Source organism: Bufo bufo, chromosome 5 (assembly GCF_905171765.1).
Source record: "Bufo bufo chromosome 5, aBufBuf1.1, whole genome shotgun sequence".
In the NCBI taxonomy this organism is placed as follows: domain Eukaryota; kingdom Metazoa; phylum Chordata; class Amphibia; order Anura; family Bufonidae; genus Bufo; species Bufo bufo.
This window is the reverse complement of record NC_053393.1, coordinates 427,526,727-427,598,815: the sequence shown is the minus strand read 5'-3', so window position 1 is coordinate 427,598,815 and position 72,089 is coordinate 427,526,727.

Below are 72,089 nucleotides of genomic sequence, written 5' to 3'. Positions count from 1 at the left end.
TCATAAGGACGATGAGGTGGTAACTTCTGACAACCCTTTTCAGAAAAAACATCCTCAAAATCCGAAATAAATGTAGGTAGGGTAATTATGGAGGTGACTAAGCAATTGCTATTGAAGCAATTTTCTCTGCACTGCTCACTCCACTCCAATATCTCCCTGGCCTGCCAATCCACCACTGGATTGTGCGCTAACAACCAGGGAAGACCCAGCACTACCGGAGTGGGAAGCCCCTCCAGAACATAACATGAAAGCATCTCGTTATGGTGGTCCCCTACCCGAAGGTGTAAATTATGAACAATGTGGGTGAGGTTTCTCTGAGACAGAGGAGCAGAATCAATAGCGAATATGGGAATAGGTCTCTGTAGCATACAGAGAGACAAACCCATAGTGCGGGCAAAATGGGCATCTATCAAATTTACCCCTGCTCCACTGTCTAGAAAGAAAGAAATAGTCTCCGTCTTATCACCAAAAACAATAACCGCTGGTAACACAAATTGCGATGTACGTATGGAGGAAACGTATACCCCCCGGCTGACATCCTCCACACAGCCTGGGTTAGTAGTTTTCCGACGGTCTTTTTTTTCTGAGGAAAGAAGGACAGACATTAATGAAATGACCCCTCTCCCCACAAAAAAAACAAACCCCACGCCTACGGCGAGCCTCAGGAGGACGGACCTGACGAGTAGTTCCTCCTAGCTGCATAGGCTCGTCTAAGTCCGTACAGACTAACTGCTGCTTGGGAGGGGTTACCAATGGCTCCGGTTTTTTCAACCTGTCCCTAAGGCGTCTATCTATTCGGATAGAAAGGGACATAACCGCATCAAGGGAAAAGGGGGTCTCATATAATGCAAGCGCATCCTTAACCCTTTCGGATAACCCAGAGCAGAACTGACTCCTGAGAGCCGGGTCGTTCCATTGGGTATCCGTAGCCCACCTACGGAAGTCAGAGCAATACTCCTCTACCGGCCGCTCTCCTTGTAGGAGTCTCCGTAATCTTGATTCAGCCAGTGCGACTCGGTCAGGGTCGTCATATATGAGACCCAAGGCCCCGAAAAACTCATCCAATGACCGAAGAGCCTGGGAATCAGTAGGTAAAGAGAACGCCCAGGACTGCGGGTCCCCCTGCAGCAGGGAAATAACAACCCCCACCCGCTGTTCTTCATTACCAGAGGAGTAAGGGCGCAGTTTAAAATAAAATTTACAGGCCTCACGGAATGTCAAAAACTTGTCCCTTCCCCCAGAAAATCTGTCAGGGAGAGGGACCTTGGGTTCCGCAACAACCTAGTTACCAGTAGCAACCGCTGGGCTTGCGGTCAGTTGTAATTGCTGCTGTTGCTGGAGGACCGACGCCTTCAATCCTGCCACCTCCAAAGACAGGCCATGAAAGTGTTTGGACAGAGCAGCAATTTGATCCATATTGTATTCAAAATTTTTTTTTTACATTTTTTTTTTTTACCTACACAAAATAAAGTCCAGATATAATGTAATGACCGGCGACACGCCAAGGGAGGGAAAAGGGAAAGCCCTGCCCAAGGGAGAGGGAAAGGTGGTGACCCCTGACTCACCTTGCGGCTGGCACCTGACTGCCCTGACGTCCCTAGATGGGTTTCTCACCCATGCGGCGATCACGTGCCTAAACCCTGGCTTTCCCTAGGGATCGCTAGTCCGCACCAGAGGGTCAGAATAGATGTCCAGGCAGGAAGCTCTATATCTGGCAACCAGAGAGGTGTGAGAGGGGAATATAAGGAGGTTGGGAGTGCTGGACAAGGAACAGCTGAGGAGAAGGAGCTACGGATCCCTAAATGAGCCAAAAGGGTTTGCAAAGCAAACCCAGAAAGCTATCATAAGGAAACAGCCCTATCTTACATAGAGCTCGCAGCCAACCGCTGTGACTTCCTGACCCCGGGTATAACTGAGTAAGGCGTGGTTCTAGACACCCTCGTGACAGGGCTTTATAGCAGAGTGGTCAAAAGAAAGCTGCATTAAACACATATAAAAGGACTCTTGGACTGTGAGAAACAAAATTCTATGGCCTGATGAAAGCAAGATTGAACTTTTTGGTCTCAATTCTAGGCGTGATGTCTGGGGAAGACGAGACACTGCTCCTTCTAACTCCACAGCACAGTGAAGCCTGGAGGTGGCAGCATCATGCTGTGGGGGTGTTTTTCAGTGGCTGGGACTAGGAAACTGGTCAAGGATGAGGGAAAGCTGAATGGAGCAAAGTACAGAGCTATTCTTAATGAAACCTTGAACCAGAGTGCTCTGGACCTCAGATCGGGCTGGAGGTTCACCTTCCAACAAGACTATTACCGTAGCCACACAGCCAAGACAACACAGGAGTGGCTTAGGGAGAACTCTAGGAATGTCCTTGAGTGGTCAAGCCAGAGCCCTAATTTGAACCCTGTCGAACATCTCTGGAGAGACCTGAAAATGGCTTTCCACTCATGGTCCCCATCCATTCTGACAGAGCTTGAGAAGCTTTTCAGAGAACAATGGCAGAAAATCTCCAAATCCAAGTGTGCAAACCTTGTGGCATCATACCCAAGAAGACTGGAGGCTATAATCGCTGCCAAAAGTGCTTCAACTAAGTACTGGGTAAAGGGTCTGAATACTTATGTCAGTGCAAGATTTTAGTTTTTCCTTTTCAATAAACTAATAAAGATTTGTAACATTCTGTTTTCACATTCTCATTATTGGTTACTGAGTACAGAACGATGGGGAAAAACGTTATTTTTTTTATTCTTCTTTTAACACAAGGCGCTAGCATAACAAAATGTGGAAAAACTGAAAACGTGCATTGTATATCTCACCAAACACTCTAAAAACATACGAACGTGAATAAGGTTTACATTTTACTCTCCTGTCCATACCCGATCTTCAGTCTAGACATGTGTGATATGTATGAATGAACTCCTCAGATTTTAAGTTTTTCTTCAGAGTTTATATTTTATTTGCAAATTGGAATTTTTATCCACTTTTCATGTAACCACTGTTTGCTGCAAAGTTGCATGAAAGTTGGGATGACTGGCATGTGTAAATGCAGCTATCACCTCCACCCATGATCAGAAAATTATTGGAATCTTTTGGTTCGTTCCTGATAATTGCCTGGGCTCTGGTCCATGTAAAGGGGCTTTTATAGTATGAAACATTGTAAAAGAGCGAATCACAATGTGAACCGTCAATACTGGAGATGGGCCGGTGGATATCAGATGTGCTTCCTTATCTTCTACCTTCTTGAAGTGTCCTGGCATTGATGTTTGGCTGGATCACAGTTCTTTCTTGTTGCAAACCACCTTATGAGCATAAGCATAATGTTTTCTTAAAGGGGTTGTATTATTTCATACATTGGGGGCATATCACTAAGACATGCACGAAATGTCTAATACGGGCGGGTCCCACCTCTGGGACCTACACCTATCCTTCCAACTGAGCCCGCAAATTGAAGGAGGCCGCACCATGGATGTGGGGCCACCCTCCATTCATTTCTATGAAACTGACCAAAATAGCAGCTAGTGCTAGTGATATGCCCCCAATGTATGAGATGACACAACCCCTTTACGTACAGTAGAATCTATTTTATAATATATGTTTAAGAATGAATCAAAAGGATATTAACGATAGGCAAAGTGGTGAAATTAATAGATTTATTTTATTTTTATTTTTTATACATATGTGTATTTCCCATTTAATTGCTAACTATCTGACCTACCTACCCAGAAATGGCCCCTCAGACAGCCTCTACTTCATGAAGTCTACAGATAAGCTGCAGAGATCATGGGATGTTAGACATCCATTCCTGGCTGCCTCATAGTAGCCATTTCATCTAAACAGTCACACATTATTATTGGCTTATTCGCCAATAAATACACACATGTATGCACCCACACACATACACGCAGAAACACATACACAAGCAAACACGCACACACACAAATACACAAACACGCGCACACACGCGCGCACACACAAATACACAAACAAGCAAACACATGCAAAAACACACATACACATGCACAGACAGAAGCACATACCGTCAGGACTGGTGCAAGGATTTTTGCCACCCTAGGCAAAAGCAAATTTTGCCGCCCCCCTTGACTCTGCCTATTGACCACGCCCTTTGACCCGCCCCTTTTTTTGTCGCCCACCTATTTATACAGACTGTACCCTTCATTGTGGCAAGGCCACGTTTTCTCCCTCCAGCTACATACCATGTCATCCACAGATCCCCACAAGTGTCATCCACAGATCCCCCTAAGTGTCATCCACCACAGATCCCCATAAATGTCATCCACAGATCCCCCTAAGTGTCATCCACAGATCCCCCTCCCCCAAGAGTGCACTCTACACAGTGCTGTACCTTGCTTATGGGTGGCGCCGCCCCTGCATACCATACATACAAAAACACACACAAACACACGCACACACACACACACACACACAGCTGTGATGTCATCCTTCCTATCCACGGCTTTACTGCAACGAGACACATAACATGTTAATAATTTACAAGTAATAAGAGCAGTAATATCAATCCTATCACAAGCACTAGGTTTTAGGAAGCTGGAAAGCATATTGTTAAACCAAAGACCAATAGACCCCATCCAGGAAAAGGGATTCAATAAGAATCTTCAATCTTGATACAAAATTCCTCATCAATAACAACACAAGCTTCACCGTCTATGGCGAGCAAATAACCAAAAACCAGTTACAAAGGCTTTACAAAGGTTTTTTGGTGTAAAGTCACAAAATTTGTGCAAAAGGTATTTTGCAACTTTTAACGTTTTACACCGCTCTTGCCAATTTAAAAAAAAGTGGGCGAAACTTAGAAGAAGGGGATGGGGCCACAACTACTGGCACATTTAATGGAATTGATGCCAGAAAAGTGACATAAATTACTACTGAAACCTACGCCAGCAAGTAAGTAGATTATTTTTTAGGTTATGGTGCACAGGCCTCACAGATGTGAGAAATTTATTATAAACCCTTCCCCTCCTAATAAATTGGTTGCTTCTTTCACCAGGGGGCTTTTTACTAAGACTGGCATGTGAAACCTATTTATTAATTCAGTTCCTCAACCTGTCCAGGAGAGGGACCCCATCCAGGCTTTATCTGTCTTTCGGAATAACTTTTTTGTATCTAGTCTCCCCAGGGTGCCTCTCAGAAACATTAGCACCTGAGAGGTTTAAGCCCTGTCTGACAGCTGGCACAACTCTTCCTATGGTACACTCACCCCATGTCCCCATAAGTGACCAGGAATAGGTCCTTTTGTCACAAATGTAATACAGCCCTTGTTTTTTTTTATTTTTATAATTCTTTATTATTTTTTTAAAACACAAACAACAAAACAAAGTAAGGCACTTCAAGTGCCACAGACAGTACAATCACAAACATAGGGCAATATGTTTTCCGTAGTACAAAGCAGTCACAATTCACAATCAATGTATAGTAGCATAAACAATCAATACACTTGCATTGAATCAAGAAGAGTTGGCTAGACTAAGCAGCAGACGACCAAGTGTCCCTTTCAATTGACCCATCAGGTACCATTCCGTGAGTGTAAATGGCTTCATAATCAGCTGTATCTCCGTATTTGACATACAATACTCAATAAACGGTTTCCATTTTTGAAACAACCCTTTTGCCTGTCGTTCCTTCTCTGCAAGAGAATTTAACCTTTCTATATGAAAAACATGCTTTAGCTGCTCAATTATAGCCTGTAACCTTGGGGTATCATCTTGAAGCCATTGTCGCAGGAGGCTACGCTTCACTACTATACATATCGTATGGAACAAGCTGGGTATCCCACCTTGCCCTACCTCTCCCTCCTCGTAGTGAAATAGATACAGTGTAGCTGATAACGGAAGCTCCCTTCCCCAGATCCCCGAACCAAATTTCCCACTTCCTCCCATAACCTTTTACTATTTGGGCACGTCCAGATCCCATGGAATAGATCGGGGAGCCCTATCCCACATTTCGGGCAACTTGTAATCCTGTCTGGTTTAGCTGGATGAGCGGGAATATTAAAACCATAAATAGCTCTGTGCATAAGTCGAACCTGGGTGTCCCTCCATGACTCATTAATTATATGCCTCCTCACTACTTCCCACCCTTTCACTATCTTTGGTTCAATGTCATCATCACCCAGTTGCTCCGCCCATTTTCCAAAACATTTACTCCCATCCCTAATCCCTTCTTCCTTCCGCATATCTGCATATATCGTAGAAATCGAGACCCTCCCACCCCCCAGGTCCAAGATCTTATCCAGAGTGTTTTTACGTATTTCCTTCTGCACCAATACTAGCTGGTTCACCACTGCCTCCTTCACTTGAGACCACTGAATAGTCTGAAATGACGACAAAGAAAACTTTTCAATCACTTCCTCTCCTGTCAGCCACCTAGGGTCCGAATCATGCAATAACTGTTTCACGCACAAAATCCCTTTCCTCCTCCATTCCTCAAACAGCTTGTTCCTATTACCCTGTGGGAATTCAGGATTGTTCCACAATGGAAGATGCTTGGAGATTCTGTACGACAACCAGTACTTTTTCCTAAGAATCTTCCATGCAGCTATTGTGTCCTTAACCAATAAAGACTGTTTGATCCAAATAGGAATCACCTGCAACCTCGAATGCAGCAACGCCACCGGAGACCAGGGAGCACAGAATTCCTTTTCCAACAGTAAAGCTGAATAAAAACTAGAGTCATTAATCCAGTCGCAAATATGCCTTGCCATGCACGCCAGATTGTAGTTTCTAATATCAGGAAATGCTATCCCTCCCTGCTCGATTCCCTTCATAGGTCTTTTGCCATGCCACAAAAAAATTTTGAATGCTTTGACCAGTTTGGAGACATCTTTATGTTTTAACAGAATAGGGATAGTCTGCATAGGATATAGCAATTTAGAAACTGACATCATCTTAATAAGATGATTACGCCCCAGCCACGACAGCGGCAGATCATGCCACCTACGCAATTCTTGAACTATTTTAGTAATTAATGGGTCATAGTTAAGTCTATATATAGACTCGGGAGTAATCCCCACTTTTATCCCTAAGTAAGTTATGTAAGATCTAGCGATAGGTATTGTCACGGCCACGGTTATGGCCGTGACTCCTTGGGAGCCGCATACTGTTGCCCGCGGTTTTGGGTTGTAGTGTCAACCGCAGCTTGAGGCATAATGTAGTTAGCCTCAGGTACGGTTGCCGCGGACAACAGCTATGTGTGCGGTTCCCTTGGAGTTATGTGCGCGTTTGTAGCACTTTTGTATGTCTGTGTGCACTTTGTTTATGTTTGTTGTGCACTGACATTTTCCCATCACTGTGGCTGTCCGGGGCAACGTTTGGTGGTATGATGTACATGTGGTGGCAGTGTCCCGGCCTTCGGGCTGACCCCCAGGACACGCTTGCCACCCATGTCGTTGCCTGCGGCAACAGTCACAGTGTGTTTATTGTTTGGACACTTCCCCTTTAAGTTATGTTTTCCCTTCTGTGGTTTTGGAAGGGTTAACTCCCTTTCAGTGTGTGTGAGTCACGGGGTGTGTCTGATTGTTGGGTGTGGCCTCTTGGCCCTATATAGCCTCAGTTGTAGGCAGTAGCCAGAGAGGGTGTTTCAGCCATGCTGGCTGTAGACATCCTCCTGGTTACTTACCAACTGCCAGTGGGGGCCAACCTTCTGGTCATAAGCAATTATATATGTTCTTTGGTGTCTGGAAGATGTTGTTTGCTTTTATGTTTCTTTATTGCACCTGTGGTCCTAGGTTCCCGTGTGTTGTATGTTTGTGTGCTGAGTCCTGCTGTCTGTGGACAGTACACCCACATGGGTTCCAGGCTTGGTTGTCTGTGGCAGGTCAGTGTGATGTTTGTGGCAAGTACCTGCCACTGCCATAGGTTGCACTTGTTCTCCCTTCCTTGCAGCTTGGCCAGTGAGACTCCTGTTCCTCCGTATCCAGAAGGAACAGGATGTCTTACTCTGACTCCTAGCCTAGGGACCGGCGGAGGGCGGGTAGGGATCCGAGGTTCCTGCGCATGGGTCCTCCTACCTTCACGGTCGTCCCATGCAGGTAGGAGTTAGGGTCAGGTTAGGGACGCTGTAGGAGGTGACCTGCTCCCTAATCCTGTTTGTCCTGGTCAAGCAGCGACCATCTCCCTTCCGGCACACGGCTGAGGGTTTCCCCCATCCTCAGCCGTGACAGGTATACCCTCCAATTCATCACCTAACACCCTCTGCCCCCCACCCTTTAAAAGTAGTATCTCGCTTTTTGATTTATTAATCTTCAACCCTGAGAGAAGGCCCAACTCCTCTAGTACTTCCATAATCCTCCCAATATCCCTTTGAGGGTCAGACAAGAAAAGCAAGATATCATCAGCAAACAACGCCGTACGCAGTTGCTTCTTGCCCACCTCCAAACCCTCAAAGAAATCTCCTGAATCCAGCGATCTAGACAATGGCTCTATAGCCAAGTCAAATAGGAGAGGAGACAAGGGGAATCCCTGCCTAGTTCCCCTTTTCAACAAAAAAGAATCAGATATACAACCCCCTGTACAAACCCTTGCCTTTGGACCTAAATATAACCCATCTAATAGAGTGCGAAACAATCCTGTAATGCCCGCCGAATCCAAAGCTCGACCCAGCCATCTCCAATTAATGCTATCGAAAGCCTTTTCCGTATCTAAAGTGAGGATGGCTGGGTCCCGCCCCCGGTATTCCGCCTTGCCAGTCACAGAGAGGGCTAACAACACTTTTCTCAAATTGGTGACAGCCGTCCTACCTTTAATAAAACCAACCTGTGCAGGGGAGATCAAAGAGGGAAGAACCGTCGCCAACCTATTGGCAAGCAATTTTGATATGATCTTAATGTTATGGTTGATCAGGGATATTGGCCTATAAGACGCCAAATCCTAAGGATCTTTCCCAGCTTTATGGAGTAACGTTATATGCGCCGTGTTCATATGCTCCGACAACCGAGTCCCCTCCACTATGGAAGAATACAGGGACGTCAAATAAGGCACCACCTGAGCATCTAACGCTTTATAAAAGTCCGCCGTATACCCGTCCGGGCCTGGGGCTTTACCAGAAGGAAAGGATTTTATAGTTGCCTGAACCTCCACTGCCGTCAAAGGGGCGTTCAACACATCCAACTGTTCCACTGTCAAAGTTGTCAAGGAGATACGCTCTAAGAAAGCCCTCCCCTCTTCCACCCTATCCCCAGTATTTTGATAAAATGCTTCCATATAACGTTCGAACAACTGATTGATCTGTTGTGGTCTGTGCTCCCTGGTCCCATCCCCTTTCCTCACCACCTGGATATGATTCAGAGGACGCCTACCTTTGGCTAAAGAAGCTAGTAGCTTCCCTGACTTATTGCCAAATCTGTGCAACCTGGCCTCTAGTTGAGACCTCTTTGAAATCTCTATTTTCTCTGCCCATTCGTCAAAGTCTCTCTTAGCCGAGATCCAGCGTTCTTTAGCAATCTGGGTCTGGGCCAAGAGAAAGTTACTATATGCTTCCCTTAAACATGTGCTCGCCTTCTCATACTTATTCCTGGCTATTTTCCTAATGGAGGACACATACCCCATCAACCTTCCCCTCAATACAGCTTTGGCCGTTTCCCAGAATAATATCGGATCATTCACATGCTGGCCATTTTCATCAACAAATTCCATCCACCATCCTTTCAATAATTTTCAATAACTCGGCATCCTTCACCAAATAATTAGGAAACCTCCATATATACTCCCCTCCCCCATTGTACACTTCCCTGATATCCATTAGGAGAGGTGAATGATCCGATATTACCATATCCCCTATAACAATATCAGTCACTCTATGCACAATAGCTGCCGATACAAAAAAGTAATCAATTCTCGACCAACTCTTGTGCACATGGGAATAGTGAGTAAACTCCCGACCTTGAGGATTAGAGACCCTCCACATGTCCCGAGGGACAACGACTCGGCAAAGTCCCCCAGAGAATTATGACGACAAATATCACTAGTAGTCCTCCTGTCCTCATGCTGATTCATTACGGCATTAAAATCACCCCCTAATATTTTTACACCATGTGTATCCTGCAACAATCTGGTGCATAAAGAATCAAAGAAGGCTTTCTGGCCCATATTGGGTGCATAAATATTGTAAAGGCTAATGTCCCCAAACAGGCCAGAAATATGCAAACGTATCACCCTACCTGCATCGTCCGCTGTTGCAGAGTGAACAGTATGTGACAAGTGACGACTTATCAAGACTAAAACGCCTGCTTTTCTGTCCACCGCCGCAGAGCCATATACCTCCCCAACCCACAACTTCTTCATCCTGTGGAAGTCCGCCGTCGACAGGTGGGTCTCCTGCAACAAGGCAATATCCGCCTTTAATCTGCGCAAGTGCCTCAGAATTTTCATACGCTTATTGGGAGATTTCAACCCCTTTACGTTCCACGAGATTATTCTCATAAATGGAATAGTTACGTAAGACCCACCTGGCGACAGAGAACCCCTCCCCAACTTACTGTCACAGTTTGAATATTATCCAAAGAAGCACTGCCTCCCAGCCCGACAGCACTCCATTCATCATCATACATTGATTGCTCATAGATTGCCCTAGAACATAAAAAAAATAAGCCACATAGGAACTATGGCTAAGCAATATAAGTAAACTAAGTAGAACCACATACATTAGACACCACAATTAGTTTTAGAACTCCCTTTTTTCTAGCATTAGACGCTCACCACCACCGCCTATTAGCCGATACTAACCAGAGTCCCCCGGCATTGTGAAAGTCACTGTAAATACTTCTGTCATGGCGAAAAAGGAATAAACTCCCTCCCCCCTTTCCCAAAGCCATGAAGATAAGATCTAATATTCGGAACATAACCTGACATTATTATCACAGTCCACCCGTCTGCCGTGCGAACTTTGCTCCCGAAGATTTTGGCATCTTATTCATCCTCTGTGGAAGAGAAGAGGAGACCTGATGCGCTCGGTGCCAACCATTAGCTCCCTGCCGCATGGAAGTGACTTGACGGTCCTCCCCAATATCAACAGCTCCCGGTCCACGATCCACTTGGTTTCGCATAAACTCTTCCGCCTCCACTGGATCCGTGAACTGTTTAGCGCCACCATCCGACAACTGTATCCGTAAGATAGCAGGATACGCTAACTGAAATCTGGTTCCGTTCTTATAAAGGCTAGAACAAACAGGCCCAAAAGCCCTCCGTTTACGCGCCACTTCTGCAGAGTAATCGGCAAAAAGCAGAACCTTAGACCCTCTCAATATTAACGACTCCCTTCTTGCTCGGTAAGCCCGCAGAATGTCCTCCTTGTCGGAGTAGTCTAAATACTTGCAAATCGCCTGCCTTGGCCTTTGGTCTGTTCTGGTGTTAGCAGACAAACCTTGATCTCTCCAGGGTCCCACTCTATGAGCCCTTTCCACCTTCCTTCTTCCGCCCTGGAGCCCCAGGGCCTGAGGCAATTCCATTTCAAAGACTCGGCGAAGTTCTACCACCGGCACCTATTCAGGCACCCCGACCAATCGCAGATTGCTGCGTCTGGACCTATTTTCAAGGTCCTCAACGCGGTCATTCAATTTCTCAGCCAGTTGGTATAGATCCCGCATCCTCTGTGCGGTGTCTGACGCCTCCTCCTCCATGCAGGCCACCCGTTGTTCCACCTCAGATACCTTATGGTCCTGTAAGTCCACCTCCTCCTTAAGCTTATTAAGCGCAGCTTGCAGGGTGGTAGATAAAGAGGCTATAAAATCGGGGGCTAGTTGTTTCGCCACTTCAATGGCCAGAGTTTTAACATCGATCGCCTTACCAGAGTTTTCAAACAGATCCAGCTGCGTGTTAACTATCTGGGGATCTTGTTCCTCAGGAGACGCAGGCTTCGGCGAGGGGGGAGGGAACGGCGCCATCTTGAGACAAGTCCCACTTGCGCTATCAGCGTCGGCTGCCGTCTGGGGAAAAGTTTTCTGTCCGCTTCTTAGCAGGTAACGCTCCATACACCCTTCAGGGCTCCACTCTGCCAGAAGCAGCCCTCTCACAACTCCCAGCTAGTCGATGTTAGCAGATATACTCGGCGGTGGTACGGAGCAGCAGTCTCCAGCGTCTTCACATACTAGCGCCGGAACCGGAAGTACAGCCCTTGTTTTAGTACCCGAGCAATTAACTTACCGCCTGCTGTGGTGTGAAGATGAAGCAATGTGGTAGTGGGTTGTCACTGAGTCCTCTGGTTACTGGCAGAAGGTTCCGTTCCCTTAGCGATAGAACGTTTAGAATGTTACATCATAGAGACAGTTTGTGATGTCATTGCTCACTGGACAGAACCACTGTACTTGCTGCGGGGTGTGTTTTCCTGTTATTGATATAGCACCTACAAATGTAGGAATGCTCTTTTTGGATGTATTTGCTACCAATCATGATAATTATACATTGACTATGTGAAGAGATCTGCCTTGAAATTCACCAGTGTTTCTTAATGAAAACGATTTCTTATAAATGTTAATACCCCCTAAAATGTACAATATAGTATATTCCACTACCTTCTGGCTGCTGACTGGTCTGACATGTTCTTTGCTCAACAACCTAAAGGGATATTCCAGTTGTTATTTAATTTTTTTTATTTGGTAATCTAAGAAGGAATAGAAAGTCATACAACTTACAACTTTTTAATACATATTTATTTAAAATTTTGCACACATGACCCCTATATGCAGTCGAATGGTATAGCCCATATTATTGTGGTGCGCCTTTTTTCAGTGATTTATGTATTTTTATATTTTCACCCACACATTATTTCATCTTGTGTAGGATGTTTTTGTGGTGCATGTGGTCCGCTGCCGGCATCCTCCATTGTATGCATTTTTGCTGGCGATTGCCGTTAGCAACGGATCACTTGCAGAGGAATTGCTCCCCCGATTATAAACACGCTACATTGTTTGGGGTTGAGCATTTCCTCTCATTTAGGCCATTTTATTCAGTGCTTTTACTCTTTGCTATAACACTTCAAATTTAGCTCTGTGGGCTTAAACATTTCTCTTGATCATCTTTGAGATGTATCTACACCTGGTTTGAAGTCCACCTGTGGTAAATTCAGTTAACCGGATGTGATTTGGAAAGACAAACTCCCGTGAATATAAGGTCTCGCAGCTGACAATGCATATCAGAGCAAAAACCAAGCCATGAGGAGGAAAGTACTGCCCGTAGAGCTCAGACACAGAATTGTGTGGGGGCACAAATCTGGAGAAGGGTACAAAAGGGTACAAAAAATTCCTGCTGCATTTCGATTTCCCAAGTGGCCACCGTATTTCTTAAATGGAAGAAGTTTGGAACAACCAAGTCTCTTCCTAGTGCTGGCTACTCCACCAAACTAAGTAATTAAGGGAGAAGGGCCTTGGTAAGAGAGGCGACCAGGAACCCAATGGCCACTCTAACTGAGCTCCAAAGATCCTGCATGCAGGTGGCAGAATCTTCAAGAAAGTCAGCCATCACTGCAGCATGCCAGCAATCAGGGCTTTATAGCAGAGTGGTCAAAAGAAAGCTGCATTAAACACATATAAAAGGACTCTTGGACTGTGAGAAACAAAATTCTATGGCCTGATGAAAGCAAGATTGAACTTTTTGGTCTCAATTCTAGGCGTGATGTCTGGGGAAGACGAGACACTGCTCCTTCTAACTCCACAGCACAGTGAAGCCTGGAGGTGGCAGCATCATGCTGTGGGGGTGTTTTTCAGTGGCTGGGACTAGGAAACTGGTCAAGGATGAGGGAAAGCTGAATAGAGCAAAGTACAGAGCTATTCTTAATGAAACCTTGAACCAGAGTGCTCTGGACCTCAGATCGGGCTGGAGGTTCACCTTCCAACAAGACAATTACCGTAGCCACACAGCCAAGACAACACAGGAGTGGCTTAGGGAGAACTCTGGGAATGTCCTTGAGTGGTCAAGCCAGAGCCCTAATTTGAACCCTGTCGAACATCTCTGGAGAGACCTGAAAATGGCTTTCCACTCATGGTCCCCATCCATTCTGACAGAGCTTGAGAAGCTTTTCAGAGAAAAATGGCAGAAAATCTCCAAATCCAAGTGTGCAAACCTTGTGGCATCATACCCAAGAAGACTGGAGGCTATAATCGCTGCCAAAAGTGCTTCAACTAAGTACTGGGTAAAGGGTCTGAATACTTATGTCAGTGCAAGATTTTAGTTTTTCCATTTCAATAAACTAATAAAGATTTGTAACATTCTGTTTTCACATTCTCATTATTGGTTACTGAGTACAGAACGATGGGGAAAAACGTTATTTTTTTTATTCTTCTTTTAACACAAGGCGCTAGCATAACAAAATGTGGAAAAACTGAAAACGTGCATTGTATATCTCACCAAACACTCTAAAAACGTACGAACGTGAATAAGGTTTACATTTTACTCTCCTGTGAATACCCAGTCTAGACATGTGTTATATGTATGAATGAACTCCTCAGATTTTACGTTTTTCTTCAGAGTTTATATTTTATTTGCAAATTGGAATTTTTATCTACTTTTCATGTAACCACTGTTTGCAGCAAAGTTGCATGAAAGTTGGGATGACTGGCATGTGTAAATGCAGCTATCACCTCCACCCATGATCAGACAATTATTGGAATCTTTTGGTTCGTTCCTGATAATTGCCTGGGCTCTGGTCCATGTAAAGGGGCTTTTATAGTATGAAACATTGTAAAAGAGCGAATCACAATGTGAACAGTCAATACTGGAGATGGGCCGGTGGATATCAGATGTGCTTCCTTATCTTCTACCTTCTTGAAGTGTCCTGGCATTGATGGTTGGCTGGATCACAGTTCTTTCTGGTTGCAAACCACCTTATGAGCATAAGCATAATGTTTTCTTAAAGGGGTTGTATCATTTCATACATTGGGGGCATATCACTAAGACATGCCCGAAATGTCTAATAGGTGTGGGTCCCACCTCTGGGACCTATACCTATCCTTCCAACTGAGCCCGCAAAGTGAAGGAGGCCGCACCATGGATGTGGGGCCACCCTCCATTCATTTCTATGAGATTGACCAAAATAGCTGCTAGTGCTAGTGATATGCCACCAATGTATGAGATGACACAACCCCTTTACGTACAGTAGAATCTATTTTATAATATATGTTTAAGAATGAATCAAAAGGATATTAACGATAGGCAAAGTGGTGAAATTAATAGATTTATTTTATTTTTATTTTTTATACATATGTGTATTTCCCATTTATTTGCTAACTATCTGACCTACCTACCCAGAAATGGCCCCTCAGACAGCCTCTACTTCATGAAGTCTACAGATAAGCTGCAGAGATCATGGGATGTTAGACATCCATTCCTTGCTGCCTCATAGTAGCCATTTCATCTAAACAGTCACACATTATTATTGGCTTATTCGCCAATAAATACACACATGTATGCACCCACACACATACACGCAGAAACACATACACAAGCAAACACGCACACACACAAATACACAAACAAGCAAACACATGCAAAAACACACATACACACGCACAGACAGAAGCACATACCGTCAGGACTGGTGCAAGGATTTTTTCCACCCTAGGCAAAAGCTAATTTTGCCGCCCCCCTTGACTCTGCCTATTGACCACGCCCTTTGACCAGCCCCTTTTTTTGTCGCCCACCTATTTATACAGACTGTACCCTTCATTGTGGCAAGGCCACGTTTTCTCCCTCCAGCTACATACCATGTCATCCACAGATCCCCATAAGTGTCATCCACAGATCCCCACAATTGTCATACACAGATCCCCCTAAGTGTCATCCACAGATCCCCCTCCATCAAGAGTGCACTCTACACAGTGCTGTACCTTGCTTATGGGTGGCTCCGCCCCTGCATACCATACATAAAAAAACACACACAAACACACACACACACACACACACACACACAATCTAACTAATAGGATGATCACAGCCATCCAGAGGTGCATCCCAATTCATCCCAATGCTTAGAACATTGGATGTTGTTATAGAAGTAACACTCATACTGCTGGGGTGCATCTCCGGGACCCTCTTTCAGAGACGATGTCTTCCACCCAACTCTCAAAAAGCTGAGGGGTCTTCAGGAGAGGCGGGCAGTCGAGCTGGGCTATCAGACGGTCGGTCTCTGTAGCTGTGATGTCATCCTTCCTATCTACGGCTTTACTGCAACGAGACACATAACATGTTAATAATTTACAAGTAATAAGAGCAGTAATATCAATCCTATCACAACCACTAGGTTTTAGGAAGCTGGAAAGCAAATTGTTAAACCAAAGACCAATAGACCCCATCCAGGAAAAGGGATTCAATAAGAATCTTCAATCTTGGTACAAAATTCCTCATCAATAACAACACAAGCTTCACCGTCTATGGCGAGCAAATAACCAAAAACCAGTTACAAAGGTTTTTTGGTGTAAAGTCACAAAATTTGTGCAAAAGGTATTTTGCAACTTTTAACGTTTTACACCGCTCTTGCCAATTTTAAAAAAAGTGGGCGAAACTTAGAAGAAGGGGATGGGGCCACAACTACTTGCACATTTAATGGAATTGATGCCAGAAAAGTGACATAAATTACTACTGAAACCAACGCCAGCAAGTAAGTAGATTATTTTTCAGGTTATGGTGGACAGGCCTCACAGATGTGAGAAATTTATTATAAACCCTTCCCCTCCTAATAAATTGGTTGCTTCTTTCACCAGGGGGCTTTTTACTAAGACTGGCATGTGAAACCTATTTATTAATTCAGTTCCTCAACCTGTCCAGGAGAGGGACCCCATCCAGGCTTTATCCGTCTTTCGGAATAACTTTTTTGTATCTAGTCTCCCTAGGGTGCCTCTCAGAAACATTAGCACCTGAGAGGTTTAAGCCCTGTCTGACAGATGGCACAACTCTTCCTATGGTACACTCACCCCATGTCCCCATAAGTGACCAGGAATAGGTTCTTTTGTCACAAATGTAATACAGCCCTTGTTTTAGTACCCGAGCAATTAACTTACTGCCTGCTGTGGTGTGAAGATGAAGCAATGTGGTAGTGGGTTGTCACTGAGTCCTCTGGTTACTGGCAGAAGGTTCCGTTCCCTTAGCGATAGAACGTTTATTATGTTACATCATAGAGACAGTTTGTGATGTCATTGCTCACTGGACAGAACCACTGTACTTACTGCGGGGTGTGTTTTCCTGTTATTGATATAGCACCTACAAATGTAGAAATGCTCTTTTTGGATGTATTTGCTACCAATCATGATAATTATACATTGACTATGTGAAGAGATCTGCCTTGAAATTCACCAGTGTTTTTTAACGAAAACGATTTCTTATAAATGTTAATACCCCCTAAAATGTACAATATAGTATATTCCACTACCTTCTGGCTGCTGACTGGTCTGACATGTTCTTTGCTCAACAACCTAAAGGGATATTCCAGTTGTTGTTTAATTTTTTTTATTTGTCAATCTAAGAAGGAATAGAAAGTCATACAACATACAACTTTTTAATACATATTTATATAAAATTTTGCATACATGACCCCTATATGCAGTCGAATTGTTACGCTGAGCGCTCCGGGTCCCCTGCTGGCCTCGGAGCGCTCACAGCGTATGCCCCCAGGCAGCACTCCAGCGTCTCGGCGTGTGCGTTCTTGCTCTCTAGGGCGCGCGCGCGCCAGGACTCAGTGATTGGTGCCTGGTCCAAAGGGGTTATTAAGGGTTAAGGTTGTGAGAGGCAGTGCTGACTTAATTAGGCTGCACCTGTGCACTGCCCATTTATACCTTCTCCTCCCACAGCTTTCTGCCGGATCTTTGTGCCTTGTGTCTCAGAGAAAGCGCTCCCTACGATGTTAGTTTGCCTTACCTGTTGCCGTACCCGTTGCTACCGTCCACTCGCCTTTGAACCTTTGCCGCCTGCCCTGACCGCTGCTACGTCCGACTACGCTCTTACCTTCTCCCTGTGTACCACGCCTTAGAGGTCGAGTTGTTACTAGGGGACACGACCTGGTAGTTACCACCGCTGCAAATCCACCCCGCCTTGCGGCGGGCTCTGGTGAAAACCAGTAACTGCTTAGAACCGGTCCTCTAGTACTACCCGCGCCATCGCCTCTCTGGTCCAGAGGATTCACTACCTGTCCTGCCGGTTCACGACAGTAAGATAAGGCCATGAATCCCGCTGATGTTCCCCTGCCAAGCCTGGAGGACCTCACCACCATTGTGGCCCAGCAGGGTTAACAGCTGGCCCAGTTGACCGCTATGTTGCAGCAGCTCCTGCCTTCTCTGCAACAGCCAGCTCCTCCGTCTGTTCCTGCTGCATCACCTCCGCCTGAAGTTACCACCGGTTCCAGAATCTGTTTGTCCTTACCAGACAAATATGACGGAGATCCTAAGCAGTGCCGTGGGTTCTTGTCGCAGATCTCTCTCCACCTCGAGCTTCTGTCCGACCAGTTTCCTTCTGAGCGAGCCAAGGTAGCCTTTATACTCAGTTTACTGTCCGGGAAGGCCCTGGCCTGGGCTACACCACTATGGGACCGCGCAGATCCTGCCACCGCTTCCGTCCAGAGCTTCTGCCTAGAGTTCCGTAATGTTTTTGAGGAGCCTGCCCGGGTTACCTCCGCAGAGACTGCCTTACTAAATTTGACCCAAGGAGGTTCTTCCGTGGGTGACTATGCCATTCAGTTCCGCACCCTGGCCTCTGAGCTGAACTGGAACAATGAAGCCCTTTGCGCCACCTTCAAGAAAGGACTTAACAGTGAAGTAAAGGACGTTCTGGCTGCACATGAGCTTCCTTCCACTCTTAGTGACCTCATCTTGCTGGCCATTAGGATAGACAAACGTTTCGCCGAAAGACAAGAGGAACTCCTCCTTGAAAAGGAAAAAGCTCGTCCTAGACGCTTTCCTCGTCTGGCTCCCGTTTTTCCGCATCCACCTCAACCCGCTACTGGGTTTTCCGCCATGGAAGCCATGCAGGTGGATCGGTCACGCTTGACTCCGCAAGAACGAAGCCACCGCAGAAACGAGAACCTGTGTCTGTACTGTGCCAGTACCGAGCACTTCCTTAGAGATTGTCCTCTCCGTCCACCGCGTTCGGGAAAACGTGGAGTTGATCATCTCTTCCAAGTCCTCTTTCTCCGCAGCCGCCTTCTTGGATTCCGGTTCAGCTGGCAACTTCATTCACGCCTCCTTGGTTGACAAGTACCGTATTCCAGTAATCCATCTACCCAAGCCTTTTTTTAATCTCTACTGTTAACGGTGAGAGACTCTCAGCCACCGTGCAGTTCCGTACCCAGCCTCTGCAGATGGACATCGGAATATTTCATACCGAGACTTTAGAGTTCTTTGTCCTTCCCTTCTGTTCCTCCGAACTCCTCCTGGGTCTGCCGTGGCTTCAACATCATAGCCCTGTCCTCAATTGGTCCACCGGTGAGATCCTGCGTTGGGGCTCCTCCTGTTCGGACCGCTGTCTCAAGCCTGCTCTGGTCAAACAGAACCCGCAAGTTTCTCCGCCTTCTGGGCTGCCCAAGCCATACCATTCCTTCACGGATGTCTTCTGCAAGAAACAAGCTGAGGTTCTTCCTCCTCACCGAACCTATGATTGCCCGATCGACCTGATACTCGGTTCTACTCCACCTCGGGGCAGAATTTCTCTCTCTCACCTCCTGAGACTCTTGCCATGTCCGACTATATACGTGAGAACCTACAGAGAGGATTCATAAGAAAATCTTCTTCTCCTGCTGGGGCCGGTTTTTTCTTCGTGACTAAAAAAGACGCTCCCTCCGCCCCTGCATTGACTACAGAGGTCTTAATAAAATTACCATCAAGAACCGTTACCCTCTGCCTCCTAATCTCTGAGCTATTTGATCGTCTCCGAGGGGCTAAGATCTTCACTAAATTGGACCTTCGAGGGCCCTATAATCTAATCCGTATCCGTGAGGGAGACGAATGGAAGACCGCCTTTAACACAAGGGACGGCCATTTCGAGTATTTGGTGATGCCCTTCGGCCTCTGCAACGCACCTGCTGTCTTCCAGGAATTCGTCAATGATATTTTCAGGGACTTACTTTACACCTACGTGGTCGTATACCTGGATGATATCCTCATCTTTTCCTCCAATTTGGATCAACACCGGGTCCATGTGCAACAAGTTCTTACTCGTCTTAGGAGAAATCGCCTGTACGCTAAACTTGAAAAATATCTTTTTGAACGGACCTCCCTGCCTTTCCTGGGATACATTATCTCAGCCCAAGGACTTCAAATGGACCCAGCCAAACTCTCGGCGGTTCTGGATTGGCCACGTCCCTCTGGTCTCTGAGCCATACAAAGATTTCTGGGCTTTGCGAATTACTACAGGCAATTCATCCCTCACTATTCCACTCTGGTAGCTCCTATCGTGGCCCTCACTAGAAAAGGAGCTAACCCCAAATCCTGGCCTTCCCAAGCCGAGAAAGCCTTTCAGTCCCTGAAATCCGCCTTTGCCTCTGCACCCGTTCTCTCTAGACCAGATTCCACCAAGCCCTTCTCTCTTGAAGTGGATGCCTCCTCAGGTGGAGCCGGAGCTGTCCTCACCCAGAAGTCTTCCCGGGGCAAGACTTCAACTTGTGGCTTCTTTTCTAAAACTTTCTTTTCCGCAGAGAGAAATTACTCCATTGGGGACAGGGAACTGCTGGCTATTAAATTGGCACTGGAGGAATGGAGACATTTACTCGAGGGCGCCACACATCCTGTGTACATCTTCACGGACCACAAGAACCTGGCTTATCTCCAGTCTGCTCAGAGATTAAATCCCCGTCAGGCTCGTTGGTCTCTGTTCTTCGCCCGCTTTAACTTTGAGATCCATTTCCGTCCGGCTTGTAAGAACATTAGGGCAGATGCTCTGTCTCGCTCCTATGATGTGGTGGGCGACGAGTTAACACCTCGATATATTATCCCTCCAGAACGCCTTATTACAGTCGCTCCCGTGGACCTGCGCCTTCTTCCTCCTGGCAAATCCTACGTACCTCCACGTCAGCGGCTGCGAATTCTCAAGTGGGGCCACGCCTCCCCTTTTGTCGGTCATCCAGGGGTGCTAAAGTCTCTCCAACTAATCTCCAAAAGGTACTGGTGGTCTTCTCTGGAGAAAGATGTCTCGGACTTCATCCAGGCCTGTACGATTTACCCGGGATAAATCGCCTCGCCAGAAACCAGCGGGTCTCCTCTTGCCTCTACCTGTTCCTGAAGTTCCCTAGTCTCACATCGCCATGGACTTTATTACAGATCTTCCCTCCTCCCATGGCAAGTCCGTTATTTGGGTCGTGGTGGATCGCTTCTCCAAGATGGCTCACTTTGTACCCCTGCCCGGTCCACCCTCTGCACCCATGTTGGCCAAACAATTTTTCCAACTCATCTTCCGTCTCCATGGCCTTCCCAAACATATTGTCTCGGATCGTGGGGTACAATTCGTCTCCAAATTCTGGAGGGCTCTATGTGCTCAGCTCGGGATCAAATTGGACTTTTCTTCTTCGTACCATCCTCAGTCTAACGGCCAAGTAGAACGGGTGAACCAGATTTTGGGTGACTATATGTGCAGTGTCCCAGGGGGTCAGTAGTGTAGCTTTAGGTATGCTGGGCTTTGTAGTGCAGGGCAACCCACTAACCTGGGACTCACTGTCGTCTTCAATCGGGTTAACACTGGAACAGGTAGGTGATGAATGTCGTGACGCCAGTGCCAATTGAACGGAGGCAAACCGTGTAGTGACAGGTGGAATAATTGAGTAATCCTTATATTTGAATAACAGGATAACTTTACTGAACGTATTAGAAGATAGATGAACAGTCAGTAAGTACAGTTCCAGAATATTCCACACGTTACAATACAGTCATAGCAGTGGTTCAGGCTATTACTCACAGTCGCAAAAGGCTATCTTCAAGACAGGCCTCCTAGGATCAGGGCTTTCCTCCTACTCTAAATGCAGCAATACACTTCAGGCAACTATTCTCTCTGCAGGGATACACTTACTTCCCCTCCTGCTTTAGTTCCTGGCTGTAGGCAATACTCTCAAGGTCCAGACACCCAAATCACAGTGATAACCCTTGAGCAAAGGTTTTGTAGAGGTTTCCTTCTCTCCTGGTGACAGGCTCTATACTTGATATGCGAACTGCCTTGCTGGTTACACTCTGTCCCACTTGTTAGTGACAGGCCAATACTTAGAGTACCTCAGGTATACTTGACCTGGAAAACTGGGTGGGAATGATCCTCCACACCAGTGGTGCAATTTCTGCACTAGTTACCGAGTCCTGAATCTCTCAGAACGAACTCTGAACTGGAAACTTCCAACCAACCTCCCTAGGCTAGGCCCTGGCCTATTCATACTAAACTGGGGGCTCCCTCTGCTGGCTGGAATATGAATTGCCTGCTACAGGCCTAACTTTCTTAAAGGGAGATACACATTATAATATAGCAGTGTCGGGTAACCTACCCGTATGCTGCACACGCCCAGACTTTAACGTGAGTAAGGCCTCGTACTCACACACATGCCTTTCTGAACCGGCATAAAATGTTACATAAATTAAGCATTAAATTATAAATATGGTAAATAATTATTTCACACAGAAGATATAACATTTGTAACTTAATGAACAGACGATGCAAGGGAAAGGGGCGTCTTCTTGCTTCTTAGACACGGCCGCTGACCTGGCACAGCGGACTTAAGGTGAACCAGGTTAGTCCATAGTAACCCATGTCAAGAATAAGATTTTTTTTTTTCAAAGTCTCTGTACGTGCAACAAATATGTTAGAAAATGCAAAGATATATCACTTTTTCAAATATAAAAGTTCAACATCAGTCCATTTTTCTTGGCTGAAGTATAATAAGGGAACTACACAGGGGTTTCCTGCGGGTGTATAACAGGCAAGGACTCACGTGGAGGAGTCCATTCTTGCGCACAAACGTCAAGCAAGCTATTTCCGGTAGTAACTGCTCGGGAGGAGACACCACCAGCATAATCAAAGTCCCCTAAACGGACTGGCGGACATCCCCTGTTCATCCGGGTGGACCTTCTCAGCACAGGGGTCTCCTCCTCCCTTAGCATCGAGGTAGAAGAGAGAGGAGCAACAGGAGGGTCTCCACCAGTGAGACCCTGGTCAGGAACAACAGGAACAACAGGATCCCCTATAAGGGGGACTGGATCCTGGGCATTTTGAACCGGCTCTTCTGGAGGTGAAGGCACAGTAGGTGCCGGAGCGGGCACCAACAAATTCAACCATGGTGTCAGGAGCCAATGCATGGGTTCAGTGTCATACATTAGATTACTGACAGCCTGCATAGGATCCTCGGGCTGTATTGATGGCTCTGACACAGGTGATTCAGATTTAGAACTCTCAGCACTGGGTTCTTTCGTCAGGCAGAGCTTTAACCGATTCCTGTGCACAATTTGGGATCCCCTGCCTTCTCGGGTAATCTCATAAGTGTGGGTCCCAGCATTTGGGATTGCAGCGACAACATAGGGAATCTGCTCCCATTTACTGTCCAGTTTACTTGTACGGTGGTTGTTTTTCAACCACACCACATCTCCTATTGTCAAGGGTTCTGCATGGGCTGCTTGATCATAGTCTCTCTGCTGTCGGTCTCTAGCATAATCCATACGTTCCTGAACAATGGCTTTGGCCGTATTCAATCGCCTTTGGTGCTCAGCAACCCAGTCGGTGTTAGGTAATGGGTTGATGCAATCAGGTACGTGTATGTCCAAGGAGTGATCAGCAGGCAATGTCCCTTGGCGCCCAAACATCAAATAAAAAGGGGTATACCCAGTGGAACAATGGATGGTATTGTTGTACGTGTACATGAGCTGTGGCAACAGACTGGGCCAATCCCCTCTGGTTTCAGGAGGCACGGCCCTCAGCATCTCTATCAAGGTCTGATTCATTTTTTCACACAGTCCGTTACCTTGAGGATGGTAGGCCGTTGTCCGGATCTTCTTGCAGTTGTGTAAGCGGCACAGTTCATGGAACAGATGGGACTCAAAAGCAGGTCCTTGATCGGTGAGGATCTTTTCTGGACATCCGTAGGGCAGGAGGAAGTGTTTCCAGAACAGTTCGGCTGTAGTCTTGGCCGTCTGGTCTCTCACAGGCACTGCTACGACAAACTTGGTGAAGTGGTCAATAATAGTCATGGCATAAGCATACCCTGAGCGACTAGGCTCCAACTTCACATGATCAATGGCGACAAGTTTAAGAGGACGGGTACTTACAATGGGTCGCAGTGGTGCCCTCTGGTCGTGGTGCTCACTTCGTTTTAAGGCACAGGCTACACACTCCCGACACCACCTCTCAATGTCTTCTCTCATGCCCACCCAATAAAACCGCTGGCGGATATTAGCCTCAGTCTTTTGGACCCCAAAATGACCGGATTGATTGTGGTACATCTCCAACACCATACCTGCATCTCGTCGGGGTATGAGAATCTGATGCACTCTTTCGTTGGATACTGGGTCTAGGCTTCTCCGTAGTAATAGGCCCTTTTGTATGAAGAGCTGATGGCGCTGTCTCCACAGTTTGGTGAGCTCTGGATCTGCACTCTTACGTCTAATTCTCTCAGGGGCTCTGCCACTAGTAATAAAATCCAACAACTCACCCAGCACTCTACTTTCAGACTGTAATTTCACCCACCTTTCCTCTTTGGGCTCAGGCTTACTGGAGGGTGAAGGGGCTGCGGCTCTGGCATTGGTAGCTCGGGCATGATCCTGTTGAGCAAATTTGTTATAGAAGGCCGGCATTTCTACATCTTCCCAAGCATCCCGCCCATCATCAGGAGCTGTCTCTGTGGGAAGCCTGGATAAAGCATCAGCATTGTCATTAGTACGTCCAGCACGGTATTTTACAGAGAAATCATAGTTGGCGAGGCGGGAGGCCCATCTCTGCTCCAAGGCCCCCAATTTAGCTGTATTTAGATGCGCCAGAGGGTTATTGTCGGTGAATGCAATGAACGGGGTGGCGGCTAGATAGTCTTTGAATTTCTCCGTCACTGCCCACACCAATGCCAGGAACTCTAGTTTGAAGGAACTATAATTCTGATCATTTTTCTCAGCCCCTTTCAGGGAGCGGCTTGCATAAGCTATCACCCTCTCTTTTCCCTCTTGGATCTGGGCCAACACAGCTCCCAGGCCTCGCTTGCTAGCATCGGTATAAAGATGGAATGGTTTGCTGTAGTCTGGATAACCTAACACAGGAGGCTCGGTCAGTTTCTTTTTTAACAATTGGAACGCTATTTCCCTTTTCTCATTCCACTCAATGGGCACAGGAGTTCTAGGACTTTTCTTGGGTTGCCCCCTCAGGAGTTCCTGGATAGGATCAGCTATTTGAGCAAAATGGGGGATAAAACGTCTATAGTAGCCTGCAAAGCTAAGGAAACTCCTCACCTCTTTGACGGTAGTGGGGACCGGCCAATTACGGACAGCCGCTAGCTTATCAGGGTCAGGCTGCACGCCCTCTGCGCTTACCACATGCCCCAGGTATTTTACTGCAGGTTTGAGCAAGTGACACTTGGATGGCTTTACTTTCAAGCCATATTTGATAAGGATTTCAAATACTTCTGCTAAATGTTTCAGATGGTCCTCATATGTTTTTGAGTATACAATGACATCATCTAGATACAGCAGCACTGTTTCAAAGTTTTTGTGGCCCAAACACCGCTCCATTAGTCTCTGGAAAGTCCCTGGGGCATTACATAGCCCGAACGGCATACAATTGAATTCAAACAGGCCCATGGGAGTGGTGAAAGCAGTCTTTTCCCTATCCTCGGGGGCCATGGGTACTTGCCAGTAGCCACTGGTCAAGTCCAATGTGGAGAAATAAGCGGAGGAGCCCAGAGCAGTTAGTGACTCCTCAATGCGGGGCAGTGGGTATGCATCTTTGTGGGTTATTTGGTTAATTTTTCTATAATCCACACAGAAACGGATACCTCCATCCTTTTTCTTTACAAGGACCAGGGGTGCAGCCCACGGACTACGGCTGTCCCGGATTACATTAGAGTCTTTCATCTCTTGGATCATTTCTTTTACAGTCTGATATGAAGTCGGCGGTAAGGGTCTGTATCTCTCCTTGATAGGAGGATGAGAGCCAGTAGGTATGGTGTGTTGTATGGTACTAACCTCTCCATAATCAGTAGCATGTTTACTGAAGGCCTGGTGGTGCTCTTTGACAAGCTGTAGGATCCCTTCTCGTTGATGTTGGGAGGTAGCCTCGTCCCCGACATGGAGCTCTTCCCACAAGGGCACTTGTGGCTGGTTCACCGGCAGACGTCCGCTAACTGCAGCTGGCGGCTTTCCTGTCACTGGAAGACGAATGATGTCCTGGAAGGACACCTGGGAAAGCTGGGCAACAGGGCAGTGCTTAGTAAGCGCAACAGGATGATCACTCAGGTTAATCAGACGGACAGGTACTTTACCTTGGGAAACGTTCACCAGGCACTTGGCAGCTCTCACATAAGGGTAGTTCTCCATCTGGATTGGTTCCACCAGGGCTGAATAATCTTGGCCTTGGACTCCCAGGACAGCACGACACCATAAAAGAGTTTGAGAATTAGGAGGCAAAGTCACAGGCTTATTATCACGGATCCTGGCAGTACAAATTTCTCCTTTCCCATTAGCAAACCTCTGCTGAGCACTTAACACGGTCATAGTCTTCTGAATCACCCTCTTGGATGCAGAGGAAGCAGTGGGCAAAGTCTGATGCAGTGCGTCAAGTATTTCAGAATAACAGTTCTTGAAGACATTGGTGCCTAGAATGACAGGATGTCCTCCTCTGTCGCCGGCTTGTACTACTATCACCCCCTGTTGAGGCAAGGTTGCTTCTCCCACCTGCAGCGTGGGTTCCTAGTACCCATGAATCTTTACTGGCTTGCCATTGCTGGCGATAATCTCCACCCAGGATTCAGGCGGCTGGGTTAACCTGTTGATGTCCCAGAATTTTTCAAAGGTGGGCATCTGAATGGTAGTGACCTGGGACCCAGTATCTAGTAGGGCCTCAAAGGGGACCCCGTTGATCTCTATATTGATTTTAGGATGGGATCCTACATACCGGGGCATCCAATTTGGATCCTTTGGACCTAATGTTCTACCTCCCGAGGGGCGGTCCTCAGCCTCGAGGGTAGCCCGTTTAACTGCCAGCACGTGGATTCTGTGTGTCCCACCTTTTTACAGTATTTACACACGGGCCGTTTGCGGTCTTTGGAACGATCTCTATTACGCCTCCCAGGATCCCTGGAGTGAGTCTCTTGGTATGGAGGTGAGAATGGCTTAGGAGGTGACAGGAACTCTTCCTCTGACATTAGGGGTTTTTCCCATTCCTCTATCTTTCTGCATACTCTTTCTAAACTTTTAGTGAGATGGTTTACCTGTTCCGTCAGCATTGCAATAGTATCAGTAGCTGAAGCTTGAACAGCTTGGTCGGCCCCAGCCTGGTTAGGGCTAAGCGGTTTTGGCCTGCAGGCTGGTGACTCAGGTGGGGTGCTCAACTCCGTAGACACTGTTGACCCCAGAATTCTTATAGCCAGCTCTTTAAAATCCAGAAAGGTACTGCTAGGGTGCTGGGCTGACAGCATTTTTAATTGAGTCCTTATTTGCTCACTAGACACCCCTGTGATAAATTGCTCCCTCAGAGTCTGGTCCTGACTATCAGCTTCCCTGGGATCTATCTGGATTACAGCCCCCAAAGCCTCCTGAAGTGATAGGGCATAGTCACGGAGGGACTCACCGGACTTCTGTTTCTTGCCAAAGAAGTGCATCTTTATCTCTGAGGCAGTCCTTGTCTCAAAAGTGGCCCTGAGGCGGGTGAATATTTGCTCTAGAGTACTCCGCTCAGCAGCAGGCCAGAAAAATACCTCTCTGCGGGCAGCTCCCTCCAGTTGTGCTAGCAGGATTTCCATCTGCTATTCGGCATTTATGGGGTACAGTTTGAATAATGCCAGCAACTTCTCTTTAAAGTCTCTTAGGGTATGGGCCTCCCCTTTATAGCGGGGAAACCATGGGGCCCCAAAATAGTACGGCATAGTAAAGGGCATCATGCTGGGGGCTATAGTTTGGTTGGGAGCCGCAAGTTCTCCTGGGGCCGGCTGCTCGGGAACTCCCGGCTCTGACATGTTAGTTTATTAAGATGTGGCCGCTGGCGACTAAAGGGGCCGGTACAATCCCCTTCCCTCCGGTTACAAGTCCTTACCGGTATCGCCGGGGTTGCGCAGGCCAAGTCCCGCGAGACTCCGGACGTCCTGTGTACGCGGTGACGTTGCTGACGTAGAAAAAGCAGGGCCGCGGCGGTGCGATGATGAAGAGGGGCGGGATTCTCTGCGTCTTTGAAGGGATCCGCCCACGAAGGTCCTCAGCAGCGCGGGAAACTTTACTCCATGCGGCCATCTTGGTCACCATTCCCTGACAGCAAGCAGGGGCGTTGAAAAGTTAATAAATTGTAATCCACAAACACGATTTTCTCTCCCTGGGGGTAGCGCAACACAGCACAGCGCCTCCGATTCCTCCCAGGCACAATTGTAATCCACAGACTTGGAAATAAAGGGTACAGTCCTTGCAATACGGTGGTGGAATAGTTAAAGCACACAGTTCACACTTCTCTGCACTCCAGAAGCTTGCGATCCTGTTCGTGACGCCAAAAAAAAGCGATGCAGTGTCCCAGGGGGTCAGTAGTGTAGCTTTAGGTATGCTGGGCTTTGTAGTGCAGGGCAACCCACTAACCTAGGACTCACTGTCGTCTTCAATCGGGTCAACACTGGAACAGGTAGGTGATGAATGTCGTGACGCCAGTGCCAATTGAACGGTGGCACACCGTGTAGTGACAGGTGGAATAATTGAGTAATCCTTATATTTGAATAACAGGATAACTTTACTGAACGTATTAGAAGATAGATGAACAGTCAGTAAGTACAGTTCCAGAATATTCCACACGTTACAATACAGTCATAGCAGTGGTTCAGGCTATTACTCACAGTCGCAAAAGGCTATCTTCAAGACAGGCCTCCTAGGATCAGGGCTTTCCTCTTACTCTAAATGCAGCAATACACTTCAGGCAACTATTCTCTCTGCAGGGATACACTTACTTCCCCTCCTGCTTTAGTTCCTGGCTGTAGGCAATACTCTCAAGGTCCAGACACCCAAATCACAGTGATAACCCTTGAGCAAAGGTTTTGTAGAGGTTTCCTTCTCTCCTGGTGACAGGCTCTATACTTGATATGCGAACTGCCTTGCTGGTTACACTCTCTGTCCCACTTGTTAGTGACAGGCCGATACTTAGAGTACCTCAGGTATACTTGACCTGGAAAACTGGGTGGGAATGATCCTCCACACCAGTGGTGCAATTTCTGCACTAGTTACCGAGTCCTGAATCTCTCAGAACTAACTCTGAACTGGAAACTTCCAACCAACCTCCCTAGGCTAGGCCCTGGCCTATTTATACTAAACTGGGGGCTCCCTCTGCTGGCTGGAATATGAATTGCCTGCTACAGGCCTAACTTTCTTAAAGGGAGATACACATTATAATATAGCAGTGTCGGGTAACCTACCCGTATGCTGCATATGCGTCACTTTGTATCCTCACGCCATGACGACTGGGTTGATCTACTTCCCTGGGCGGAGTTCTCCTACAACTACAAACAATCCTCTGCCTCTAACAAGTCTCCTTTCCTTGTAATTGTATATATATAGAGGCGGGTGGCTCTCACCTAATAGCTACGGTGGGTGCTGCTAACTCAGAATTGGGTGCCCGATCCCAAAATAGTAAAAAGCTAAAACAAGAGAGAGAGTGAGCACTCACAACATCTGCATCATATGGTATTAATTTTACTCAGACCTGGTTGGTCAGATAGGGTTAAAACAATACACCATTCACAATAAAATACAATAAGCATAAAACTATCTAAAAATACTATAATATGGTACCATTTGATTTCCACAGTTAATGTCGGGGTAAGAATACGTAGCCGCACTACGTGACAATTAATTATAACAATGTCACTATCTGTTTATACAATAGATGGAAGCGTCCTGAAAGTTCCTCATACACACACGCACTTTAACGGCTTGTCTCCAATGTAAGCAGATGCCGTGCAGAGTAATTCCTCCAGGAAAATTCACTCCAGCCAGAAGGGTAATGACAAAGTCCCAAACTTATGATATTTCAGTTCCTACCTGGTTCCTGATAATATACCTCGCTATGTGGCATCTCACGCTCCCTCCTCGAGGCGAACGGTGCCGGCCATCCTAGCGTCTTGCGCCGCACGTCTCAGGCGGTTGACGTCACAATATCGCGGGATCCGGCAGGTAGGAATCTGATCAGCAATGTTCGCTGAAGGCTGTATCTGTAGTTATTTGCTGAAGATTTATTCATGCATGGCCATGCAATCCATAACAAGGTCCGGTATATTAGGTGGGCGCTTTTCCTTCTCTTTCACCAGACGCGTTTTGGGGCGTCTACACCCCTTCCTCAGTGGTCAAAGCGCCATAAATCATTATCCACCTTTTATAGTCCGTATGGTAATCCACAAAAACGGGAATCCGGATTATCTGGGCATAATAACTTCCAGTGCGGTTTTTAGTGCGGTATTTGTGCGATTTCTCAACTTCCATTGCGTTTTTTATTACAATTGCATCTAGCACATTATAGTATTCTGCCCGACACAATATTTAAGATAAAAAGTAATAATTTGATACTTTAATATAAATACTAAAATTAAGATGGTTAAAAACAAAAAAATACACATACATGTTAACCCTTTCTGTGAACACATTAATAAACATCAGCTGATATATCTGTCGGGGACATTATTATATACATATACAAAAAATATAAAATATAAAAAGGGGAGGTTACAGGAGAATTTCTGCCAATGGAATAAATGTAGAAAGTGGGGACCAGATTTGCCCCAAGTTACGCCAATTTATTTTTGGCAGAATGGGAATTCACTACCATCATGCCCAGACTTGGGGCGGATCTGGTCCTATGGCGGCGTTACATCGATGATGTGATATTTATTTGGAGGAAGGGAGAGACAGAATTAATGAAGTTCTTGGAAGAAATTAATAGTAATGATAGAAATTTTGTCTTCACGTCTAATATCGGTGAGGAAACCGAATTTTTGGATCTATTGATAAAAAAGGCAGGTGACCATTATTCTTGCAGTACATACCAGAAGCCAACTGCGAAGAATGGTTTCATTCTTTTTGATAGTTGCCACCTACCCAGGTGGCTACTAAATGTCCCATTAGGCCAATTCCGGAGAATTAAGAGAAATTGTACTGAACCAGAGAAATTCGAGGAAGAGGCAGCTAGAATGAAAGCGCAATTTAAAGATAAGAAATACCCAACAATGGTTCTGGATGACTCCCTAAACAAGGTGAGAGAACTTGAAAGGAAGTCCTTTTTTGAAGAAAAAACAGTAATCGAGACAATTGAGGATCCTAAGAGTGATATTAAAATAATTTTACCATTTAGCAGTGATTATAAAAAGATAAAAAATATTATATTTAAACACTGGCATCACGTGGCGAGTGATAGGGTGATAGGCCCGGTACTGCCTAATATACCGAAAATAATATATACAAAAGCCCCAAATCTAAAACTCAAAATAGCCCCGTCAGTGAAAGAAAAAGATAAAGGACCCACAATTACTAATTTAGGATCCTATATGAACCTAAAAGGTTTTTTCAAGTGCGGGAGATGTATGGGGTGCAGGATGAGCCTACAAGAAAGAAAAACAACTATAGTACACTCAGCACACAATTCTTTTGTTTGGGAAATTAATAATTGCCTCACTTGTAACTCTTCTGGAGTTATTTATTTGATACAGTGTCCATGTAAGCGCCAATACATTGGCAGAACAAAAAGATTACAAAAAATTAGAATAAGTGAACACGTATCAAATATCAAAAAAGGCTATTTGAAACACTCCCTCTCCAAACATTATGATGAAGTACATAATAGGGATCCATCTAAACTGTTCTTTGTGGCCCTGGAAAAAATTGACAGGCATTGGAGAGGGGGTGATTATATTAGGAGGATGTCCAGAGCCGAATCGAAACATATTTATGAATTTGGCTGCCTACTACCAGCAGGCCTGAATTCGGACCTGGAGATCTTCGGTTTTTTATAGGGTGCTGTTCCCCTCTCTGACGGGCGATCCCATGGTTAGCCCTTCTGGCTCTGGGGCCCCCCCTCGGAGTGGAGATCAGCATCCATGACTTCTGAACCTCACTTTCTACATTTATTCCATTGGCAGAAATTCTCCTGTAACCTCCCCTTTTTATATTTTTTGTATATGTATATATATATATGTATATATATATATATATATCTGTCCCCGACAGATATATCAGCTGATGTTTATTAATGTGTTCACAGAAAGGGTTAACATGTATGTGTATTTATTGTTTTTAACCATCTTAATTTTAGTATTTATATTAAAGTATCAAATTATTACTTTTTATCTTAAATATTGTGTCGGGCAGAATACTATAATGTGCTAGATGCAATTGTAATAAAAAACGCAATGGAAGTTGAGAAATCGCACAAATACCGCACTAAAAACCGCACTGGAAGTTATTATGCCCAGATAATCCGGATTCCCGTTTTTGTGGATTACCATACGGACTATAAAAGGTGGATAATGATTTATGGCGCTTTGACCACTGAGGAAGGGGTGTAGACGCCCCGAAACGCGTCTGGTGAAAGAGAAGGAAAAGCGCCCACCTAATATACCGGACCTTGTTATGGATTGCATGGCCATGCATGAATAAATCTTCAGCAAATAACTACAGATACAGCCTTCAGCGAACATTGCTGATCAGATTCCTACCTGCCGGATCCCGCGATATTGTGAAGTCACCCGCCTGAGACGTGCGGCGCAAGACGCTAGGATGGCCGGCACCGTTCGCCTCGAGGAGGGAGCGTGAGACGCCACATAGCGAGGTATATTATCAGGAACCAGGTAGGAACTGAAATATCATAAGTTTGGGACTTTGTCATTACCCTTCTGGCTGGAGTGAATTTTCCTGGAGGAATTACTCTGCACGGCATCTGCTTACATTGGAGACAAGCCGTTAAAGTGCCCCATATGAGGAACTTTCAGGACGCTTCCATCTATTGTATATACAGATAGTGACATTGTTATAATTAATTGTCACGTAGTGCGGCTACGTATTCTTACCCCGACATTAACTGTGGAAATCAAATGGTACCATATTATAGTATTTTTAGATAGTTTTATGCTTATTGTATTTTATTGTGAATGGTGTATTGTTTTAACCCTATCTGACCAACCAGGTCTGAGTAAAATTAATACCATATGATGCAGATGTTGTGAGTGCTCACTCTCTCTCTTGTTTTAGCTCCTTTCCTTGTAGTTTTTGGCCGTCGTCCTCTTCCACCTCTGCAGCAGTCTCCCAATCCTTCTTCTGTACCTGCCGTTAACAGTCTTGTACAGGATTTTTCCTCCATCTGGCGAGAAACCCACGCTGCTCTCCTCAGGGCTTCCGCCCGTATGAAGGTTCAAGCTGACAAGAGACGAAGATCTCCACCGGAATTTCGTCCGGGTGACAAGGTGTGGCTCTCCTCTAGGTACATCCGATTTAGGGTCCCAATTTACAAGTTGGGCCCTCGTTTCTTGGGACCCTATAAAATCAAGAGTCCTATCAATCAAGTTTCTTATCAGCTCCATCTTCCTCTCTCCCTCCGAATCCATAACTCCTTCCATGTCTCCCTTCTTAAACCTGCTGTCTTTAACCGTTTTTCTCCCAAGCTTGTTTCTCCCACCCCTGTCGCCGGTACCTCCGATATATTCTCTGTCAAGGAGATCTTGGCGACCAAGATCTCCCGGGGGAAAAGATTTTTTTTGGTCGACTGGGAGGGCTGCGGTTCTGAGGAGAGGTCATGGGAGCTGGAGGAGAACATCCTGGACCGCAGTCTCATCCGCAAGTTCTTCGGTACTAAAAAGGGAGGGAGACCAAAGGGGGGGGGTACTGTTACGCTGAGCGCTCCGGGTCCCCTGCTGGCCTCGGAGCGCTCACAGCGTATGCCCCCAGGCAGCACTCCAGCGTCTCGGTGTGTGCGTCCTCGCTCTCGAGGGCGCGCGCGCGCGCCGGGACTCTTAGATTCAAAGGACCAGTGCACCAGTGATTGGTGCCTGGTCCAAAGGGGTTATTAAGGGTTAAGGTTGTGAGAGGCAGTGCTGACTTAATTAGGCTGCACCTGTGCACTGCCCATTTATACCTTCTCCTCCCACAGCTTTCTGACGGATCTTTGTGCCTTGTGCCTAAGGGAAAGCGTTCCCTACGATGTTAGTTTGCCTTACCTGTTGCCGTACCCGTTGCTACCGTCCACTCACCTTTGAACCTTTGCCGCCTGCCCTGACCGCTGCTACGTCCGACTACGCTCTTACCTTCTCCCTGTGTACCACGCCTTAGAGGTCGAGTTGTTACTAGGGGACACGACCTGGTAGTTACCACCGCTGCAAATCCACCCCGCCTTGCGGCGGGCTCTGGTGAAAACCAGTAACTGCTTAGAACCGGTCCTCTAGTACTACCCGCGCCATCGCCTCTCTGGTCCAGAGGATTCACTACCTGTCCTGCCGGTTCACGACAGTAAGATAAGGCCATGAATCCCGCTGATGTTCCCCTGCCAAGCCTGGAGGACCTCACCACCATTGTGGCCCAGCAGGGTTAACAGCTGGCCCAGTTGACCGCTATGTTGCAGCAGCTCCTGCCTTCTCTGCAACAGCCAGCTCCTCCGTCTGTTCCTGCTGCATCACCTCCGCCTGAAGTTACCACCGGTTCCAGAATCTGTTTGTCCTTACCAGACAAATATGACGGAGATCCTAAGCTGCTACGTCTGACTACGCTCTTACCTTCTCCCTGTGTACCACGCCTTATCAGCTGCCAGAGAGGTCGAGTTGTTACTAGGGGACACGACCTGGTAGTTACCGCCACGGCAAATCCACCCCGCCTTGCGGCGGGCTCTGGTGAAGACCAGTAACTGCTTAGAACCGGTCCTCTAGTACTACCCGCGCCATCGCCTCTCTGGTCCAGAGGATTCACCACCAGTCCTGCCGGATCGCGACACGAATGGTATAGCCCATATTATTGTGGTGCGCCTTTTTTCAGTGATTTATGTATTTTTATATTTTCACCCACACATTATTTCATCTTGTGTAGGATGTTTTTGTGGTGCATGTGGTCCGCTGCCGGCATCCTCCATTGTATGCATATTTGCTGGCGATTGCCGTTAGCAACGGATCACTTGCAGAGGAATTGCTCCCCCGATTATAAACACGCTACAGTGTTTGGGGTTGAGCATTTCCTCTCATTTAGGCCATTTTATTCAGTGCTTTTACTCTTTGCTATAACACTTCAAATTTAGCTCTGTGGGCTTAAACATTTCTCTTGATCATCTTTGAGATGTATCTACACCTGGTTTGAAGTCCACCTGTGGTAAATTCAGTTGACCGGATGTGATTTGGAAAGACAAACTCCCGTGAATATAAGGTCTCGCAGCTGACAATGCATATCAGAGCACAAACCAAGCCATGAGGAGGAAAGTACTGCCCGTAGAGCTCAGACACAGAATTGTGTGGGGGCACAAATCTGGAGAAGGGTACAAAAGGGTACAAAAAATTCCTGCTGCATTTCGATTTCCCAAGTGGCCACCGTATTTCTTAAATTGAAGAAGTTTGGAACAACCAAGTCTCTTCCTAGTGCTGGCTACTCCACCAAACTAAGTAATTAAGGGAGAAGGGCATTGGTAAGAGAGGCGACCAGGAACCCAAAGGCCACTCTGACTGAGCTCCAAAGATCCTGCATGCAGGTGGCAGAATCTTCAAGAAAGTCAGCCATCACTGCAGCATGCCAGCAATCAGGGCTTTATAGCAGAGTGGTCAAAAGAAAGCTGCATTAAACACATATAAAAGGACTCTTGGACTGTGAGAAACAAAATTCTATGGCCTGATGAAAGCAAGATTGAACTTTTTAGTCTCAATTCTAGGCGTGATGTCTGGGGAAGACGAGACACTGCTCCTTCTAACTCCACAGCACAGTGAAGCCTGGAGGTGGCAGCATCATGCTGTGGGGGTGTTTTTCAGTGGCTGGGACTAGAAAACTGGTCAAGGATGAGGGAAAGCTGAATGGAGCAAAGTACAGAGCTATACTTAATGAAACCTTGAACCAGAGTGCTCTGGACCTCAGATCGGGCTGGAGGTTCACCTTCCAACAAGACAATTACCGTAGCCACACATGCCAAGACAACACAGGAGTGGCTTAGGGAGAACTCTGGGAATGTCCTTGAGTGGTCAAGCCAGAGCCCTAATTTGAACCCTGTCGAACATCTCTGGAGAGACCTGAAAATGGCTTTCCACTGATGGTCCCCATCCATTCTGACAGAGCTTGAGAAGCTTTTCAGAGAAAAATGGCAGAAAATCTCAAAATCCAAGTGTGCAAACCTTGTGGCATCATACCCAAGAAGACTGGAGGCTATAATCGCTGCCAAAAGTGCTTCAACTAAGTACTGGGTAAAGGGTCTGAATACTTATGTCAGTGCAAGATTTTAGTTTTTCCTTTTCAATAAACTAATAAAGATTTGTAACATTCTGTTTTCACATTCTCATTATTGGTTACTGAGTACAGAACGATGGGGAAAAACGTTATTTTTTTTATTCTTCTTTTAACACAAGGCGCTAGCATAACAAAATGTGGAAAAACTGAAAACGTGCATTGTATATCTCACCAAACACTCTAAAAACGTACGAACGTGAATAAGGTTTACATTTTACTCTCCTGTCCATACCCGATCTTCAGTCCAGACATGTGTGATATGTATGAATGAACTCCTCAGATTTTACGTTTTTCTTCAGAGTTTATATTTTATTTGCAAATTGGAATTTTTATCCACTTTTCATGTAACCACTGTTTGCTGCAAAGTTGCATGAAAGTTCGGATGACTGGCATGTGTAAATGCAGCTATCACCTCCACCCATGATCAGACAATTATTGGAATCTTTTGGTTCGTTACTGATAATTGCCTGGGCTCTGGTCCATGTAAAGGGGCTTTTATAGTATGAAACATTGTAAAAGAGCGAATCACAATGTGAACAGTCAATACTGGAGATGGGCCGGTGGATATCAGATGTGCTTCCTTATCTTCTACCTTCTTGTGTCCTGGCATTGATGGTTGGCTGGATCACAGTTCTTTCTTTTTGCAAACCACCTTATGAGCATAAGCATAATGTTTTCTTAAAGGGGTTGTATCATTTCATACATTGGGGGCATATCACTAAGACATGCCCGAAATGTCTAATAGGGGCGGGTCCCACCTCTGGGACCCACACCTATCCTTCCAACTGAGCCCGCAAAGTGAAGGAGGCCACACCATGGATGTGGGGCCACCCTCCATTCATTTCTATGAGACTGACCAAAATAGCTGCTAGTGCTAGTGATATGCCACCAATGTATGAGATGACACAACCCCTTTACGTACAGTAGAATCTATTTTATAATATATGTTTAAGAATGAATCAAAAGGATATTAACGATAGGCAAAGTGGTGAAATTAATAGATTTATTTTATTTTTATTTTTTATACATATGTGTATTTCCCATTTATTTGCTAACTATCTGACCTACCTACCCCGAAATGGCCCCTCAGACAGCCTCTACTTCATGAAGTCTACAGATAAGCTGCAGAGATCATGGGATGTTAGACATCCATTCCTGGCTGCCTCATAGTAGCCATTTCATCTAAACAGTCACACATTATTATTGGCCTTTTCTCCAATAAATACACACATGTATGCACCCACACACATACACGCAGAAACACATACACAAGCAAACACGCACACACACAAATACACAAACACGCGCACACACGCGCGCACACACAAATACACAAACAAGCAAACACATGCAAAAACACACATACACATGCACAGACAGAAGCACATACCGTCAGGACTGGTGCAAGGATTTTTGCCACCCTAGGCAAAAGCAAATTTTGCCGCCCCCCTTGACTATGCCTATTGACCACGCTCTTTGACCCGCCCCTTTTTTTGTCGCCCACCTATTTATTCAGACTGTACCCTTCATTGTGGCAAGGCCACGTTTTCTCCCTCCAGCTCCATAGCATGTCATCCACAGATCCCCATAAGTGTCATCCACAGATCCCCACAATTGTCATCCACAGATCCCTCTTAGTGTCAACCACCACAGATCCCCATAAGTGTCATCCACCGATCCCCACAAGTGTCATCCACAGATCCCCCTAAGTGTCATCCACCACAGATCCCCATAAATGTCATCCACAGATCCCCCTAAGTGTCATCCACAGATCCCCCTCCATCAAGAGTGCACTCTACACAGTGCTGTACCTTGCTTATGGGTGGCGCCGCCCCTGCATACCATACATACAAAAACACACACAAACAAACACACACAAACACACACACACACACACACACACACACACAATCTAACTAATAGGATGATCACAGCCATCCAGAGGTGCATCCCAATTCATCCCAATGCTTAGGACATTGGATGTTGTTATAGAAGTAACACTCATACTGCTGGGGTGCATCTCTGGGACCCTCGTTCAGAGACGATGTCCTCCACCCAACTCTCAAAAAGCTGAGGGGTCTTCAGGAGAGGCGGGCAGTCGAGCTGGGCTATCAGACGGTCGGTCTCTGTAGCTGTGATGTCATCCTTCCTATCCACGGCTTTACTGCAACGAGACACATAACATGTTAATAATTTACAGGTAATAAGAGCAGGAATATCAATCCTATCACAACCACTAGGTTTTAGGAAGCTGGAAAGCATATTGTTAAACCAAAGACCAATAGACCCCATCCAGGAAAAGGGATTCAATAAGAATCTTCAATCGTGGTATCTTCAATCTTGGTACAAAATTCCTCATCAATAACAACACAAGCTTCACCGTCTATGGCGAGCAAATAACCAAAAACCAGTTACAAAGGCTTTACAAAGGTTTTTTGGTGTAAAGTCACAAAATTTGTGCAAAAGGTATTTTGCAACTTTTAACGTTTTACACCGCTCTTGCCAATTTAAAAAAAAGTGGGCGAAACTTAGAAGAAGGGGATGGGGCCACAACTACTGGCACATTTAATGGAATTGATGCCAGAAAAGTGACATAAATTACTACTGAAACCTACGCCAGCAAGTAAGTAGATTATTTTTCAGGTTATGGTGCACAGGCCTCACAGATGTGAGAAATTTGTTATAAACCCTTCCCCTCCTCATAAATTGGTTGCTTCTTTCACCAGGGGGCTTTTTACTAAGACTGGCATGTGAAACCTATTTATTAATTCAGTTCCTCAACCTGTCCAGGAGAGGGACCCCATCCAGGCTTTATCCGTCTTTCGGAATAACTTTTTTGTATCTAGTCTCCCCAGGGTGCCTCTCAGAAACATTAGCACCTGAGAGGTTTAAGCCCTGTCTGACAGCTGGCACAACTCTTCCTATGGTACACTAACCCCATGTCCCCATAAGTGACCAGGAATAGGTCCTTTTGTCACAAATGTAATACAGCCCTTGTTTTAGTACCCGAGCAATTAACTTACCGCCTGCTGTGGTGTGAAGATGAAGCAATGTGGTAGTGGGTTGTCACTGAGTCCTCTGGTTACTGGCAGAAGGTTCCGTTCCCTTAGCGATAGAACGTTTAGAATGTTACATCATAGAGACAGTTTGTGATGTCATTGTTCACTGGACAGAACCACTGTACTTGCTGCGGGGTGTGTTTTCCTGTTATTGATATAGCACCTACAAATGTAGAAATGCTCTTTTTGGATGTATTTGCTACCAATCATGATAATTATACATTGACTATGTGAAGAGATCTGCCTTGAAATTCACCAGTGTTTCTTAATGAAAACGATTTCTTATAAATGTTAATACCCCCTAAAATGTACAATATAGTATATTCCACTACCTTCTGGCTGCTGACTGGTCTGACATGTTCTTTGCTCAACAACCTAAAGGGATATTCCAGTTGTTATTTTTTATTTTTTATTTGTTAATCTAAGAAGGAATAGAAAGTCATACAACTTACAACTTTTTAATACATATTTATTTAAAATTTTGCATACATGACCCCTATATGCAGTCGAATGGTATAGCCCATATTATTGTGGTGCGCCTTTTTTCAGTGATTTATGTATTTTTATATTTTTACAAACTAAGAAGACAGGTTGGCATTAGCAGGAGGTGCTCAAACCCACATGCAGTTGTGCATATATATAGGGGAGCAGATCCTGCACTTGTGGCCCGTTGCTAATGGCAATCCCCAGCAAAATGCATACAATGGAGGATGCCCGCGGTGAACCACAAGTACCACAATAGACATCCTACACAAGATAACAAGTGCGGATGTCATAATTAATATAACAATATAACAAAACAATAACAAGGACAGGTGCACTCTCACTAGACCCTCAAACTGATTTTAAAATTGAGAGATTAGTCAACATGTCCTACGGTGTAGAACATGTCTAAGCCCGGACACCACGCCAAGGTTTCTCAAGTAGCCCGGGTCCTAACACTCTCCTACCTGAGCCGTATGGGCGATACCAGGAGCCAGTGGGCAAATTACAGGAGCATAAGGCCGACTCACAAACAGCTCACCAGTTACCTCCAGCATGTAGCCATGCTTCCAGTGGGAGGAGGGAGGAGTCTGCGAGTCCCACTCAAGACTGGCTGATATGCCCCAGGCCTCACAGGTGCACCTAAATGTGTCCTGTAGATGGAAAACAGGCACATTTAAATTGGAGTTTATACACCTCCAGAAATCTATATATACAAACTAAGAAGACAGGTTGTCATTAGCAGGAGGTGCTCAAACCCACATGCAGTTGTGCATATATATAGGGGAGCAAATCCTGCACTTGTGGCCCGTTGCTAATGGCAATCCCCAGCAAAATGCATACAATGGAGGATGCCCTCGGCGAACCACAAGTACCACAATAGACATCCTACACAAGATAACAAGTGCGGATGTTTTACCCACACATTATTTCATCTTGTGTAGGATGTATTTGTGGTGCATGTGGTCCGCTGCCGGCATCCTCCATTGTATGCATTTTTGCTGGCGATTGCCGTTAGCAACGGATCACTTGCAGAGGAATTGCTTCCCCGATTATAAACACGCTACAGTGTTTGGGGTTGAGCATTTCCTCTCATTTAGGCCATTTTATTCAGTGCTTTTACTCTTTGCTATAACACTTCAAATTTAGCTCTGTGGGCTTAAACATTTCTCTTGATCATCTTTGAGATGTATCTACACCTGGTTTGAAGTCCACCTGTGGTAAATTCAGTTGACCGGATGTGATTTGGAAAGACAAACTCCCGTGAATATAAGGTCTCGCAGCTGACAATGCATAGCAGAGCACAAACCAAGCCATGAGGAGGAAAGTACTGCCCGTAGAGCTCAGCCACAGAATTGTGTGGGGGCACAAATCTGGAGAAGGGTACAAAAGGGTACAAAAAATTCCTGCTGCATTTCGATTTCCCAAGTGGCCACCGTATTTCTTATATGGAAGAAGTTTGGAAAACCAAGTCTCTTCCTAGTGCTGGCTACTCCACCAAACTAAGTAATTAAGGGAGAAGGGCCTTGGTAAGAGAGGCGACCAGGAACCCAATGGTTACTCTGACTGAGCTCCAAAGATCCTGCATGCAGGTGGCAGAATCTTCAAGAAAGTCAGCCATCACTGCAGCATGCCAGCAATCAGGGCTTTATAGCAGAGTGGTCAAAAGACTCCTGACCACCCTGCCCTATGCTTTGGGGAGTGTTTCCGGAAGTACCACACACAGGTACACTTAGCATAGGGATTGCGTTTCACAGGACAGGCACACAGGGCTATTAGGGCCCTTTCACTCACAGCTGCTGCAAACCTCTCCTTTCACCTGGGACAAAGTGCATAATGTACTTCGCCACATCTTTGGGCGATTTGCGCTTTGCACATTGTCCCATAGGGAAGGAGAGGTTTGTCCTATAAAGGTAAAAAAAAAAAAAATCATCGGTAAGCAAAAAAGTTAATGTTCTGTTCAAAAGTTAAAGTTTATAAAAATTAATGTTCCGTTCAAATGTTATATAATGTTAATAAATTTATTGCGTTGCGGCCTGGTTTTTTCTTTTTTGTTTAGTTTTTTTTACCTTCTAGTTGGACCAACCGATGAACCAGCTGCAGCACTGATATGCATTCTGACAGAAGCTTTGCTCTGCTGTCGGATTACACAAAAATCGGTGTATGCGGCGCTGCAAGACGAGATTTCTCCTCTGCAGTAAAAGATACGTTTGCCGAGGCATATGAGCTGAGGGGCGCGGTGTTCATATCCTTTGGCAAACACTTTGTATATAACATTTTACATATACCCATGCTGGGTGAGATAAATATTTCGGTCAAATGCCAACTTTGTATGAAAAAATGGGAAAAGATATTTCTCTCACCCAGCATGGGTATATGTAAAAAGACACCACAAAACACATTTCCCAACTCTCCTGAGTACGGCGATACCACGTGTGTGACACTTTTTTGCAGCCTAGGTGGGCAAAGGGGCCCACATTCCAAAGAGCACCTTTAGGATTTCACAGTGCATTTTTTACACATTTTGATTTCAAACTACTTCTCACGCATTAGGGCCCCTAAAATGCCAGGGCAGTATAACCACCCCACAAGTGACCCCATTTTGGAAAGAAGACACCCCCAGGTATTTCGTGATGGGCATAGTGAGTTCATGGAAGTTTTTATTTTTTGTCACAAGTTAGTGGAATATGAGGCTTTGTAAGGAAAAAAATAAATAAATAAAAAAATAATCATTTTCCCCTAACTTGTGACAAAAAATAAAAAGTTCTATGAACTCACTATGCCCATCAGCGAATACCTTAGGGTGTCTACTTTCCGAAATGGGGTCATTTGTGGGGGTTTTCTACTGTCTGGGCATTGTAGAACCTCAGGAAACATGACAGGTGCTCAGAAAGTCAGAGCTGCTTTAAAAAGCCGAAATTCACATTTTTCTACCATAGTTTGTAAACGCTATAACTTTTACCCAAACCATTTTTTTTTTTTACCCAAACATTTTTTTTTTATCAAAGACATGTAGAACAATAAATTTAGAGAAAAATTTAAATAGAAATATAGTTTTATTTGAAAAATTTTACAACTGAAAGAGAATAAATAAATTTCGATTAATAACAAAAAAAGTAAAAATGTCAGCAGCAATGAAATACCACCAAATGAAAGCTCTATAAGTGAGAAGAAAAAGAGCTAAAATTCATTTGGGTGGTAAGTTGCATGACCGAGCAATAAACCGTGAAAGTAGTGTAGTGCAGAATTGTAAAAAGTGGTCTGGTCATTAAGGGTGTTTAAGCTAGGGGAGCTGAGGTGGTTTAATCCATCACTGGTTTTAAAAGCTGGAGTTGTCGGGTGTACATATATGTTATTTTCTTTAGTGACCCATCTCCACTAAATTGGTGTCACGGTCCCTCAGGTGACTGATGTCAGGAAATCAAGGAGATTGGCTGAGCGTGGAGGAATCTAACAGCCTCCTTGATTTCTCTTGATTCAGTGTTGATAGGGTTAATAACCACTTCCCTTTTCTCAGCTGTTGCTCAGTGGTCATCACTTCTACCCTTTATAGTCTCACCTCACCCTTCTTACTATGCGGTTGATAGTTTCATTTGGGTTTGGCTGAGCTGGTGTGAGATCCTCTCTGGTGTTAAGTGTTGCGTTTGTTTGTCTTTATTATATTCCCTGTTGTTGTATCTGGGCCTGAGACAGAGACTTTTGACCTGTTTCTTCCCTAGTTTTCAGGCCCAATTACTGTTTCCCTTCCCTCCTGTGTTCAGTGTGGAGTCCCCCCCCCCCCACCACTGATCGTGACATTATCAACCGCCACAAAAACCGCCATTTTGTTCAGGTCAGTGCAGCTATGGATCCTATGTCTGTACTGGTCGAACAGCTGCAGGGACTGCCTTTGGAGGTAGCTGACCGCCACGTGACAGTCTTATGGATTCAGAGACCACAGGCGGCTGGTTCCGATGGTGGGTACCAGGCCTGCCATGAACCTAAGGTTGCCCTCCCGGACAGATTTTCTGGGGGTAGTGACAATTTCATTCGGTTCAGGAAATCGTGTAAATTGTACTTTAAAATGGGTCCATACTCTTCTGGGGATGAGTGTCAACGTGTGGGTATGATCATTTCTTTGCTTAAAGGGAACCTGTCCCCTGAATTTTGGGTATAGAGCTGAGGACATGGGCTGCTAGATCGCCGCTAGCACATCCGCAATATCCAGTCCCCATAGCTCTCTGTGCTTTTATTGTGTAAAAAAACCCTATTTTATAGATATGTAAATTAACCTTAGATGAGTCCTGTCTCCGCCATGCTTGAGAGATGAGTCCAGCGTTCTCTGACTCTGAGCCCAGCCACCACTGTGAAGGAGCCCAGCACTGCCCCGCATCCTCCGAATCTCCTCCTTGCTCCCCGACGCCACAAAGCTAGAGCGCAGTAATCTCGCAATGCATGAGCTAGCGCATGCGCAGTTCGTTCCCTGAGGCTGATGCCAGCACAGGGAAGGAACACTATGCCGACACTGCGCATGCACTAGCTCGCACATTGCGAGATTACAGCGCTCTAGCTTTGTGACGTCGGGAGCAAGGAGGAGATTCGGAGGATGCGGGGCGAAGCTGGTGTCACGGTGGGGAGTGGGGAAAACCCCCCACTGTGCTATGTCAAGTATAAAGGGGAAACAGCTAGGCCTGGACGCCGGGATCAGGAAGCAGGTCACCTCCTAAAACGTCCCTAATCCTCGCCCTAACTCCTCACTGTATGAGCGGACCTGGATGGTAGGACGGCTCATACCCTGGATACCTGAGGCCCTGAGAATCCCTCACAAAGGAGCTAAGGAGAGGCGCCCTGTTCTTCCAGGAAACGGAAAAACAGGAGTCTCAAAAGGCCTAGAAGCAGGGAAAGGAAAAGACCATATGCAGCAACTGGATCGGCAGGTAAGAACACCAGAAAACACACTTACCTGCCGCTGCCATCACGACTGGAACCCGTGCATAAGTACAGGAGCCCACACACCAAACAGGATACCGTACCAACAACACCCACACACAGGCACCCAGCACAAGCTACTGCCTGGACCCCACCGCAAGGTGCACGGCAGCCCCAGGCAGAGCTGCATACAGGCTTGTGGTTCACCCCTCCGGGAAACAAGCCCCCTTCCGGAGGAAGACAACAAACAGGGGAAATGTCAAGCAACCATGCTGGAAGATATCACCAAACATACCAGACATGGAACACCAAGCTAGACATTACAACACATCAAATCATAACCCCACACCAAACATACAAGACATGTAAGGGAGGGAAGAGATAGCTGGAGACCTCGATGTCCCACTAGGAAGCCCTCACTCTGGGAGATGAAACATGAAGACCAGGAGCATAACTCCAGCACACACCATGGCTGGAGAACCACTGAATCCTGCCCTTTAGCCACAGGTAAATTGAAGCACCTAGTGACCACATCCAACAAGGTGGTTAACCCCTCCAGCACCGGACAGAGGAGGAAACAACTTAAAGGGGAAGTGCACACACCAGCATAAAAAGCTACATGTTGCCGCAGGCAACAACATGCAAGGCAACCATGTCACGGCACACACCACAAAGGCCATGACACTGCCCCCGCATGCTGCAACACACATTGCCACAGGCAACAGCAAGCGTGGAAAAAGTGTTACAGCGCACACCAAAGGCCGTGACAGCTGGGCTCCTCCACAGTGGGCGTGGCTGGGCTCCGGAAATGTTAGTAGCCTCATTTACATATATATAAAATCATTTTTTTGACACAATAAAAGCACAGAGAGCTATGGGGAATGGATATTGCAGATGTGCTAGCGGTGATCTAGCAGCCCATGTCCTCAGCTCTATACCCAAAATCCAGGTGACAGGTTCCCTTTAAGGATGATGCACAGACTTGGGCTTTTGCTCTGCCGACTGGATCACCGTCCCTCCAGTCTGTAGATGAATGTTTTAGAGCCTTGGGTCTTATTTATAATGACCCGGATCGGATCTTTCAGGCTGAAGCCAAGTTACGTGGTTTACGGCAGGGAGAACGCTCCACGGAGATCTATTGCTCTGAATTTAGGAGATGGGCTACGGATACGGAGTGGAATGATCCTGCTCTCCGTAGCCAGTTCTGTCAGGGTCTATCTGAGAGGCTGCAGGACGCGTTGGCCTTTCATGAAAAACCTGCGTCATTGGAAGCAGCCAGGTCCCTTGCTGTACGTCTGGATAGAGGGAGATCTAAGGGTCCTCATCCTCAGAACGTACTGTCAAATAAGGTGGCGGCTTCCTTTGACACTTATGGTAAAGAGACACCTGTGGTTACGCCTTGTGAACAGCCTATGCAGTTGGGGGGAGCTACTCCTGGGACTGCTGGTAAGAGCTCTGGTCATATGCAGGGAGTCTGTTTTTGTTGTGGAAAGAAGGGACATTTCGTGAATATTTGTCCGTACATTAGGCGTCAAGGTGTAAACAAAAAAAAACGCTTAATCCCCAAGTTACTATGGGTGGTGTGGGTGGGGAGCAAGAAAACTTACTTTTCTCATTTACTGGTAGTACCAGATTTTTCCTGTCTGCCGAGGTGGCGCTGAAGTCCAAAACTGTGGAAATCAAGGTATTTATCGACGGCGGGGCGGGGGTTAACCTGATTGATGGACAGTTTGTTCGTATTCATGGTTTGACTACTAGTGCACTAGAGAGAAGCATTTCTATCTTTGCAATTGATTCTGCACCTCTTACCCAAAAATGCCTGTCGCAGGTGGTAAATGACATCTATTTAAGAGTGGGTGGTTTCCATCAGGAATCTGTCTCGTGTTATGTGTTGGGGGGGTCTGCCTGCTCCGATGGTTTTGGGCTTACCATGGTAAATCAAACATAACCCTACTATCGACTGGAAAGCGAGACAGATTCTCAATTGGAGTGATTTTTGCATGGACAACTGTCTTAATGCGTCTTTCTGTGTGGTCACCACTAAGGGTACTTTCACACTTGTGGCAGACTGATCCGTCAAACAGTTCCGCCGCCGGAATTGCCCGCCGGATCCGACAAAATGCACACCGCCGCACATTTTTAATGTAACGGATCAGTCGTTCCGTCGAGGATCATAAAAGCCGGATCCGTCGTTCAGTTTTCGCCGGATCCGTCGTAAAAGCGGATCCGTCTATTCCGTTTTCTTCCGTTTTTAGACGGAAAGACGGATCCGGCATTTAAATTTAGAGATAAAAAGATGCTATCTTTTAAGCAAATACTACAACTGGCTATAAAAGATAACAGAAGGTCACAAAAAGATGCAAAAAGCAAATACTACAACTGGCTATAAAAGACCACCGAAGGTCACTTACCACTCAGAAGTTCCTTCAGCAGAGTGCAAAGATGATGCCGGACCATATTTGTTTTGGATTTCAGGCTTTAATTCTGGTTTCACGCTGGAGAAGACGTCTTCAAGCCAGACGGCGTAGAACGCGTCGCTATTGGGTGCATCCAATAACCTCTGCAAGAGTAAGAAGGGGAGTTTTTGAAACTCTGTTTCCTGAATTGAGGGATTATCCTGAAAAATTCTTTAACTACTTACGGATGACGGTAGAAAGTTTTGATGATCTTTTACAACGTGTGTCACCTCACATTCAAAGACAAGACACCACTTTCCGTCGCTGTGTTTCCCCAGCAGAACGCCTATTGTTGACGATAAGGTAAAGTATATACTTTATTACATATTGTACCAATATTTGGTCTAAATTTTTAAAAGCTGCTGTTTGGTAGTGTGAATTTTTTAATCAAAATTTGCTTACTTTTTCTAGGATCACTGTACTTTCTGGGATCACTGTACAAAGTGTCTAATTTTGGCCCCAATTGATGCTCATCATTTTTTTTTTTAATTGTACATCTTGTTTTGAAAAGTTTGAATCAATATACTCGTCATTGAAGATGTAGAATGAACTGTGATGAATATTTCAAGCTTGACAAAGGCCTCATTGAGTAGGCCGAAACGTTGCTGGGAATAAAGTTTTGGGGTCGTCACCCTGTCACCAAAAGCTGGAAGTGCTGCCTCGTCATTTGTTGAGTACGTATCGTGGAGGAGAAGCCTGCCTCTGTGAGGAATTGCACCCAGTGCACGTGGTCTGACAGTGCTGCTGCGGTATTTGTGATTTTATATTTTTATATATATATATATATATATATATATATATATAAAAAAACAGGCATAAAAAACTTTGAAAAGTATAATAAAAATATTAACCAACTGTTTCTCCTCCACCCCCAACTTCCTCCTCCCCTGTTCCTCTGGCTCTGGCTTGACCGGGAGAACTCTCCTCCATAGAGTCTGACTGATAAACAAAGAAAAAAATAATTATTTGAATAATAACACAATATACAGTTTGGAATGCTAAGGAACTTTACATACCACATCCTGGAGGTGTCGTGGTCGGGGAGGAGAGCTCCCGGCCTCGCTCGAAGATGAAGATGTGCCTTTAAAAAAATTTTTAAAAAAATTGAATATTTGAACTTTAAATAAAATAACAGACATACCGACGAAAAAAATACTTACTGGTCATAATAATTTGCTGCCTGGCTGCGTTTTTGGCTGGCTGGCTAGCTTGCTTGCTTGCTTTTTGGCTGGCTGGCTGGCTTGTTGGCTAGCTGGCTGGCTGGCTTGTTGGCTAGCTGGCTGGCTGGCTTGTTGGCTAGCTGGCTGGCTGGCTTGTTGGCTAGGTGGCTGATTTTTTTTTTTAGATCAGTCAAAAAAAAAAAAATTGACAGGTGGTCATATTGTTGAACTAAAACATACTACTCCTAACATGCACTGTGTAGTTATAATCCCTGCAACCCCTATGCTACAGTACATAGGGGTATGCAGTTAATATAAGTACATAGTGGATGCTAGGAGTAGCAGCAGACAGGACTACTACTCCTAACATGCACTGTGTAGTTATATTACCTGCAACCCCTATGCTACAGTACATAGGGGTATGCAGTTAATATAAGTACATAGTGGATGCTAGGAGTAGCAGCAGACAGGACTACTACTCCTAACATGCACTGTGTAGTTATATTACCTGCAACCCCTATGCTACAGTACATAGGGGTATGCAGTTAATATAAGTACATAGTGGATGCTAGGAGTAAAGCAGACAGGACTACTACTCCTAACATGCACTGTGTAGTTATAATCCCTGCAACCCCTATGCTACAGTACATAGGGGTATGCAGTTAATATAAGTACATAGTGGATGCTAGGAGTAGCAGCAGACAGGACTACTACTCCTAACATACACTGGGTACTGACAGCTCCTATGTACTTATAGTTCCTATGTATAAGTACATAGGAGCTGTTTATATGAGTTTTTTCTGTCAGAAAATAAAAAAAACACATATACTCACCTTCTCTGGCTTGCACCTGACTCCCTCGCAGGCAGGATCCAGACAGGATGGCGCGAAACTTGCTCCTCTTCTATCCGACGCAGGCGCAGACAGGATATCCGGATCAGTCGTTGCGTCGTTCCCCGGAAGATTTAAAGTCGGATCCGTCCTTAATACAATTCAATGGGAATTTAAGGACGGATCCGGCGTTACGGCAAATGATACGGCTTTTGAGACGGAGAAGAAAATTATGCATGCTACGGTTTTTCATTTCGACGGAAACGTCGAAAAGACTGAAGCGGAGCAATCCTGATGCATCCTGAAGGACGGACTCTCCATTCAGAATGCATGGGGATAAAACTGATCAGTTCTTTTCCGGATTTGAGCTCCTAGGACGGAACTCAATGCCGGAAAAGAAAAACGCAAGTGTGAAAGTACCTTAAAACTGTACCCTCGTTCATTTCCAAATTTTCTGATGTGTTTTCCAAAAATGGTAACCAGGAGTTACCCCCGCATCGGGAGTATGATTGTCCCGTCAATCTTATTCCTGGAGCTAAACTGCCCAAATCCCGGTTGTATAATGTTTTGGAGCCCGAAAGAAAGGCTATGCGACAGTATATCACCGAGAGCTTGGCGAAGGGTCATATCAGACCATCCAAATCCCCAGTGGCTGCTGGGTTGTTCTTTGTAAAAAAAAAAAGATGGTACCCTTAGAGCATGTCTGGACTTCCGTGAGCTCAACTGTATTTCCGTCCGTGATCCTTACCACTTTCCTTTGATTCCGGATTTGTTTAGTCAGATTGTCGGTGCCAAGGTGTTCTCTAAATTGGATCTGAGGGAGGCATATAATCTGGTAAGGGCTAACAGAAAAATATGTGGTAGATTCACCGCACTAATATTAAAGTGTCACTGCCTGATAAGCGGTTTAAAATAAAATAATAAATCTTTATTGGAAGTTAAAGTATAAAAGGGCAAAACGATATTTCTCTTATTACAGAGACAGGCAATAGTGGGATGTAATTGTATGGAAAGTGGGATACAGCATATATTATCCAATTTCCAATATCACTGTCACAACACTACTGAGGGCTAGCTGTGTTTGAAAGGACCCTCATCTGTGTAGTATATATTACTCTATTGCACAGTGTATTGTGACTGGTACATTCCCACACCGAATTGGCGGTCATGGGTAGGTGTGTATAGCGGTAGACACCTGTCCCAGTATCCGCAAAGAAGCTGAGACCAGTGCTGAACAAAACAACCTCTCAGTGATTACAGGGTGATTTCACTACTGGTTCAGTCTGTGTACTGTGCCTTCCCACTGAGAAAGGTAGAGCCTCCCATAAGTGGTAGTGTTCAGCCGCTGTCAGGGGGCCCTATATCTAGGAGCAGAAAGTGTACTCAGGCTCCAAAGTAACAAAAACAGTGGTATGCCGCACAGTACGATGCTGTCGAATGCTCTATCCTATCAATGTACTCTATACTGCGGTATCAGTAAAGCCGCTAAGAGAAACACTCAGTTAGAAAGCCCTAATAGAGTCCGGCATTCACAGGATACCAGAGCATGTTACAGCTAAGCTACCTAAGCACTAACTACTCCTCAGCCTGCTCGACGCGTTTCTGTGTCCATTGGGCCGGACACTTCGTCAGGAGAAGGGCAGAGGGCTGAGAATAAGTACCGTATTTTTTGCTTTATAAGACGCACTTTTTCCCCCCCAATAGTGGGGGGAAAATGGCAGTGCGTCTTATAAAGCGAACACTGCCATGTTTACTTTGCTGACGCTGATACATCGCAAGCCGCAATGTATCAGAGGGGTGGGAGGAGGGGACGGAGGCTGGCAACACTCGCGGCGGGGCCCGATGCAGTCACTGTACTGTAATACATCGGACCCCGCTCACGGTAATTATCACATGTAAAGTCTATAATCTTCAAGCAGTGTCTCTGCTTTAAACTAGGGCAATCCTCTGTAGTGCAACTCACTATGAAAGCGGCAGGCAGAGCGGCAGCGTAACCTCGCGATTCTCACTCATTCATGAGAAGGAAGTGGGAGGAGCATTAATGAGTGAGAATCGCGAGGTTACGCTGCCGCTCTGCCTGCCGCTTTCATAGTGAGTTGCACTACAGAGGATTGCCCTAGTTTAAAGCAGAGACACTGCTTGAAGATTATAGACTTTACATATGAAAACGGCTTCATTACACTCTGCTTTCTTCTATACCAGTACTCTCTATGAAAGCAGCGGTCCTGCCGGCGCGTGACGTCACTCACTCGGTCATGCTCCTCCCACTTCATTAATGAAGCTGGCAGGAGCGTGACTGACTGAGTGAGTGACGTCACGTGCTGGCCGGACTGCTGCTTTTATAGTGAGTACTGGTATAGAAGAAAGCAGAGCCATTAAAAGATTTTACATATAAAGTCTACTGTGTGCCCTGTGGTGTAATGGGGGTCACTATTCACACAGGGACAATATACTGTGACACATATGATACTGTGACCAGCATAAGATCATATTATCCTGGTCACAGTATCATATGTGTCACAGTATATTCTCCCTGTGTGAATAGTGACCCCCATTACATAAGATGCTATATATGATGCTACATCCCCCGTAGTAGTGCGTCACCCAAAGGTCCCCCATAACAGTGCGTCACCCACAGGTCCCCCCATAACAGTGCGTCACCCACAGGTCCCCCCATAACAGTGCGTCACCCACAGGTCCCCCCATAACAGTGCGTCACCCACAGGTCCCCCCATAACAGTGCGTCACCCACAGGTCCCCCCATAACAGTGCGTCACCCACAGGTCCCCCCATAACAGTGCGTCATCCACAGACCACCATTAGTTCAAAACCCCTCCAAAAGCACACCATTAGTTCAAAACCCCTCCAAAAGCACACCTTTTGGTTAAAAAAAAATTTTTCTTATTTTCCTCCTCAAAAATCTAGGTGCGTCTTATCATCAGGTGCGTCTTATAAAGCGAAAAATACGGTAAGTAGTATCTAAATCAGCACCGGCGGTAGAACGCTGCACATGTCTATGTGCAGCGCATCGACACTATGGTGGCCGTACGCGCCTGCCGGATACCGCTCCATATATACTGTTGCCCTAATGAAGGGAGAGGAGAAGGCGCTGTCCGCTTGGGCCAATGAGGGAGAAGTGAGCGTGGCTAAACATCGTGCCTCCGTCCGTCCCTCAGGCCAAGTGATATTGTATCATTATGTCTCTCTTCCTGCATAGGAATATTGGGGGAGCTATAGGCAGCTTACAATATACAGCGGAGGGTCAGACCCAGTCTAGAAAGTGAGTGGTTAATACGCATTGAGGGGATAGAATAAGGGTGATGGGCAGCTTAAAACAGCAGACATAGACTGTAGAGCTGTCATATAAATGGGAGTAGATTAATACTGAGGATAAAGAGACCCCTATTCAATTACTAGGCAGTTTGTGGACCATTTTCAGACACAGATAGAGGGATCAATCAATAGGTGTGCGGTGATGGATACACACTGCTAGTGCACAGTACAACATTGGACATCAATATGTATAAAATGTCACATTGCACATAATTAGTTAGTCAATGAAGCATGTAAAGCTGCTGCATTCATTAAGTCCTTTAGGGCTTTCCGTATTCAGACGGTAGATCCATTCCAGTTCCTTTCTGAGCAATCTATTGTCCAGATCACCTCCTCTGGGAGATTGGCGCACTTGTTCGATGCCCTGGAATTGTATAACATTGACACTACCTCCATGCACCTCATTAACGTGTCTGGCAATAGGCGTGTCTTTTTCATTACGGACATCGTTAAGGTGTTCTCCTACTCTGCGTCTGAATTCACGTATCGCCTTGCCCACATATTGTAGGCCGCAGTTACATGTCATAAGGTATATAACTGCTGTGGTTCTACACGTAATATAGGACCAGATGTCATACTGTCATGCCCCACTCTGACAATGTGCGGAGGTCGGCCAGGATAGCAGCACGAGTTTAGTATTTGTTTTGGCGCCGTGCTGGATCCGCCTCTCATCAGGTGCACTGGGTGGAGTCATTAGTTTAAATGGCCTCCAGCTAAGTGCTCTGAGCGGATTATACTGATCATTTTTGTCTGGGAAGTTTGGAGGGAAGGTTGGCTGTCAGTTCCTGCTCTCAGAAGATAAGTGTCATTTCTTGTTTGGTTGTTTGTGTCATCTATCCCATCCAGGTTCTGTGCGAGCAGGCTGCTCCTATCTCCCCACTTCACCATCTCAGGGAGTTCAGGGTTTTGTCAGTCCAGGCTGGAGGACACAGCACACCTACCTTCAAGGTCTGCCTGTGGGCTGAGCAGTGCAGGGAAAGAGGTCAGGGATAAACTACGAGGTGACCCTTCCCCTGTCTCTCGTCCAGAGCCTGGTTGGTGTGTTATCTTTTATACTGAGTGCACGTCCGCCGTGACATTATAATCCGTCATACTGTGACTGCCATTGCTCAGCGTTTATGTGATGGCGTCAATTGATGCACTGGTTGACCGCATGCATGGTTTGTCCCTGGAGGTTGCGGATCTGCGTAGTTTGGTCACACAGTGTCAGAGGGTGCTGGCTTCAGGTACAGGTCAAATTGTTGGGGAGCCTAAAGTCGCTCTTCCTGAGAAATTTGCAGGGGGTTCTGATGATTTTTTCCGTTTCAAAGAGTCATGTAATTTGTACTTTCGATTGTGCCCATTTTCATCAGGTAATGAGGATCAGAGGGTGGGTATCATCATGTCTTTGCTTAAAGGGGATGCGCAATCCTGGGCTTTTTCTCTGCCGCCCGGTTCTCTGGCCCTCCGGTCGGTGGAGGAATTTTTTAAAGCCCTGGGATTGATTTACGATGACACAGATCGAGTTTCAATGGCAGAATCAAAATTACGTAACTTACTACAGGGTAAACATACTGCTGAGGTTTATTGCACAGAGTTTAGGAGGTGGGCTACTGAGTCAGGGTGGAACGACCCCGCGTTACGTAGTCAGTTTTGTCAGGGGTTATCTGAAAGGTTGAAAGATGCTCTGGCTTTTCATGAATACCCAGATACTTTGGAGAACGCAATGTCTTTGGCTATACGTTTGGATAGACGTATCAGAGAGAGGTGTAAGGGTCCCTCCGTGCAGAGGATTCCTCCCGCGTGTGGTTTTGTTTCATCAGCTGCCCAGGGTGATATTGCTTGTTACTCTGGGGTAGGGGAGGAACCCATGCAGTTAGGTCAGATATCTTGCCATTCGGATAGTAGAGACTTTCGAAAATTGCACAATCTATGTTTCTATTGTGGGAAGAGGGGTCATTTTGTTTTTTCTTGTCCGTATGTTGAACCACAGGGGGAAGAGATAAAGAAAAAAGAGAAAAAAAAAAAATCCCCACACACTTGGTAGTATGAGGAGCAGACTGGTATGCAAGTTCCCTGCAGTTCTCGTTTTCTCCTTTCAGCTATGGTGGCACTAGAGTCTAGAAATGTGTTTGTTGATGTTTTTCTTGATTGTGGTGCTGGGGTAAATTTTATTGACTTTCTGTTTCTTCAGGGTCTGGGACTAAGTACTTGCTTGTTAGAGAACGAGATTCGTGTTTCTGCTATTGATTCTTCCCCTCTTTCTCAAGGGAGCCTTACTCACGTTGTTCATGGTATTCATTTAAGGGTGGGTGATTCACATGCTGAGATTTTTTTCTGTTTCGTCATGAAGGATTTGCCAGCTCCAATAGTTTTGGGGTTGCCATGGTTGTCTAGACATAACCCAATTATAGACTGGCAAGCGAGACAAATCATTGGTTGGAGCAAGTTTTGTTTGGATAATTGTCTTGTCACATCTATTTCTGAAGTGTCCGTTACGGCCTTGCCTCAGTATCTCTCGGATTTTTCGGACGTCTTTTCGGAGGGTGGGGCTCAGGAATTGCCCCCTCATCGTGACTATGATTGTCCAGTGAATCTCATTCCGGGGGCTAAGTTGCCTAAGTCTCGGCTCTACAACCTCTCTCAACCCGAGAGAGAAGTCATGCGAAAGTATTTCACCGAGAGTTTGGCAAAGAGTCATATTAGACCATCTAAGTCTCCAGTGGCTGTAGGTTTGTTCTTCGTGAAGAAGAAAGATGGATCACTGAGACCGTGTTTGGATTTCCGGGAGCTGAACCCTATTACAGTCCAGGATCCATATCCCCTGCCTTTGATCTCTGATCTTTTTGATCAGATTGTTGGAGCCAAGGTGTTCTCCAAGTTGGATTTGAGAGGAGCATACAATCTGATCAGGATCAAGGAGGGGGATGAGTGGAAAACGGCCTTCAATACGCACGAGGATCATTTTGAGAACCTGGTAATGCCTTTTGGGTTGACGAATGCGCCAGCGGTATTTCAGCGATTCGTCAATGATATTTTTCATCACTTGGTGGGGAGGTTCGTAGTAGTCTACCTAGATGACATTTTAATTTATTATCCTGATCTGAAGACCCATCAGGATCATGTGAGACAGGTTTTGCCGATCCTTCGGGAGAATAAGTTATATGCCAAATTGGAGAAATGTTTGTTTGCGGTGCAAGAGCTTCCATTCTTGGGATACATGCTTTCTGATTCCGGTTTTCGTATGGACCCCGAAAAGGTCCGGGCGGTTCTGGAGTGGGACCGACCGGAGAACCAGAAAGCTTTGATGCGGTTTTTGGGGTTTACGAATTATTATAGAAAATTTATTTTGAATTATTCCACGCTAGTCAAACCTCTTACTGATATGACCAAGAAGGGCGGCGATGTCTCTGTCTGGTCGGATGAGGCATTGCAGGCCTTTTCGGCTATTAAGGAGCATTTTGCGTCTGCTCCCATTCTGGTGCAGCCGGATGTATCTCAGCCATTCGTGGTCGAGGTTGATGCATCAGAGGTGGGGGTTGGGGCGGTGCTTTCGCAGGGTCCTTCTCCTGGCAAGTGGGTCCCGTGTGCCTTCTTCTCCAGGAAGCCCTCAGTCGCCGAGAGGAATTATGATGTTGGAGATAGGGAGTTGTTGGCTATCAAGTTGGCCTTTGAAGAATGGCGTCACTGGTTAGAGGGGGCTTCTCACCCCGTTACTGTGTATGCAGACCATAAGAATTTGGCTTACCTGCAATCTGCCAAGCGTCTGAACCCTAGACAGGCCAGATGGTCATTGTTTTTTACCAGGTTAAATTTCGTGGTTACCTTTCGTCCAGGGGTCAAGAACGTCAAGGCAGATGCCTTGTCTCGCAGCTTCCCTGGGGGAGGTGATTCAGAAGATCCAGCGCCGATTTTGGCGGATGGAGTGGTGGTCTCCGCTCTGTACCCTGAATTAGAGATGGAGGTATTGGGAGCTCAGGAGGGGGCTCCTGGTTCGTGTCCCCCAGGGAGGTTGTTTGTTCCTGAGGGCCTACGATACAAGGTGTTCAAGGAACATCCCGATACTGTTCTCGCTGGACATCCTGGTGGTAAGTCCACCTGTGATCTGGTGTCCCGGAGGTTCTGGTGGCCAGGGTTGCGTAAGAGTATTGAGAATTACGTGACAGCTTGTGAAACCTGCGCTCGGTCAAAGGTTGCTCATACTCGACCACCTGGTTCACTTCTTCCATTGTCTATTCCATCTCGTCCTTGGACGCATTTGTCCATGGACTTTATTACGGACCTGCCGAGTTCCTCCGGGAGAACAGTGATTTTGGTGGTAGTCGACCGTTTCAGTAAAATGGCTCACTTTATACCACTAACCAGTCTGCCTAACGCTAAGACTCTTGCGCAGATTTTTGTGGATAATATTGTGAAATTGCACGGTATTCCTTCGGATGTGGTCTCTGATAGGGGCACGCAGTTTGTCTCCAGGTTTTGGAGGGCGTTCTGCTCTCGACTTGGCATTCAACTTTCTTTCTCGTCGGCTTTTCATCCACAGTCGAATGGTCAGACGGAGCGTACCAATCAAAACCTGGAGACCTGCTTGAGGTGCTTTGTGGCTGAGAATCAGGAGGACTGGTCCTCATTTTTGTCCTTAGCAGAATTTGCATTGAATAACCGTAGGCAGGAGTCCACGGGTAAGTCGCCATTTTTTGGCGCATACGGTTTCCATCCTCAGTTTGGTACCTTTTCTGGGTCTGGTTCCTCCGGGATGCCAGAGGAGGAGAGATTCTCTTCTGCCTTGTCCTCTATTTGGCGGAGGATTCAAGGGAATTTGGAGAGGATGGGTGAGAGGTATAAACGAATGGCTGACAGGGGACGTGTGACTGGTCCAGACCTGTGTGTGGGTGATCTGGTGTGGTTGTCCACTAAGAATATCAAGTTGAGAGTGCCATCTTGGAAACTGGGTCCAAGATTTGTTGGTCTGTATAAAATTTCTGCGGTGATCAATCCTGTGGCGTTTTGACTGGATCTGCCGCAGACTTGGAGGATCCATGATGTCTTCCAAAAGTCTTTACTAAAAAAATATGTTAAACCGGTGGTACCATCGCCATTGCCTCCTCCTCCTGTTCTAGCTCGATGCGTTTCGGGAATATATCCCTTTTTCAAGAGCATATAAGAGTGATATATTCCCGAAACGCGTCGAGCTGAACTAATAAAAGACCTCCTAATTACATTGGAGCCCCGGTGTCATCCTTTTGGGGACCAGGAAGCTACCATCACATCATTTGAAGCGACCTCGGCGGGGGAGGTTGAGGTATAGGTGTCTTGAGCTTTATCCTATATCCTCCTCCCCGGTAAAGTAAGTGTAACTTTTTCATAGTGTATTCCACTATAACTGCAAAATTTTATTGCCAATACTGGAGACTCTGTGGCGCCCCCTGGGTATCATTAAGACATCACTAAGAAATCTGTGATACCCGCCTCATCAGCAACCTCATTCTAAATTCAGTCCACCAGTTGGTACTGACTCTCCTCCCCCCTTTTTCTTGGGGGTCCTTGGGGAGCTGCCTATTTCTCTCCATTCTATATATATTTTTCTATATATATTTTTCTATATACATATTTTATATACATTTTATATACATTTCATATACATTTTTTTCAATATTGTGGTCATCCCTTGGCGCCCATTTCATCTCCTTCACCCCTACCCCCCTAATTTTGCACATTCCGTGCAGAATACCCAGTCTTCAAAATCCTTTTTCTCTTTGCAAGGATCATGTGAGACAGGTGTTACAGATCCTAAGAGAGAATAAATTGTATGCGAAGATGGAAAAATGTGTTTTTGCTGTTCAGGAAGTGCAATTCTCGGGTTACCTGCTCTCATCCTCAGGTTTTCGTATGGATCCCAAGAAAGTCCGTGCGGTGTTGGACTGGGATCGACCCGAAAATCTAAAAGCGCTTATGCAGTTTTTGGGATTCACCAACTACTACCGTAAATTCATCTTGAACTATTCAACTGTGGTTAAACCTTTAACAGACATGACTAGGAAAGGTGCCGATGTCGCTGTTTGGTCTGAGGCGGCATTACAAGCCTTTTCTGCTGTGAAGGAATGTTTTGCTTCAGCCCCTATTCTGGTGCAACCGGACGTGTCTCAGCCATTCATTGTAGAGGTTGACTCATCCGAGGTAGGGGTGGGAGCAGTTTTGTTGCAAGGTCCTTCACCTAGTAAATGGCACCCATGTCCTTTTTTCTCTAAAAAACTATCGACTGCTGAAAGAAATTATGACGTGGGTAATGGGGAATTGCTTGCCATTAAGTTGGCTTTTGAAGAATGGCGCCATTGGTTGGAAGGAGCAACTCATCCTATTACGGTAATTACTGATCACAAAAATCTGGCTTACCTTGAGTCGGCTAAAGGACTGAATCCAAGGCAGGCCAGATGGTCACTGTTTTTCACCAGATTTAACTTCATTGTCACCTACCGCCCTGGAGTTAAGAACGTCAAGGCGGATGCTTTGTCGCGCAGCTTTCCTGGGGAAGGGGAGGGATGGGGGGGGGGGTGATTCTAAAGATCCTAGCCCTATTTTGTCTAAAGGCGTGAGACCCAGTTTAGAATTATACACAAGGCGATATATGGTTTTCATGAAACCCACCAAACAGTGCAACCCGACAGAATAACTTATTGCACAACACCAACCTGTATCATGGTCTCTGGACGTGCCCGCAATCTGTTGCTTACTGGACCATGATTGCAAACTAAAGGTGAATATTCCACTATCATCTGACTTTATCCTCTTTCATCACCACCCAGAAAATACACCAATCTCACAAATAATACACGTAAGCTTATTACCAGCTAAAAGATGTCTATTACAACACTAGCTAAGACAATCCACATCTTCGCTATTAGACATTCTACAACAAATGAAATGGTGCATGAGAATGGAGTTCTTGGCTGCAAAGCATGTAAAGGAATCCTTGGTAAAAGGTCTTATGAAAAAGTGGAGGGGATTTATAACTGCGGAACTAGACAAAAAAAGAGGCACAAGCGATGCTGGGTCCATACAGATGAACAACATGTTGAAGGGTATGTTGGGAAAATTAGATCCTGACAATGGGGTGACAAAACAGTAAGCCAAATTAGGGGACCTTTACCATGAAGGAAAAAAATATGATGTTACGAGAGAAGGGGACTGGTGACAGGGACATGAGAAAGGGGAATGGGGGGTTATTTACTTTACTTTATTCTATTTGCTGTACTTGCTTTATTCTGTCTATTTTCATGCATCTAAATAAAACATCAAGGTACTGTAATGACGGATCAATGATGTATTTTGGTACTGTATCGAAATAAAATAAAAAAGTTTAGTTAAAAAAAAAAAGTCATTTTTCATTTTCACAACCAAGTGTTTCTAAATTCTATGAAACGTTTGTTTGGTCAAAACATTCACTTCACCCCTTGATCAATTCCTCAAAATGAGGTTACTTTTTTTTTTTTTTTTTTTTTTTAAACATATTTTTATTTCAAATGTATCATCTTTACATGTCATTATCTCAGCACGTTACATATATGAGCATATGATACACCACTTTTTGTTTTTATAAATAAATCAGAAAACATATGGATAAAACGAAATCAAATGGCACAAATCCCCCTCCCTCCCTAACCCCCCCCACTCCCACTCTCCAGGATGTCTATTCCTACAATCCCCTCCCACCTCGCAAATTCAAGCATTCTTTAATTTTAAGGTTATAACCTTCAATTATCTACTCTCAAAGACGCCAATCTCCCTGTTAGCACTGCATTTGAGTACCATTCTGTATATCTGAAAGAAGTCATCAGCTCATTAATATCTCCCCGCGGTATATGTTTTTCAATAAATGTTTGCCATTTGTGGAAGAAAGTTTTGGTCTTCTTCTCTTTTTGGTGTTCCGTGTCCAATTTGTCTATGTACATTAACTGTGACATCTGAGAAATCAGTTCTTTAATTGGAGGTGTACTAGGTTTCAACCAGTTATTTAGAAGACCACGGAGAGATACCAACAGCGCCACATCAATAATCATTCGAGGTTTAGACGTAACATCAAAAACATGAAAGAGCAAAACCGTAGGGCTATGTACCAATGTTATCTCCCACGTCTCTTTAATCCAATTTACCACTGCCTTCCAAAAAGATTGGACGAATTCACACTCCCACACACAGTGTTGTAAATCTGCTCTCTCCGTTCCACATTTCGGACATGCCGTCAGATACCCAATTTTAGGTGTAGGCCCCGCAAAATTAAATGCATATATTGCTGAATGTATGAGACGGAAATGTGACTCCCTCCACCTTTCACATGGTACCGCTTTGCATATTCTCTCCCACCCCAGCAAAACTTCCTCCACCGATAACGAGACCTGTAATTTCCTTCCCCATTTCTTGAAGAGTCTGGCTTCCACTTTCTTATCAATTGATTCTCTCATGACCTGATATAATTGGGAAATAGAGTATCTCGTGGCCCCCTGTCCCAGTGAAAATGCTAGGTATTGGCTCGTGCATTCGCTTGAGACATCTATTAGCCTCTGTCTACAAAAATAGATAGCCTGTTGATAAGCTAAGAACTGTGAATTTTCTAGACCAAACCTCTCACATAACTCTGGGAATGTCAGGTATCTCTTCTCGGTAATATGCAGCATATCCAGAAATGAATGAATTCCCTTGGCCCTCCAGACCCCAAACATTTTGTTTTGAGACCCTAGAGGGAACTCCGGATGATTCCAGAGTTCCAAGTTTCTGGATGCTAAAAAAGGTCTTTTGGCTAGTTTGCGTACTTCTTTCCAAGCGACCATAGTGTCTCTTAAAATTATTGAGTGTTTCAGATGGGGTGGGAGCAATCGCCTCCTGGTATGTAATAAGTTCACCAGTGGCCACTTAGCCGAGAGTTGTTGCTCTAAAATAGGGTCTGAACAGTAGTGTGTTTTGTGTATCCAGTCCAGGCAATGCCTGAATAGACATGCTAGATTATAGATTCTCATATTTGGGATATTTATGCCACCTTGGATTCTAGGCAACATTAACTTAGATAGTGATACTCTAGATTTTTTCCCTGACCACAAGAAAGTTGTGAACATGGACTGGATATTTTTAACATCAGAATGCTTTAGAAGCAGCGGTATTGTTTGCATGGGGTACAGTAGCTTTGGGAAGCATATCATTTTAATGACGTTACCCCTGCCCGTCAGAGACAAGGGTAGGTTTTTCCATCTCTCCAGGTCGTTTCTAATTGTTTTGAACAGTGGGACATAATTGAGGGCATAAAGAGACTCAGGGGTTCTCCCTATTTTGATCCCTAGGTATTTGATGTGTTTCTCAGCTATTACAATCTTGCTACATGAATCCGGCAATACAAGTTTAGACCTAGATGCACGCAATGTAAGTAACATACATTTGTCCGCATTTATCTTGAACCCCGAGACTGGTCCAAAAGAGGACAAGAGGTTTAACACCTTCTCTAAATCCATCTCAGGATCAGCCATGAAGACAAGCAAGTCATCAGCAAAAAGCGAAGTCCTCACCTCCTGGCTCCCCACCTTAATGCCCCGGAAAATATCCCCCTCTTCCAATATCCTAATCAGGGGTTCTAATGCTAGGTTAAATAATAATGGCGATAAGGGACATCCCTGACGCGTTCCCCTTGCCAACTGGAAGGGCGCTGACAGAAATCCTGGCAACGAGATTCTGGCCTTGGGGTCTCGATATATTGCTGATAGGAAAACCCTAAAGGGGCCTACAATCCGCATCCTGTCTAATACCCTATTCATCCAATCCCATCTCACGTTATCGAATGCCTTTTCCGCATCAAAAGCCACTAATGAGGGCATTATAGATCTATCTGATTCCCATCTTACTGCGTCTAAAACTGTAAGGACTTTGCGTATATTAGTAACTGCAGCTCTGTTCCTAATAAAGCCTGACTGAGATGGAGACACCAAATCCGGCATTAACATTGACAACCTATCAGACATTATTTTAGCTGCTATCTTTATGTCAACATTGATAAGTGAGATGGGACGGTACGAAGAAGGAAGTGTGGCGTCTCTCCCCGGCTTGGGAATTAGTTTGACATAGGCTATATTATCAGAAGATGATAATAAAGAGGATCCTGAAAGGACATTATTGAAGACTCTCGTGAGGGGTTCTGCTATCTCCCCACCTAGCATCTTATAAAATTCTATTGAATACCCGTCTGGGCCTGGCGCTTTATGTAGTTTTGATTTTTTAATAATCCCTAACACCTCTGACTCAGTGAACGGCGAGTTCAAAGTATCTAACTGAGCTTGTGATGGCGAGGGCAGACCAGTGCATTTCAGAAAGAACTCAGACATGTGATCGGCTGGGCCAGGATCCTCATAGAGCTGTGCATAAAAATCCCTCAAGATAGAAACTATTTTCTCAGGATTTGTATGTATCCCACCCCCAGGATCAGCTATGGATGTTATGTGGTTCTGTTTTCTGGAGTTCCTTACCAGTGATGCTAATAGTCTACCTGCCTTGTTTCCCTCCCTGAAAAACTTGGCATTGCTGCCTGACATATCTATCCTTGCCTTCCTCTCGTACCACAGCTCATAATTATTTCTGGCCTCCTTCCACCGCAGTCTAGATTGCTCAGTGGGCGCATTCATGTATTCAGTATAGGCTGAACGTAGGATCTCACTATGATTCCGCAATGCTGATGTTACTTTTTTCTTTATCCCCCACGTATATGCCATTATGCGTCCTCTCAGCACCGCTTTTGCTGCATCCCAGTAGAGAGATGGAGAATCCTGATATGTGTTATTGTCTCCCCTATATTCCCAGTACCAACCTCTGAGGAGATCAGAGAAATTCTCGTCTTGATATAGGAATGACGGGAAGCGCCATAGAATATTCGACCCCTTAGGCTGCAACTCTGCTATGTTTATAGAGATGGGGGCATGATCAGATATGATCAGGTCGTGGATCCTGGTACCTAATATCCTGTTAGTCAGGCCACCAGAAACCATAAGATAGTCGATTCTCGACCACGAGTCATGTGGATTTGAATAAAATGAATATTCCCTACTGTCTGGATTTAGCATTCGCCAGGAGTCAATCAATGCCGTGTCCTCCAAGAACTTTGCCAGGGCCCCCTTTGTAATAGGAGGGCGCTCTCTAGAATTCCGTATTGGTTTCCTGTCTTCTCTTAAAGAGGCCACGGCATTGAGGTCTCCCCCCACCAGCTTATTGACTGACGTATCCCTTTCAATAGTCCCGGTCAGGTCATTCAAAAAAGGTCTACTATCCCCATTAGGACCATATACATTATAAATCTGAAGCTCATCTGTTCCCAGGGCGATTTTTACTGTGCACCGTCTACCCTCATCATCATTTGACTGATCCCTGATGGTGCATGATAGATTTTTGTGAAATAAGATCATTACTCCTGCTTTGCGGTTTACCGCTGGAGAACCCAACACCCTACCTACCCACATCTTTTTCATCCTGGGATAATCCTCTTCTATCAGATGAGTCTCCTGTAAGAGGGCTATATCAGCACGGAGATTCTTCAAGTGCCTAAGTATCTTGTTGCGCTTTTGAGGTGAGCGCAATCCTTTTACATTCCAGGAAACTACTCTCATGGAGGGTTCCACTGGTCACTGAAGCTGATTAAGGAGTGATTGAAGGCAGACATCCTATCAACAAGTCTAAACAATACCCTTCCCCTAACCCCTCCATTTAACAATAACAAAGAATAAACATAAACATAAGCATAGATCCTTAGGGCGGTAAGCCCAGAAAGTAACCCTAAAGGCCACATTTGTTTGCTCAGAACCTTCACTTTTTTCCCCATGTGAAAATTAGCGACAATGGTGTTTTGATCGCTCTGCTCCCCACCTCCCCCGCCCTTTAAAACATCATCCCAAATGCCTTTTATAAACACATGTAGTACTTTGAAAAGAAAACCGAACCTATATTGCCCCATCCATCCGGCCCGCCTCCCGGACCTGAGAGATCCTGGCCCCTGGGACAAAGGCTATGCCTTTAGACCCCAAGGGAGCAAACTTCCCATGATCTCCCCGGCCCGAGATGCCACCTCGAGCAGACCCGCATGTCAATGGGTCCAACCCCCCCGATCCAGAAGACCGGGGCCCCCAGATCAAAGATCTCCAGGGGAGCGAAATCGCCCCCGGCCTCCCCGACTCAGAGGAGCCGCCCCAATAAAACATACCAGCTCCCGCGTTACAGATCGTCCCGGGCTCTCCAAAGCCCCCGCGGCGGAACCCCCAGGAGAGGAAAGAAAATCAAAGTCATCTTGCTCCGCGGTGCTGGTTTGGACTGATTCGATCCGCCCGGGGGCGCTCCTGGAAGTCCGATCCTGACGGGTATTCGGCGGAATCCTGAGGTCCCCACTCTCGATGTCGCGGTGAAGTCTGTGCTCCTCGGTTAGATGGTGAGTATCCTTCTATGGCTGCCAGCGCTTCATTTGGCGAGTGGTACATTGTAGACGAACCATCTGAGCGGAAGATCCGGAGCGAGGCAGGGTAAATCAACGCAAATCTTACATTCTTGTTGTGCAATTGCGTGCAGATCGGAGAAAATGCTTTGCGTCTCCTTGCCACCTCTGCAGAGTAATCTCCAAATAGCAGAATTTTCGCCCCTCTCAGCATTATGGGGCTTTTGCGCGCTTTAAATGCTCTAAGAATGGTCTCCTTATCGGAGTAATCCAGGTAGCGCATTATGACCTGTCTTGGTCTGGAAAGTTGGCGGTCCTCGCCCCGGTTAAGTGGGCCCACTCGGTGTGCTCTCTCTACTTTACAGAGTCGTTGGATTCCCAGGGCCTTGGGCAGCTCAGTTTCGCAGATAGCAACCAGATCACTTGCCGGGATTGCCTCCTTCAGCCCCACCACTCTCAAATTGTTGCGTCTGGATCTATTTTCCAAGTCCTCTAACTTCTCACAAAGTCTCTTATTTTCTGTAAGGACTTTCTGCAATTTGAAGAGGACAGATTCTGTGGTGTCCTCAATCACTTGAATCCTAGATTCCGCGGCATTTAGCCTGGTATCATGCTCCTGTACAGTTTCCTGCAGTTGTTGCATCACCCGAGTGACTGATGAGGCCAGAGTCTCTTTTAGGTCAGGAGCTAAGTGAGCGGCCACTTCGATTGCAAGCTCCTTATAATCAATGTGCCTGATTAGTGAGTCCGGCATGAGACTCTGCATCTCCCTTCCCTCGTCGGGTTGCTGTAAGAGATGAGGTTACTTTTAAGGGTTCTCTTTCAAGGGTACCTCAGGGTCTCTTCAAATGTGACAGGGCACCCGAAAACCATTTCAGCAAAACCTACCCTCTAAAACAATATTGCGCCCCCTTCCTTCTGAGCCCTGCTGTGTGCCCATGGAGAGATTAATAAATATTGATGTTTGTTTTGCTGTCAACACTTGCTGTGCTACAGAAAAATGGAAAATCTGCACAAAAAAATTGCATTTTTAAATTTCACCTCCATTTTGCTTTAATTTCTGTGGAATGCCTAAATGGTAACAAAGTTTGTAAAATCTGTTTTGAATAGTTTGAGGGGTGTAGTTTCTAAAATTCTGTCATTTTTGGGTGGTTTCTATTATGTAAGCCCCTTAAAGTCACTTCAGAACTGAATTGGTCCTTAAAAACACGTTTTTGAAAATCTTGAAAATTTCAAAAATTGCTTCCACAATTCTAAACCTTCTAACATCCTAAAAAATTCAATTAAATTTACAAAATGATGCCAACATAAAGTAGACATACGGGGAATGTTAATTAATAACTATTTTGCGAGGAATCACTATTTGTCTTAAAATCTGAGAAAATCAAATTTCGAAAATTAGATTTTTTAGGCATGAAGGTAAAACATATCAAATTCACCACTAACATGAAGTACGATGTGTCATGAGAAAACAGTCTTAGAATCGCTTGGATCAGTAAAAGCGTTCCAGAGTTGTTACCAGATAAAGGGACACATGTCAGATTTGAAAAATGAGGTTCCGACATTTGGTCCAAAATGGCTTTTGCTTGAAGGGGTTAAACATGCCTAGGGTAAACACATACTGTATCTATCTTAAGATAAGTAAGAAATAATATAAGGGAAGACTAGATGGACCATGAGGTCTTTTTCTGCTGTTAATCTTCTGTTTCTATGATATTCTTGGCTCCTAGTTTTTTTTAGAACATAGTCACAGTGTGGTCCTAAAAATTACAGTGTTGCATACACTAAATAAAAAATGTCTCAAATTGTGTCCCTTAATTAAAAAAAAGTGTCCAGACTGTGCCCTTGAATTAAAATATGACCCACAACATGCCTCCCCTCATTAAAAAGTTCATTTATTTATACAGTAACATGGCCACTTAATGGCAAATGCTGAAAACTACTTACCATATCTTTGGACTATAAGACGCACAATTTCCCCCCAAAACTGGGGAAATGGCAGTGCGTCTTATAGTCCGAATGCTAATGACAACTTCCATTATGATATGCAGGAGGCCCAGGGAGTGGTGAGGGAAGTGCTGCATCGGCTGTACTCACCGTCCCTGGTCTTCTTGTGGGCTCCGCTCTTCACTGTGTCCTGACTGCTTACAGTGTCAGAACATAGTGCACAAAGGCGCGCACTATGACCTGAGACTGTGCAACATCAGGTCACAGCGCAGTGAGGGCCAGTAGAAGACCAGGGAGCGGTGAGTTCTGGATATGCAGAGTAGCAGTGCCGAAGGAAGCAAGGTAATTTTTATTTTTTTTATGTCTGATCAGAGATTTGATCTGAGGCTGGGGAGGTCTGATAGGAGTCTGATGGAGCGTCTGATCTAAGGTCTGATGGAGCTTGGGGGTCTGATTTCGGGGTCTGATCTGAGGTCTGATAAAAATGGGGGTCTGATGAGGATTTGGGGGTCTGATAAATATTTTTTTATTTTTTTTCCTCCTGTAAATCGTAGTTGCATCTTATAGTCTGGGGCGTCTTATAGTCTGAAAAATATAGTAATTCCTGCAGTCTGCAGTTTTCCATAAATCTAAAAAAAAATCTTGTCTATATGTCCAGATAACAACCAAAATGCTTATTTATTTGAATGGCTCCACTGATCCTCAACCATAGCATTTTTATGTCATTTGGAATGTCTTTGAAATATAATGTACTGTAGATGTATGTTCAGTGCATGAAGCCAATGTAAAAGTCATATAAAACTATTGTAACAGAATCATTCTGTGTTTCAGAAAATAAATGTCTGATATCTTCCAGTACCAGAAGTCTACCATTTCCAATTTCTACCTGAAATTATTACGCTTTATCAGTGATTGATTAAGCAGTGTCTAAGTGGATTGCAAATGTGCCCAAGATGTTCTGATTTAATGACATCACAATTATGTTTAAAATGAACATTCAGTGCCACATAAAATGACTCATTCTAAATCACCATCTGAAAATCTGACACAGCAGTTCTGCCAGGTAAATGCAGTCTGTAACTAAGAGCTTAAAATAGAGACCGTCCAATTAATCTGTGGTTGGCACCCTGCTAAAAATGAGAACAAGCTGCCCCCTTACTCTCATTTCTCAAACTGACTTTAGGCTCCATAAAATTGTGGAGTCGTAGGGGACAAGTTTTATAATCAGATTTTTCATACAGTATAGGCTTGCTTATTTTAAAAGAACTATTTATAATTTAAATTGCAAAGTCAGTATCCCTTTGTAATAATCTTTTCCTTCACTGAAACTGGAAAACACAATTATATAATACTATTAGAGAAGAGCGAATTTCATATTTTGAAATTCGTTCACGCTTCGTTTACTGGTAAAATGTGAATTGCTTTATGGATTCCGTTACCACAGACCATAACGCAATTCTATGACGGAATTCATAACAGAATGCCTTTAGAGGCATTTTGTTATTCATTCCATCATAATAGCAGTCTATGGGCTGCAAAACGGATCCGTTCCATTTCCGTTATGCAGGGGAGTCCTCTCCTGCATAACGGAAATGGGACGGATCCGTTTTTCAGCCCATAGACTTCTATTATGATGGAATAAATAACGGAATGCCTCTAAAGGCATTCCGTCATAGAACTGCGTTATGGTCCCTGGTAACGGAATCCATAAAGCAATTAAAATACTTTGTTGCAATGACATTTAAAAAATCGCAAACATGTTGTGTGTGACTTTTTTTTCCACCAGTGTCATGATATTACAAAGAAAAAATAAGGGGTTGGGTCAGCACAACCTGCTGCAGGTGCAGATCACTATGGCGAAATACATATACAAACGGAAAATACAAATGTGATCGCACACTACATCCAGCACTCTGCCCTCCATGCTGGATGAGACATTGGTTTATATTTTGGCCAAAGCATAGTAAGCCACTCACCGCGTCAAGGCTGTCTCATGAGTGGTCCCTAACTCTTGTTCCTACCTGTTCATGGGCCATGACAGCCACATAAAATCCAGGGAATGCAGGTCAGCATGCAAGCCAAGTACACTTTGCTTGTAACCCCGTCCGGTGCCATTACAGCTTTCATCGGATCCAGGGATGCAAGTACCAACATGCATGCTGAACCTACCATATACTTCTCCTGGAGCCAGATGGCTAATGGTAGGTTCTATACAAGCAGACTCAGTTTTATACTGACTTTAAAACCAGCCTCAAGGACAGATTAACTGGTCAGGTGTGCAATGACTCCAAGGAGATCGCCACGCCTCCAATATATACTACAAAGAAAAAATAAGGGGTTGGGTCAGCACAACCTGCTGCAGGTGCAGATCACTATGGCGAAATACATATACAAACGGAAAATACAAATGTGATCGCACACTACATCCAGCACTCTGCCCTCCATGCTGGATGAGACATTGGTTTATATTTTGGCCAAAGCATAGTAAGCCACTCACCGCGTCAAGGCTGTCTCATGAGTGGTCCCTAACTCTTGTTCCTACCTGTTCATGGGCCATGACAGCCACATAAAATCCAGGGAATGCAGGTCAGCATGCAAGCCAAGTACACTTTGCTTGTAACCCCGTCCGGTGCCATTACAGCTTTCATCGGATCCAGGGATGCAAGTACCAACATGCATGCTGAACCTACCATATACTTCTCCTGGAGCCAGATGGCTAATGGTAGGTTCTATACAAGCAGACTCAGTTTTATACTGACTTTAAAACCAGCCTCAAGGACAGATTAACTGGTCAGGTGTGCAATGACTCCAAGGAGATCGCCACGCCTCCAATATATACTACAAAGAAAAAATAAGGGGTTGGGTCAGCACAACCTGCTGCAGGTGCAGATCACTATGGCGAAATACATATACAAACGGAAAATACAAATGTGATCGCACACTACATCCAGCACTCTGCCCTCCATGCTGGATGAGACATTGGTTTATATTTTGGCCAAAGCATAGTAAGCCACTCACCGCGTCAAGGCTGTCTCATGAGTGGTCCCTAACTCTTGTTCCTACCTGTTCATGGGCCATGACAGCCACATAAAATCCAGGGAATGCAGGTCAGCATGCAAGCCAAGTACACTTTGCTTGTAACCCCGTCCGGTGCCATTACAGCTTTCATCGGATCCAGGGATGCAAGTACCAACATGCATGCTGAACCTACCATATACTTCTCCTGGAGCCAGATGGCTAATGGTAGGTTCTATACAAGCAGACTCAGTTTTATACTGACTTTAAAACCAGCCTCAAGGACAGATTAACTGGTCAGGTGTGCAATGACTCCAAGGAGATCGCCACGCCTCCAATATATACTACAAAGAAAAAATAAGGGGTTGGGTCAGCACAACCTGCTGCAGGTGCAGATCACTATGGCGAAATACATATACAAACGGAAAATACAAATGTGATCGCACACTACATCCAGCACTCTGCCCTCCATGCTGGATGAGACATTGGTTTATATTTTGGCCAAAGCATAGTAAGCCACTCACCGCGTCAAGGCTGTCTCATGAGTGGTCCCTAACTCTTGTTCCTACCTGTTCATGGGCCATGACAGCCACATAAAATCCAGGGAATGCAGGTCAGCATGCAAGCCAAGTACACTTTGCTTGTAACCCCGTCCGGTGCCATTACAGCTTTCATCGGATCCAGGGATGCAAGTACCAACATGCATGCTGAACCTACCATATACTTCTCCTGGAGCCAGATGGCTAATGGTAGGTTCTATACAAGCAGACTCAGTTTTATACTGACTTTAAAACCAGCCTCAAGGACAGATTAACTGGTCAGGTGTGCAATGACTCCAAGGAGATCGCCACGCCTCCAATATATACTACAAAGAAAAAATAAGGGGTTGGGTCAGCACAACCTGCTGCAGGTGCAGATCACTATGGCGAAATACATATACAAACGGAAAATACAAATGTGATCGCACACTACATCCAGCACTCTGCCCTCCATGCTGGATGAGACATTGGTTTATATTTTGGCCAAAGCATAGTAAGCCACTCACCGCGTCAAGGCTGTCTCATGAGTGGTCCCTAACTCTTGTTCCTACCTGTTCATGGGCCATGACAGCCACATAAAATCCAGGGAATGCAGGTCAGTGTCATGATATTGATGACTTATACTCAGAATAGATCCCCTCCCCCAAAAAAAGAAGCGTGAAATCACACAGTTTTACCCAGAGTTTATCTTACTTAATTTTGGTAAAGCGTTTGATATGTCATAGAGACATATCAAAGGTTTTGATCGGTGAGGGTCTGATCACTGAGTCCCCACCAACCTCTAGAACCAGGAAAGAGATCTTGCTGCAGGAGATGAGTTCAATAGAAGTCTGTGGACCTGTCTTAAATCCATCTAGATAGATAGATAGATAGATAGATACTGTATTTTTCGCTTTATAAGACGCACCTGATGATGCACCTAGGTTTTAGAGGAGGAAAATAAGAAAATATTTTTCATCATATCTCAGAACAGACCCCCAAACTTCATCAGACCCCATAATAGACCCTCAATCTTCAGACTTTAGATCAGACCCCCATATCAAAACTCAGATCAGACCCCCATATCAAAACTCGGATCAGACTCTCATATCAAACCTCAGATCAGACCCCTATATCAGATCAGATCCCCCATGTCAGACCTCAAATCAGACCCCCATGTCAGACCTCAGATCAGACCCCTATATCAAATCAGAGACCACCATGTCAGACCGCAGATCAGACCCCTATATCAAACTTCAGATAAGACCCCCACATCATATCAGACCCCTATGTCAGACCTGAGATTGGACACCTATATCATATCAGACCCCCTCCCCAGGTCAGACCTCAGATCAGACCCCAGGTCAGACCTGTATTGC